The following is a 72,089-nucleotide window of genomic DNA, read 5'->3' as shown; positions in this document are numbered from 1 at the left end:
GCATCTCTTCAAGAGGTGGGCGATGATTTAGATGAGAAACATTTTGTGGAAATGAGAAAACATTTTCCAGAAAATGAATAATTTAAACTTATGAGACACAAAGGTGTTTTTCCATACAGTTTCATCGATTCTTTAGATAAATTGAATTATTCATCTATACCATCAAAGGTGAACTTTTTTGACAAACTGAATGAAAGACATATTTCTGATAATGATTATGATAGAGTGAAGCAGGTATGGAAAACATTCGATTGTCATGATTTGGGTGAATATTCTGATATTTACTTAAAATCAGATGTGCTATGTGTGATATTTTTTAAAATTTCAGAAACATGAGTTTGAGTACATATAAATTGGATCCTGCACATTATTTCACATCTCCAGGTCTTTCTTGGGACGCTATGTTAAAATATACAGGCATCCAGTTGGAATTATTACCTGATATAAACATGGTGCATTTTTTCAAAATGGTATTCGTAGCGGTGTTAGTCAATGTTCGGAGCACATTGCTGATAATCAATTCCTTCCAAATTATAATCCTAATGAAGCTTCATCATTTATCATGTATTTGGATGCAACAAATCTGTATGGTCATAGCATGTCTCAATCACTAGCTTTTGTAGGGTTCACATGGTTGACCCCGGATGAAATAAGTAAACTAGATATCGTTAATATTCCAGATGATAATTCTCAAGGATACATTCTTGAAGTTGATATTCATTACCCGTTAAATTGAACGATTTACATTCAGACTTACCATTTTTGGTTAAAAGTATCATACCGCCTGGGTCAAAGTCTAAAATAGCAAAACTTATTCCTAATTTGAATGATAAAAATGAATATATCGTTCATTATAGAAATTTGAAACAGGCGCTTCGTAATGGTTTAAAACTGATTAGAACCCATAGAGTTCTCAGATTCGATCAGTCACAATAGTTGAAAAAAATATATCGATTTAAATACTAAACTGGGAAATGAAGCCACCAATAAGTTTGTAAAGAATTACTTCAAATTAAATGTGAACTCTATTTCTGGAAAAACTTTGGAAAATGTTTACAAGAGGAGAGACATTCGAATTGTTACACATTGGGAATCTATACGGGGAGGAATGGGTGCCAACGCTTTGATAGCTCGCCCCAATTTCAAAACATTATCCATAATTGCAGAAGACTTTGTAGTCATTCATATGGATAAAGTTGAGGTTTGTTACAACAAACCATTGTATCTGGGGTTGAGTATATTGGATATGTTGAAAACTGTCATTTACGACTTTTTCTATGATGTTATTAAAAAAAAAATTCGGATCACGTTCTTCTCTTCTCTACACCGACACAGACTCTTTCATTTTGAAAATAATGACAGACAATTTTTATGAATTTATCATTGAGAATGTTGGTAAATTCGATACTTCCAACTACGCGTTGGATAATAAGTTCCATGTGCCAGTTAAGAAGTCGGTGATTGGAAATATGAAAGATGAACTTCCTAATGATCCTATAATCAGTTTTCATGGGACTGGATCAAAAGCATATCACATCCACAGTGTGTCAAATGAAATTGAAAGGGCTAAGGGTGTTAACAATCCTAATGTAATTGACGATTACATTAGGATTGTTGAAACAGGTGGAACAATATTGCGAAAGATAAATGTGTTCAGAAGTGATTTACATGATATTTATACTTTGATGTGTAATAAAGTCGCTCTGTCGCATAACGAAGATAAAAGATTCATAATTCCGAATATTACCAAAACATTACCTTGGGGTCATTCCGATATTGCATTTTATCAAACAAGCTCCCAACAGAATCTGAGAATTCTTTTGGAAGTAATGAACGATTCCAACAATACCGTCGATGAAAACCAAGATCTCCTCATTGCATTATTGGAAGAGCAATGGAGTAATTTCACAAATCTAATTTTTGCTTTTGACAATTTGGAAAATTCATACTTGACGAAAAGAATCGATCAAATCGTTTGTGGTGTCACTATAAATTAGAATTAAGATTTCATTTCCATAAGTGATTGAGTCACGATTAGTTTAGCGCGAGTATATGATTTACAAAAAAATTCAATGATTATAATTTATTCCAAAACTGACAATTGCGCGTATTCGGCATTTTTGGGAAAAAAGGATGTTTAGTATCTAAGTTTTGTAACTTTGTGGGTAGAAAATATCGATATTCAAACAAAAATTTATGATTATATGTCTCTGAAGTCTAGACAATTTCATTATTTTTATTGAAGGGAAGCGAGAAGATGTTTGGTTATTTGGAGAAAAAATATTTTATCATTATATGGTGCTGTAGTCTAGTCAATCTCATTATTTTATTGAAGGGATGCAAGAGGTTGTTTGGTTTATTTGAAGAAAAAATTCGGGAAGGAAACCCTGACCGTAAAATCCATTAGCACGTTCAGAAGTGCATTGGCATATTTGAGTTAGAAACCGTCGAAATGTCTATTAGGACATTCGGAAAGTTTTATAGGGTGATAAAGACGGAATTCTAACAATTTTGTGATTATATGACCCTGCACTCTGGACAAATGTAAAGTCTCAAATTAGTTTCTACCAACAATAAACTCTTACTAACCTTTTCTTCCATTTCCAATTTTGTATCGTTGGGACAAATCATAAGACTCGAGTTCAACCCCCCCACCAGAAAGGGCTGACCTTTCCAAACACCAGAACAGAATCAGAAACACATCATTCTGTTGTAGTATCTCTTACCCATCAAACTAACTTGCAGTGACACAGTCAAGTCAAGTGATATAGTTGACTCAAGCAACCCAATATTCATCAACGATTCTTAGCAGTTGAAGTTATCTCAATGTAAGTGTACTATATTATTCATTTCGAATTGAAAGGGTTATATTTTTAGGAGTGTTTAGTTTTTTGAATTTCTAATTTGTATTCAATTCAGTGTTCATATAAAATTATCTGTTCCGAAAGTTTTTTTTTTGTGTATATCAACTGATTTTCATGAAAGTAGATGTTTTCGAAAGAGTTTTTATTTATATGTGATATAACGTTGAATATTCTGAACAAAATTTGAATGTTTTTGAAAGGAAGTTGAGATGTGACGATGTTATATGAAATTATTTTTTGAAATTGATTCCTTCTTTTCAGTTTCTACAATTTTTTTGTATAATTCAGTGTTCATATAAAATTATCTGTTCAGTTTTTTTTTTCATGTAATTCATTGGAAAGATAAAAACTGTTTTTTGTTAGCTAATTGAATTAAATCATTTTATATTGTCTATTATTTTTTATGATTTCAGAACCATGTCTTTGTTGAAAGAAGCTTTATTAAAACCATCAAGCTCTGTGAACCGATCAGAAATGTGTGAAGTGGAGTGCAGGGATGTAATTGTCCACCAGGACGTGATCATTCAGGAAGGCGGGAAGATACCACAACCGGTGATGACTTCCATTCAGCAGATGCACAATGCTAAATCATTTTTAAATGGATTCAATCCAAACCATGTGGAGTTGAATGATAATCCCTCAAACTTTGATAATGTGATGGCGACTCACACCCAGAATCTTGATGAGTCACTTCCGAACTTATCACAAACTGTTGTGAGTAATATATTAGACATGGAGGAAACGTATTCGAAGAATATGGGATCTCCACATAGTTCAATCAATCAGAACAGTTCGGATGATGACCTTGAGAGACGTAAAAGAAAAAAAGGGAGAGTGAAGAAAAGATAATGAAGAAGGCGAAGAAGTCTGAAAAGTCTAGTTCGAAGTCGCCATCTAGAAGGAGGCACAAGATGAAACATGAAAAAAGGGATATCGACAAGTCGATAAAAGTGAGAGAGATGGAAGTCATAGCAGGACCTTCTACATCACTCCAACAGGTAATTATCATTACTCAAACGCGACAAGATGTTAGTTCATCATATCCTTTTATTCCACAGGTTCCTGAATACGAGGATGTTAGTCAGGGAAGCACACCGCCCCCAACGATTGACTTCGAGAAATCACACGATTGGTTTTCATTTATGAGATCCAGGAGAGACAAATTTTTAGAGATGTATCACGTTCACAATGGATTCGAAACGGAATATAGAGCGAAGAGGGAAAAACTTGTTGAATTGGAAGAGCAAGTTTCTCTCCTCAAAGTGGAATGTGAACAAATGAGAGCAGCTCAACGAGAGAGATCTGCTCACACGAAAAAACTTTCTCCTAAAATTCGGCAATTGGAAATCTTCAGCAAGGAGATACATGGAAATTCCATCTTACATCTCTTGTAAAATTTTGTATCTTTCCCTCCACATATGCATTCTATTATTCATATATCATAATATTTTCTATATTATTTTCATATCTGTATTATTTTATTCTTATTCAGATCAAATATGTAGGCTCTTAGTTTTATTCATTCTTCTTTCATTCTGAATAAAGATATTATTATTATTACATGAAAAAAATGCGTTTCAAGTTCGAAAAATCTCCTCCAATAAATCTTTTGTAAATATTTTTTTGTATGTTGCTAATAAAGTTATGTCTGAATGTCACTTTCTAGTCATATTTGAAAGTGTATAATTAATTATTAATATTCGAAAAAATGAATAATGAACATATCAATTAATCATTTATTTTCGAAAAAAAAACAAAATAAAGTTATGTAATGCATTTTCTATTTATATGTAAAAAAGTATATTTATATTTGAAAAATAAATAAGGAAAGTAACGATTAGTCATTTTTATTTCAAAAAACAAATAATATTCATGTATGTTACTTTCTAGTCATAACTAAAAGTGCAAATCTGATTATTTAAAAAAATAATGGAAGTAACAATTAGAAAGTTATTTTCAATCTCTGAAAAAAATAAAATGTTTGAAGCATTGATTATGAAAGGTCGTCAATGCCACAGTTCAAAAAATTCTACATCCTATATTGAGATGGATGACTCAGATGAAGTCAAATCAATGGATATTTTTCAGAAAAGAGAATGAGATTATCATTCATTACATTCAAAAGTTATCTGTCGAAGACAAAGTCAATCGTACGGCCAAAACTCCATGTCAGAGGGTATATGACATTTCATAACACAAGGTCGTATGAGATATAAATATCTCAGCGACTTGTGATGTCATTCAATGTTAAACTCGAATGATTGGGGGTTCAAAACTTCATGTCTGAGATTATATGACGTGATCATAGTACAAGGTCATGAGACACGCAAAGTTGTGTTCATATATCGAGGTCATGTGACACAAATATCCCAAGGATTTGTGATGTCATTCATTGTCAATGTCGAAAGATTGGAGGTTTTCAGCTTCACACTGCAAGTAACTGACTACTTGTTCCCTCATCATGAATCAAGTAAAACCAGGGCCAAAACTCCATGTCGGAGGGTATATGACATTTCATAACACAAGTTACGGGCCCTCGAAGTTACAAAATGAAAAATGTTTTTCTTTGATAACTTTTCAAGTGAATATTCAAAATCATCCAAATTTTGGACTATACAAATGAATTCCGTCGATGAGCTTTCATGCAGGAGTCAGTTGTTTTGCTACAAAGTCAGGAACGGACTACCCCCGATGGTCCACACCCCAAAACTTTGAAATGACAGATATTTTTCAATATTTTTCAACAAAATAAGGTTACTTGGACAATTTTATGAATAAAAGTACTCGTGTGGAAAGTCGATCGGAGCAACGAGTCTTGATAAAAATGTAGTTCTACTCGACGACATCAAACCCGCTCGTCCACCATTATTTGAAATGAATGATTATCAAAGCAGAAATAATAATGATAACGTTAATTCAACAACATTTATAACAGGAATAATACAAAGTATGCTAAAATGAAGTCGTAAACAAAAAGTACAGTACCTACATGGAAGTTTAAGTCACAATTGTGATAGCAGATATTTTTTCAAAAGAAATATCAAGTTCTGTAGATTCGTGGTGTTTTTAAACTAACAAGCTACTCTACTATGAAATATCGAATTCATTCCATATTTTGTATGTACATAATACGTGTGGAATAATCACGTTTCGTGTTGATCAGTTATCTGAATCTCATGAAACTCAACATTCGAATGTTTCAAATTCTTCTTCACAGCTAAACCGTTGAGGAGTTTCACTGATAATTATAATTTTATGGGAGAAATTCTTTAACACGAATCTAAATTTAGCTGAAAAAACGCACATCGGAAAAAATATTTACTATACTAATAAAAAGCAAACGAATGAACTACAAAAACGGCTGCACATGATCAGGTGAAAAATATCCAGGGAATAATTATGTTCCATTTCTTTCACAGATGTTGACAAAAAAACCTATTAGAAAGTTTTGATAAAAAATGAGAAACTGGAATGCGATTTTGTTTTGTTGAGTGGTGCGTTGTCATATGACTATCATTGTATTGTCAATATTCTGTAGGATATTTTGAATTTTTTTGATATGGCCGAACAGTTTACATTCAATGAATATGCAGATATGCATGTATTTTATGGACGAGCATTTTGTAATGCTGCAGAAGCTCGTCGTCTGTATTCCGAGCATTTTCCCAATCGAACGGTACCGTCAAGAGAAACATTCGAGCGTGTCGATCGCAGCTTGAGGGAGACAGGTATGTAAAAATTGATAATTAATTTGAGCACGTTGTTTTATTTCGATATTATTGTAGGTACAGTTTTGCCAAAACGAGGTGGTGAGGGCGCTCCTAGGACTGTACGTACCGTTGTATTGGAGGAAAATATTTTGGAAGCCGTCGCTGATGATCCTTCAATGAGCATCAGAAATCTATCAGAACAGTTCCATACATCCAAGTCCACTATTCATAGAATAATTAGGGAACAACTGCTCCACCCATTTCACATCCAGAAGGTACATGCCATGACACCTCAAGATTTTCCAGCACGACTGGAATATGCCAATTGGTTCATGGATAGGCAAAGAGAGGATATGACTTTTATTAATCGAGTTTTATTCACTATTGAAGCAGGTTTCAGTAGAGATGGAGTTATCAACTCTCATAATCTCCATATATGGGCCGAAGAAAATCCCCATGGATATTGCAAACCAAACACCAACGGAAATTCAACGTGAATGTTTGGGCTGGTATCATAGGAAACCATCTTATAGGACCATTCGTTCTACAGGACCGATTGAATGGAGAACGTTATTTGGAGTTCATTCAGAACGATTTGAATGGACTTTTGGAACATGTTCCATTGCAAACCCGAAGAGATATGTGGTTTATGCATGATGGCGCTCCTTCTCATTTCAGTTTGATTGTGCGTGACCATCTGAACCATATTTTCCACAATAGATGGATTGGTAGAGGTGGGCCATATTCATGGCCATCGCGGTTTCCGGATTTAAATCCATTGGATTTCTTTCTGTGGGGGCATCTAAAAAGCCTTGTTTACGCTACACCTATTCACACAAGAGATGCATTGTTGAATAGAATAACATTACATTGTGAAGCCATACGAAACGACTCTGGAATGCTATTTCAAGTACAGAGAGGGTGTCTTCGCAGACTAAGAAAATGTATAGAGAGAGAAGGTGGTCATATCGAGCAGTTTCTGTAGCGGATTTTTCATTTCTGTTTGCTAATTACCAAAATTTGGATGATTTTGAATATTCACTTGAAAAGTTATCAAAGAAAAACATTTTTCATTTTATAACTTCGAGGGCCCGTTACTTGTAACGAAGGATTTTAGGAAAAAAAGTTATATGAAGTACTGGTGATATTTTGACCCCATCTATACATTCCCGAGAGGAAAAGAGGAAGTCCAGGGACACCCTGTATAGAACCCAAATTCATTATAAATTCAAAAAAAAATTCAATTTCATTTATATATTTTTATTTTTCATCAAGAACAATAATACTGCAATTACATCAATGAACTTTCATCAATCCAAGAGTTATGATCTCCAGAAAATCCCAACCATTTCACAAATAGGCGACGTCCAAAACTCGTTCAACCAAATATGTATTGTGATCTTTCGCTTTATTCAACTCCATTTTATAAAAGCAATCTTTGATTGGATGTCCATTCACATCTTCTAGCTCATAAGTTATAGGCTCTGTACTATTAATTTTCACAACTTTGAAAAGTTCAGTGGTGAAGTTTGCAGTATAACCTTTGGCGAATACGTTTTTAAATTCACTAATTCGCACCATATCTCCAATTTTGAATTGACTCCTTTCACTTTTACCATATGGCTTCTCAGATTTTGTATAAACGAACAATTTTGTAGATGGTTTTACCTCTGCAGGCTTCATGCCAATGGTGCGATGAACTTTGTTGTTATATTGATTGGTAATTTTAGGAAGAACTTTCAACCACTTGTAACGACCTTGAAGTGAAAATTGTTTATAAAGCCAACTTTTCAAAGTTCTGATAACTCGTTTGGCAATTGAAGCTTTTTTTGTGCTGAATGTTGAGTAATGAATGATATGGTGTTTCCTCATTAACGATGAAAATTTTGAATTATAGAACTCACTACCGTGATCAGATTGTAAGTTTCTCGGCACATGCCGAGACTGCGTGTAATTGAATCAGCAGATTTATTTTTCAACGGTTTTGACCATACATATTTTGAATAACAATTGAAAACTATGAGTATGTATCTATTACCGTTATTTTCTTTAGCATATGATTGCATTTCCATCAAATCCATCTGCCACAAGTCCGAAAATCCCTTTATTATTGTCTTTCGACGGGAAAAATTTCGACGCGCCGGCTCTTGTATTTCTTTCACAATCTCCCATTTTGCATCACTCATATTACTCAAGATTATAATGTTGAGGATTCACTTCTCTACTGTTCAAGTGCGGGTTTAATGACTGACTGTTTCAAATTCATCAACTCGCTCAGTAAAAGTATCAATCAATTCAATTATAACGCTAATTCACATTTCCACATTCCTCAAATCAATTAGTGATGAGTCAGTTTCACAAAGTGATTCTGTGTTCATGACTTTGTGATCAATATACTAATCTTTCTTCACGCAATTCCTCAATTATGGCCAATATTTCATTATCGTGGCCGGTATGACCAGCCATTCGTGAACTCCAAAGTAATCGAAGGCGATCAATTAATTCTTCGAGTTTATTCCAATATACATAATTTACATGCTTATTTCTGATATATTTTTTTTGGTGGACAGTTTGATCATGCCAACACCTTCTCTACTAGAGTTTAGCAGAGGGTTTCCATTGGATAATAGTGGTAGAATTATTTCACGATTTGTCTTCCAATTATTTGATGGTTGACCCTGTTTTCTTTCATTATATTTATATGCCGCCTTTGTTAATTTGAGTATATCACCATAAGTGCTCATATCGGAAGAGGAAATATTTCTCGATGGTACTTTCATGAATATCAATTTATATAATTTTGGTGTGCCCTGATACGTGGCAATAGTTTTACCATTTTTCGAACATAATTTTCTCATCGATACATTCCACATCAGCTATACCCATTTGTAAATTTCCCGTATCAGTGTTCATGTGTACTCCAAAGACTGTATCGTATGAGGGATTTCCTGATAGTAACTTTTGTATATGCATTTGTACTTCAACACCATTATCAAGTGCATTTGATGATTCTAAATTTGAAGTTGACAATTGAGAGGATTGATAATCCTTCGAAAAAGCCCCTTCAAATTTTGGTTTCAATTCACTTTTAATCATAGTTTTAGCGGTGAATGGTATAACACTATTTGTTTTCTGTATAACTCCATTCATTTGAGATAATCCTCCAGTATTGGCAGATATTGCTTTCAATGGTGTTATTATTGGTTCGTAGATTCTCTCGAGTGTTGATTGATCACCTAGGCGACTATTCTTGATATAATTGAATTTCTTTCGAACGGCATCCGTTGCTTCAATTAATTTTCTTTTTAAACATATTTCGTCAACATTTTTTCCCTCCATATTGTTTTCACTATGAAAATGTGTACAATGAAGTGTTGTCTACACTATCTAGCACTCGAATAAATCAATTATTCCAAGAACGTCAAGGCTATATGAAAGCGTCAAATCCTTTTCGATAACTTCCATCTAGCACTTCTCGATCCTTATCAATTACTAAAAATCCATATTTATCTTCCCAACATCTCGCACACATATCTTGAAATTGCTTAAATGTCACATCTGGTGACACATGGTCGGAAAAAATATGATTGAGATTCATATCATTTTGTTTGAACAGCACAATAAAATTTGCAATTATCTCGAATCAATTGTTTTGGGACTCGTGAATATGTTTGGGCTAGATAGAAACAATCCACATTTTTATGACGACCCATACTGAAATATGATCGTATAACATCCTGTTTCTCACACATAACATCATCAAAAATGAATATCGAATCCGCTTTGGCATCTGACAGTTCTACTATTTCACCTGCGTTATTGGCGAAGGTGTAAAATCCCAATCCTTTAATTGGAGTTAGCACTTCACGTAAATACTCATATTAAGGTTCATAAAGATATTTTGAATACAGATAAACATTTGCAAATCGCAATCCTAGAGGATGAGTCAGCAGAGAAATCATAACATTTGTTTTGCCACAATTAGAAGGTCCAATAATTAGTCCGCGAATGGATAGTGGAAGTAAAGATCCAAGATGCTGTTTGACACCACTTCCCGATCCACAACCCACTTTTTCATCGAAATTATCGATGGGAAATTGTTGCTTTTACTGTAGTATGCGCATTGTATGACAGTTGGATACTATATAAGCAGGGTTCCATATCGATTTCTTTATTTAAATGAGGTTTATGAACCGATGCAGATTATTATTCACTCATTAATAATCTACCATTCGAATTACACTAACCTGGCCATCAGTATGCGGTCCTGGTAACAAATTGCAGAAAAGATTGGTGAGAGGTGATCCAGGTGTCAATCAAATGGATGTTGCATGCAAAAAACACGATATTGTATATTCACATAACCCCAACAATCTTGTAGCTAGATACATAGCGGATCAGGAACTTGCTGAAAGTTCTTTGAATCGATTCAAGGCAGAAGACGTTTCTATTGGAGAGAAAGGAGCCGCTTGGCTAATTACAGATATAATAAAGGGAAAACGCCAATTTGGTATTGCAACCCATACCATACCACCATCCAAGCCGTCGCGAATACAAAAAAAACGTCCTATCATGAAAAAAAAGCTACAAAAAAATTAAAAGATTCTAAGTTAATAGCTTTTGGATCTGGTATCGTTGAGAAACTGCGCGATGTTTTATACAAAGCGGGAGGAAGTGAATTTGTTGTCAAAAATTCTAAAAGAGCAACTGAAATTGCGCTAAAAGCTGCACGCAAATATACGCGAGATGCAGGTGGCAAAAAGAGAATTTGAACACCTCGAATCATACCAATTCCTAAAATTGGTGGAATACTACCACTCATTCCAATTTTTGCTGGTTTATCGGCGCTAGGTAGTTTAGCCGAAAATGAACAATTAATGAACATTCATTGTTCTTTGTCGAACATAACAGGGTGAAAACTTCAGCTCTCATAAGTGTCAACATTCTGATGACGAACGGGCATTAACCGGGACCTGGGTGATTGAGGAGATTGTAAAAGTCGTAGAGTTGGGATATTGTATTCTCGAAACCATGGAGATTTAGTCCTATGATACATTACAGTTTGGTGTAAAAATGATTTTTTGACCCCTAGTCATTATTATTTCAATATTATCCCGTTTGCAGATCATTATTAACTAAGTTGCGGTTGAGGTCGTAATTTTTGTTTCTGAAACCCCATGCTGGCGTCATTACCATCTTGTCCACACATGTCTTAAAATGTTTGAAATATGTTGTGCAAGCTAAGGATTAACGAGGACCTACCTTTTAACGTGTGATTTCTAACACGGGTTGGACGATAGCAAGTGAAAATCGAGTGTTCAGCTTGCGGCTTGAACCAACGACTCACACATCGGCCGATTGACTGAGTGAACAAAGCACCCACGTCGAACCACCCGGCTACCTACCGACATACTCCCAAGAATCATATATATGAAAATGAAGAATGACTTGTAAATTCAGTATTTTTTAAAAATGTTGTGGTGGGTACTCATATTTTTTCTCACCTCACTACTTGTAAAAATGTGACCAAAGAAGAAACAATGTAGTATATATTTCGATATGGCCACATCCATAACAATAATTCTCTCATAGATTTTGAATCGACTATGTATAGTTTTCAAAAGGAATATAATATTTCCGTGGATGGTACACTGAATTCAGATACTTTGAGTTTGATTCAAAGACAGAGATGTGTAATCGCTGAAAATACTTTCACGATTCGGGATAAATGGAACGAAAAATATATAAATGGTCTTTTCCGTAAGCATCTGCCAAAAGGTTACTTCATGCTGAAAAAGCCTTCAGTTCATATAATTTTTAAAAAAATACTCCTACTATAAATACAATGACTTAGTTCACTCGAAAAATAGTTGAAGCTGGACAATTCAATTGGAATTCAATTGGTGTTCCAGCCCTGCAAATGCTGTCGAAAGAATCGAGTCAATTCCAATGGTGGGGGTAGATCTCCAAATCTATCGAAATATGCAACTTCTTTCCCATATTTTTTATATGCCACCCAATGTGTTCCTGGTTCACTTATTCCATCTGAATTGACAATAGCTGTCTCATTTCATCTTGGACCTGACGAGGGTAGGAGATCAATCAGTTTTTTGTTTTGTTTGTGGGTTTGTACGGATGGAGTAGTAGAAAGCCAAAAACTTTCTTTCCCAAAAAGGTTTAAGGTATATTCCACTTCCGCGTTTGCCCAATGCTACAGCCTCCATGGTTTTATTCGGGCAACCGGCTTCCATTAAAGCCGCTCTGCTGCCTTTTGCTGAATTCACGGCCTTGGTAATACCAGCAGCGGCTTCCGCCAAACTCCCTAGTGCGGATAGTCCAGCAAAAATTGGTATCAATGGCAAAAGTCCACCGATCTTGGGAACAGGAATAATTCGTGGTGTACGGATTTTCTTCTTTCCGCCGGCAACTTTGAGGTATTTACGTGCCGCCTGCAATGCCACAGTGATAGCTTTATTGCTATTATTCGTCACAAATTGATCCCCGCCAGCTTTTTTCAATACATTTCGCACTTTATGGACTATCCCAGCACCAAATGCAACTTTTCTAATTTTATTTTCCTTCGTTTGTTTCCTCTTACCTTTTTTTTATTGGTGCTACAACTCATGCCCATATGTCTTTTTGCTTTCATAATGTTGGTGACAAGTTTTCACTTCTTCGATTGACGACTTGTTTATTTTGTGGAAATTCATGTTCACTGAGGATACACTACAAAAACACATTTTTGTCTATTTTCCACTATATTTCTATATTGTTGACCGGTTTCGGCTATTATACCATTTTCAAAACTAACTGATTACATTTAAATCCGAGTAATTTATACCTATATTATTCTAGCATAAATGATTTGATATACCTGATATATCTGATGTACCTGATATCCGGTACCTGCGTTTCATATACCTGTAAAATCCATGAACATAACAAAGCTTTCAATATAATGTAGGTTTTGGGATCTGGACTATAGGTTCAGGAGAGGACTATTGTTTAATTCAAGTTGTTCGTTGAGGACAATAGAATTGGGATCTTTCTTTGACCTGTTTATTTCCATAGATTCCAACAGATTCATCATTTTCCCTTTTTCGCATGTATGTAGGATCTTTAAATTATCTTTATCTATTTTATGTTTCGAATTTTGAAGATGTTCGTACATTAATGATTTTTTATCCGAAATGACATGTTCGTGGTACCTTGTATCATTAATGTACGAACATCTTCAAAATTCGAAACATAAAATAGATAAAGATAATTTAAAGATCCTACATACATGCGAAAAAGGGAAAATGATGAATCTGTTGGAATCTATGGAAATAAACAAGTCAAAGAAAGATCCCAATTCTATTGTCCTCAACGAACAACTTGAATTAAACAATAGTCCTCTCCTGAACCTATAGTCCAGATCCCAAAACCTACATTATATTGAAAGCTTTGTTATGTTCATGGATTTTACAGGTATATGAAACGCAGGTACCGGATATCAGGTACATCAGATATATCAGGTATATCAAATCATTTATGCTAGAATAATATAGGTATAAATTACTCGGATTTAAATGTAATCAGTTAGTTTCGAAAATGGTATAATAGCCGAAACCGGTCAACAATAAAGAAATATAGTGGAAAATAGACAAAAGTGTGTTTTTGTAGTGTATCCTTGGTGACAAGTAATGCAGCTGCTCTTTCCCCAATACTCGCGCCTTTCGATTTAACCCTATCCCAAGCGCTGTATTCAAGTTCATTGTCGGCTAAATGTCTTGTTGCAAGATCGGATAGATGCTTAAAATATTGAATATCGTGTTTTTTGCATTCAATATCTTATTTATTGATTCCAGGATCGTTGCGAGCTAAACGTTGTTTCAGTTTTGTACCGGTCCACAGTATTGAAAACCTCCGTGTATATGTAATTCGAAAGGAAGTTTGTTTATTAAATCATTAAAAAAATCACAATCTCTTTCAATTTTACGATCACTTCCAATACGTCCGTATCGTTTGATGGTACACATTGAAATGAATAAACTAATAACATTTATATAGTCTCCAACCACGGCACGACGCGCATTGTAAAACAGAAAGAAAAGTTTGCTGTAGGTAATCTAGATGAGAAATTTGGATGTGGATTGAATCTTTTGGTAGTGTATCATCTGTGAATAGTGACATGAGCACACTTCAAGATGATATGAGAACAACACTATTTGAAATACCATCATCGTCTCACATCGATTCCTCGGATTCTGACTCCTCACCTAATATGAATGGAAGTCGTGAAGATGTTTTGGCAGAACATTTGAATAAGGTAAAATCTAGAAATTCAGCATATGATGGAACATTTGCTGTACGTATGGATCCTATTACACAAAAGCTGAAAATGGGAAGTCTAGTGGTACATTTCAAAGATAAAAACATTTCTGGAAAAGAAAGTTTTTGGCTTTCTACTACTCCATCTGATACAAAAAAATGGATGAGAGAATCTTCCAAAGAAAGGAAGGAAGTAATCAGTTTGAAAATAAGTAACGCTATACATGGATGTGTAGATCATGCAAAGAAGTAACTTTCAGACACAAACTGAAAGAAAGTCCTCCTGAAACAGCTACTTTCATATAAACATTGATTTACACGAAAGAAAAAACTTCTTTCGAAACAAATACTTCTATATGAACACTGAATTATACAGAAGATACTTTTCTCTATTCAGTTTGTATATCAAACATTTGTTGAGGAATAAGAATCAGATATCATTCACATGAGTTCTACTTTGAATGAATGGTAATAAATTGTACTCACACGGAACACTGTCACCCTAACTGGTATACACCGGTGTTTCGCCTTAAGACACTTGCCCTAAGGCTCTTCAGTACCAAATTGGATAACATTTCAATTCAAATAAGATTCCTCATGGCTGGGATTAAATCAAATAGGTGAATGAATGTCATTACGATGTCATCGATGACATAAGCAGATCAAGCTTATTCCGTGACATTCAAAATCGTAATTCATGAATGAAGTGTATGTATTTTCTATAATGTTATTCAATTTGATACTGAAGAGCCTTAGGGCAAGTGTCTTGAGGCGAAACACCGGTGTATACCAGTTAGGGTGACAGTGTTCCATGTGAGTATAATTTATCACCATTCATTCAAAGTAGAACTCATGTGAATGATATCTGATTCTTATTCCTCAACAAATGTTTGATATACAAACTGAATAGAGAAAAGTATCTTCTGTATAATTCAGTGTTCATATAGAAGTATTCGTTTCGAAAGAATTTTTTTCTTTCATGTAATTCAATGTTCATATGAAAGTAGCTGTTTCAGGAGGACTTTCTTTCAGTTTGTGTCTGAAAGTTACTTCTTTGCATGATCTACACATCCATGTATAGCGTTACTTATTTTCAAATTGATTACTTCCTTCCTTTCTTTGGAAGATTCTCTCATCCATTTTTTTGTATCAGATGGAGTAGTAGAAAGCCAAAAAGTTTCTTTCCCAAAAATTAATCACTCCTAAAATATAACCCCTTTCAATTCAAATAAGATTCCTCATGGCTGGGATTAAATCAAATAGGTGAATGAATGTCATTACGATGTCATCGATGACATAAGCAGATCAAGCTTATTCCGTGACATTCAAAATCGTAATTCATGAATGAAGTGTGTGTATTTTCTATAATGTTATCCAATTTGGTACTGAAGAGCCTTAGGACAAGTGTCTTAAGGCGAAACACCGGTGTATACCAGTTAGGGTGATTGTGTTCCATGTGAGTACAATTTATTACCATTCATTCAAAGTAGAACTCATGTGAATGGTATCTGATTCTTATTCCTCAACAAATGTTTGATATACAAACTGAATAGAGAAAAGTATCTTCTGTATAATTCAGTGTTCATATATAAGTATTTGTTTCGAAAGAAGTTTTTTCTTTCGTGTGATTCAATGTTTATATGAAAGTAGCTGTTTCAGGAGGACTTTCTTTCAGTTTGTGTCTGAAAGTTACTTCTTTGCATGATCTATACATCCATGTATAGCGTTACTTATTTTCAAATTGATTACTTCCTTCCTTTCTTTGGAAGATTCTCTCACCCATTTTTTTGTATCAGATGGAGTAGTAGAAAGCCAAAAACTTTCTTTCCCAAAAATTAATCACTTCTAAAAGTATAACCCCTTTCAATTCAAAAACATTTCATTTTGGGATGCTAATAAAGTGAAAAAATATGAATGCGCAGGTAGTGCAGACTTGTATGACATGATCCGCAAGATCTTGATTATGAAGAAATTCGTCAAGTATATTCCAAAATATTGAAAATAAAGAATGCTCCATATAAACAATATCATCTGAAGAATGGTTTTAAAAAGACAAATTCTGAAAAATTTCGTGAAGTTATCAAACCTCTATTATACTCACTACAATATCCAATAAAAAGTAGAAGTAAAATTTGTGGAGCACTCAAACGAATGAAAATGGAGAAAACATATAATTCTAAACCTGTGAATTATGTGTACTGGAACTCACCGAAAGAGTTAGTTGCTCGCTTACGACTAATGGTAGATTCAGTCTGCTGGGCATACTGGACATGACAATGAAATAATTTCAATAATTGAAGAATTACGTGAAGAAGGTATAATATATTAATATATCCACAAGTAATGATCACTGTCACATCATCATTCAATGCAGTAACATTATCACCTTTTCTCTTTAATCATATTGAAATTGAATGACTAATGAAATAAGTGATATCAAACGACAAGTTTTTAATGAATTATATAGACCTGCAAGACGTAATTTTCGCAGAAGAATAACCACCATCGAAGGTTTTGTAGATTTATGGCAAATAGATCTAGCTGAACTACAATCTTATGCAAAAAGTAATAAAGGATACCGATATATACTTGTAGTGATTGATTGTTACTCAAAATATCTGTGGACTGTAGCAGTTAAAGATAAAACAGTTAGTACAATAACTAATGCAATGAAACATGTACTTAAGGAAGCCAAATTTTCCCCCAAACATATACAAAGCGATCAAGGGAAAGAATTTTTCAATAAAAGCTTCTCATCTCTCATGCGAGAATATAATATCAATCATTATTCAACATTCAGCACAAAGAAGGCAGCTATAGCAGAAAGAGTGATTCGTACAATAAAGGCATGGCTCTACAAGGGATTTTCGATGTGAGATCACCACAAATAGCTTGATTCAACTATAACTAGTAGATATAACAATAAAGTTCATCGTACAGTAGGTATGGCACCCATCAATGTTGATTCAACAACAAATTTGAAATTCAAAGGTATCAAAGGAATTGGAGGAAAACAAAGTAAACCCAAATTCCAATTGTATAATATTGTACGTATAAGCAAGTACAAAAATATTTTTGAAAAGTCCTACACTGCGAATTTCACCACGGAGCTCTTCAAATCAATAAAACCACCCTCACGACCTACGATCTTGAAGATATGAATGAACAACCTATTAGAGGATGTTTTTTCTACGAAGAAGAGTTATTACGAACCGAAAATCCTGACGTATATTTGATTGAGAAGGTGTTGAAGAGAAGAAAAAATAAAGTATATGTGAAGTGGTTAGGCCTTCCTAGCGAACAAAATTCTTGGATTGATGAATCAAATATGGTTTAAATCTATATACTAATGTATTAATGAATAAAGTAATGTTGAAATTCATTATTGTTTTCATTTGAATTATATGTATGTGAATTGAAAAATATTGCAGCTGTAAACGTTGTCCCAACCATTCGCAACGTTCTGTGTATACCAAACCAAATTAATTGTATACTACATTCCCGCTTATATCTTTTCAACTCACGATATTGAAAACACAATACCATTCCCAAAACTAATCGCTGTCACTTTGAAATGCACTCTCCAACTCTTTCTGCCAATTATCTCTCACTGATAATGCCGTCTCATAAAGTTGAGTCAACTCCTCAAGCTCTACCTGAGCTCGTGTTTGAGTGGTCATAATTGCGAAACGATTGGATTTTCAACAACAATTTGCTCATTTGGTTCCCGCACATCTGCAAAGTTAACGAAGTCGTTAATATCAAAATCATTTATCGACTCTTGACTCGATAAATGTAATACTGGAATATTCTCAAAATCAGTGTGATTGATATCAACAAGTGGTAAACCATCTTCAGCAATCAATAGCGACACAGAGCTCATGATAATGATTATTTAGGTCTGAGGAATGATATGTGATAGCAATCGAATGTGAATAGGAAAGGTGATGATGTTACTGATTCTTTACCTTTCATAGAAGAAAATAAACTAGCGCATGCGCTCTTTCAGTAACTGGCACATGCGCTCTTCCACTGAACTGTTCACGCATGTGACAATCTTTGTCATTTAAGAGGAACAATTTGTGTTGCATGCATTTTTAAAATGTGAGGAAATAATATAAATAAATTCAAAAAAATATATATTTATCAATAACAGAGGACAATAATGACAATAAAAATCAAAAGTGTTAATGTGTTTCTGTTGATGTGGAACGTTTTTTGATTCTCCTCCTCAATATTTGTTGTTCATGTATCAGACACCAACATTGAAAGAAATGAATTCTCCTATTGGGGTAGAGTTGACCAACCTTCTCACATAGATCCCAAGTACTTCTACATGTAGTGCATACATGATTCCAACAATTCATATAGTATGTATCACAACGCAAGCAATGTTGCAGTGGAGCTGGAACAGCAGCACAGGTACCACAAATATTTCTACAAATACACATATTATTGAATATTATAGGTTCGGAACACTTCAGGCATGTGACTGTTGTTGACGATATTCTGATTTTGTTCGCTTCGATGAATGAGATGGAGGCGATAGCTGAATCCGCGACACACAATCATTGCACATACCAGTGCATGGATTGATTGTTTCCTTAGGACTACTTATTTATTTGGCAAAAGTAGCACACAATAGCCCCGGCAATCATCATTGGGTAGACGCACACTTTTGTTTTTCATTCCACTCTTTTGGAAACGGCATTTTACTAATTCGATTAGAAATATTAGGAGATGACTTATAGAAATTATGACTGCTCTCTCTCTCTCCTATACCGACATTCTCTATTATTGCAAATTAACACCATGTGAAAGTATAGTGGGGAGAACTTCTCCTTCTCACAAGCATGACTTTATCATAACAACTTATGTTTTGAGATGCTATATCTTTCTATCCCACTCAAAACGAGTCAAGTGATAAGTGGGAATCGTACCACTACATAAGTCGACTTGGCGATCCTGAAGTTCATTCATTCACTCTGCAACTGTGAAAAAATATCAAGATGAATACTGAATACTGAAAAAATAGTTGCTGCATTAAATAGAATATCTGCTGTTGATGCAAATAATTGGATAGACGAGTCATATGATGAGGATGCCAACATTCCGCTAGAGGAAGTGATAGTTGAAGAATATGTTGGAGAATATGTTGTAGTCGATGAAGAGGAGATTGACCTTGGAGTCAACGAAGATAAAAACCAGGCTAACGAAAGCGACGAAAATGAAAACGAGGCTAATGAAAGCGACGAAGATGGTGACATGATGGAGCTTGAGAGGGTCGTGGATGGTGAAGGTGATGATGAAGGGGTTGTAGTAGCTGATTCATCTGAAGGTGATGGTGGTTTGAGAATCGGTCTCCGCTTGCTCAATATCACCGACACATTAGAAGATCCCATGGCTTTATATTGCGTGATGGACGGGCATGCGCGGATCAGAACAATTGATGACAACATCAAAAAGCTATGTTGGTGTTGTTTTCGTTTTTACTCCATCAGAAACAACAATGGAGGAAGGTATCATCATATCAACACACACAACACCGTTTCTATGATGGAAATGGGACAGAATTGGTGCGATGCTTGCGAGAGACCCCTAACAAACTTCACCCGAGTGTCGACATGTATAATATGCAACAATGTCAAACCTGTGACACAATAACCGTGGACCTACTGGTCAAAAAAAACAACAGTCCTTTTCAGGGCTACATTATTCATACAGTAGTAGTAGTAGTATTCACAGATTATGTGACAAATGACTATTTTGACTAAAAAAGTCGAAGTTGGAAATTTGTTAGTCATTGAATATCTTTGTATTATATGATAAATTACTGCTTTGACTGAAAAGTCGAAGTTGAGAATTCGCTAGTCATGGAATATCTGTGCATATGATGAGTACTACTTCAGCTGAAAGTTGGAGTTGGCAATTCGTCAATCATTGAATATATATGCATATAATGATGAGTACTACAGAGAGGGATGATGGTACTTTCACATACATTTTGTTTGAGACTATAATGTCAACCTAATGTTATCAATGGTATGAATCTGTTTCTGTTTGAAAGTATCATGATAGCTCTGAAAAGAGCTGTTTTTGTTTCAGTCTGCAATTGTAGCCCTGAAAAGGGCTATAATGTTTGAGACTATAATGTTAACAATGGTATGAACCTGTTTCTGTTTGAAAGTATAATGATAGCTCTGAAAAGAGCTGATTTTGTTTCAGTCTTCAATTGTAGCCCTGAAAAGGGCTGTTTTTTATTAATCCATGCAATGGTATGGATTAACGCTCCTCATCATCAGAAACAATGATGATGGTATCGTCATCTGAATCATCTGTATCTGATGATGTACTGATGATGTCGTCCTCATAATCATCAGAATCAGACGATATACTAATGACATCGTCCGCATAATCATCTAGCTTGTTATCCTCTAGATCGTCTAACTCGTCGACATCCACTTTCTCTTGCATACCTTCTTCTATACGTTCCGGAAAATCATCAGGAAGATCATAGATGCGTTGCAGAAATTGTGCGAAGGGTGTACTGAAATGATCGAACGATGAATCTATTTCATGTACCTGGATGGGTCCTGTACTCGACATATAATACTCTGGTACACTCATCGATTCGGTGGTGGAATCAGCACTCGACATTGTGGAAGAATGATGTAGAACTCAATTCAGTGGTTGAAATTCAAAAGCAACAAGAATGACGATCTTCATGAAACTCTGAGTGATTATTATGAGAAACTAATGAGGGAGAGGGAAGAAGACACTGCCACAATCTCGCAGTGCCCCGTGTACACCAACCAAAAAGTATTTACTCCGTGAAAGGAAAGGATTAAGGGTGGGGGAAACGATTACAAATCGTCATCAGAATTGAGGACCTCATCAAATGGGATAGGGGCTCGTGGAGGACTATCCTCGATGAGGATTGGGGATCTTGGAGGACTATCCTCGACTTTCTCGGACTCATCGTCATCGTCATCTTCTCCCCAGGGCAGTGGGTCATCGTCCAAATAATCAGGATCCCATCCGTCAGGATTCGGGTACTCCCCATCAGATAGGTCCGCTTCGTCGGAGCCGGTAACATGCAGCACCTGCACTCTATAATCACGAGTCATGTGTTCATACTCAGTCCAGTGAGGTGCTGTGGTGAGGTGAACAAAACCCTCTTGAATGGATATGTTGTCATCTATTTGAGGCTCCGGGAATCTGTATGGCTTGGTAGTTGAATCAGGTTCCATGTTGAAGGTAGGTGATCAACTGAATATTCCATCAGATAATTCTTACTTTTATACTTTTGAAAGGGAATGGGGAAGGAGTGGGGATGAAGTGGGAATAAATTGAAAAATGACATAAGCTTCATTCATTGAAAGAGATAATTGAATGGATAAAATACAATATGAATTATATGAAACTATACTTGTTGATTTCATTATGAAACATGTCTTTTTTAATTTTCTTCTCAAGAGATCATTTACGAGTGATTAGAGAACACAAAAATTGTTGTGAGATATTTGTCTAGAAGAGCTTGGAATTGAAATAAAAAAAATAATAATAAGACGAAGTGAAGAACAATGCTCCAACCATCGCATTGTTCAATGTGTACGGTAATGTAAAGAATCACAACGCAATAATCACAAATAATGGATGTTTCGGTTTGAAGGAAAAACCAATAACACTTCGAATGATACTTCAGTTATTCATCTCAACAGTCAACAAATTAATTAGTTGGTCTAAGGCGCTCTCTTGAGAAAAAGAATGAACGACTTCAGACACCCAACGAATGTTGTCATTAGGATCATTTCGATAAAACTCTACATCGCTATGACTCCATGGAAGAGTTCGAGTGATATTCGGAATGATGAATCTTTTGTCGTCGTGATATGATAATGCGACTTTATTTTTCAATTTATTCATGCAATACGCTTCTGAATGAGTTCATTTTCCTGAATATCATACTTCCCTCTTCGATAATTTTTCATAGTTTTCACATGTCAATTCATTCACTATAACAGATCGTTTGATGCCTTTGACCATCTTCAGTTCACTATTCACAGACATTACGTAATATGCTTTAGCACCTGTACCGTAAAAGCTGATTATTGGATCATTTGGAAATTCATCCTTGAAATTACCCAGAACTGACTTTGTCACTGGAATATTGAATTGGTTTCCTATGTTCCGTATCGTTCGAAGTTTGTAAATACTGGTACAAATTATATAGTTCGGCAACGGCGCATTTTTTTTTCGAAATAAGGAAAACGAACCATATTGGTAGGAAAAAGTAGTATGTTCTTTACGTTTATGAGAGACGGAACTTATGGTGTATTATTATTGGTTGATCAATCGGTTCGTGATACATTTTGAATTTAATTATTTGTTTGCTGGAGAACAATTATCGGAAGATCTTCCGATTAGAATTCATATTTCCTTCATTTTCCTACTTCACCTTCCTATTTTCCCTAATTGCCAACGTTTTGGGTGGAAGGAAGGAACCAGTGACAATTTTTGGGGTAAGTTGTGAATTTTTTAACCTAATGAGGTAATATTTGCAACATATTTTTGGTCCTTCGAGCCGGATAAGGAAATTATCGGAAATTCTAATCGATTCAATTGTTAATTCGGTTGAATAAATAATTGGCGGTGTTAAAATACCATTTTAGGGTATTAGCGGGCGACGCGCAAAAAGTTCGGATTTTTTGCTGGTCTCTTATCTCGGTTCCTTTTCAATTCGGGTTTGACTTGGAATATTTTTAAATAGCTTTTGGATAATTTATTGCTTTGTTTACTATCACGAACTAGAGTTTGAGCTGAAATTATTTGTTGAATTTGGCACGAGGTGCAGATTGATTTTGAGCTTTGCTTAACCATTTCGATTTCTTTAAATACTTTTTTGTCTGGGATTTACTAATTTGTTGTTATAAAAATGACAGGAGGTACGGTTGCGGAGCGGAAGGTCAAGGTTTTGACCGCAAAAAAGGAATCATTGTTTACCAATTTGCAGAGTTTATATGATTTGTCAAAAAAAGTGAATGATCCAGTAGTGAGGAAAAAATTTGAAATAATGGTGAGGTCGTTAGATTCAACGCGTAGTCAATTATTACAAACAGAAGATGAGGTTAATGAGAAAAGTTTAGAGGTTGATGAAGATTTTATTCCAAATTTTTCTGTTTATCATGTTATTGAGGAAATGTGTTGTAATATTAAAGAATGCGAAGAGAAAATTCGAAATGAAAATACAGCGGCTTCTACCAACACAAATAGCACGCACTCATCCCAAGGTTCACCACGATTACCTAAAATTTAATTGCCGGATTTTTCTGGAGACATTAGAGAATGGGAAACATTTTATTCCGTTTTCAAGAATTTAATACATGATAATTCGTCTTTAACAGATGTTGATAGAATGTATTATTTGGTAGGTCGCCTTAAGGGCTCGGCTTTGAGGGTGTGTTCGGGAATAGCACCCACCGGAAATAATTATCCAATTATTTGGCAATCTCTTATAAATAAATATCAGGATCAACGTGCTCTAGCGAATAGTTATTTAAATCAGATTATGGACTTCAAGCGATTGACAAGTGAATCGTCTAGCAATTTGAATTTATTTTTGGAAAAGGTAGATTCCGCAGTTAGAGCTTTGAAACAATTAGGATTATATGACTTGTCTGATTTCATGTTCGTTTATTTGTCTCTATCAAAACTCGATATGGAGACTAGTAAAGCTTTTGAAATGTTGAAAAGGGGATCTGGTATTCCAAAGTATGATGATCTCATTACATTTGTCAAAGAACAGTCAAAGATATTGGCAAACAGAAAACCGATAGAGAATACTACTCATACTAGACAGTGGGAAATAAAATCTAAACCGCCTAAATCATTTATGGCCAGGGACAATTCTTCAAAAATGTTTCGACCTAAAACTGAGTTTTGTCAATTTTGTCATACTAGAGGACATAACGTAGGTCGGTGTGACAAATTCAAACGATTAACTCCTGATAAGCGATATGAAACTGTGAAAAATAACAATTGGTGTTTCAACTGCTTTTCATCAAGTCATGGCGTTAGATTTTGTTCGATTGAACGGACTTGTGCGGAATGCGCGAAAAAACACCATATTTTATTACATTTGGGCAAACCCAATTCAATACCTATCGCGGGAACCTCCGACAGTACGGGTGAGTCAAGTAACATGGAAAGTAATTCCATTCATAATATTCCTGTAGAAAATGGCGGTTCGACTTTTGCGGCACGACAAATCGGATGTACAGTATTGTTACCCACGGTGGTAGTTAGGATAATAAATAGTCAAGTAGAAAATAATGTGGCAAGATTCATTTTAGATAGCGGTAGCCAGATTCATTTATTCACTCTGTAAAAGACTTGGAATAAATATAAAGAAATATTATTCTTCGATACAAGGCATCGGTAATAACTCACAACCAGTGAAAGGTACGGCTAATTTGATAATTTCTTCTCGGTATGATGTTGATAAAACTTATTCAATACGGACTTTGATAACAGAAAAAATTTCGGAGAAGTTACCTAGAGTTTTGGTGAATGAAAATGAGATTTGTGATAACTTGGGCGGTATTCAATTAGCTGATGAAAATTTTTATCAACCGGGAGAAATTGACGGAATTATAGGAGCTGAATTGTTTACAGAATTAATAAAGTCAGGACGTATTGTTGATTCAAATGGTTCTCCTATTGCGGTAGAAACTGTTTTTGGTTATGTAATAATGGGTAAAATACCAATGAAAAATCTGGTTTCGGAAGGTCAGACCTTTTTGGCATTAACGGATGAAATACCGGTTGAAAATTTAGTGAACAAATTTTGGGAAATAGAGCAAGTTCCAAAGTGTTCTCCGCCTGATCCAGACGAAGTAGAATGCGAAAAATTATATTTATCAGGTTATAGTAGAGATATTTCAGGACGATTTACTGTTGCCTTACCATTCAAGTACTCTCCAGCATGTTTAGGAGATTCAAGCAAGGCAGCTAGGTTACGGTTATTTTTTCTGGAAAGAAAATTTATGAAAATTCCTGACTTGAGGTCAACTTACAATGAAATTATGAAGGATTTTATTGATCAGGGACATATGCGTTTGGTCCTGAAGGATAGTTTCAATACGCCTAATTATTATATGCCACATCATTCAGTTTATAAACCAGAAAGTAGTAGTGCACCGGTTAGAGTAGTTTTGGATGCAAGTTTTCCTTCAGATTCGGATATATCTCTCAATGATTTGTTATACAGTGGTCCGAAGCTTCAAACAGATATCGTTACCCTATTGATCAATTTCAGATTATTCAAAATAGCTATAACAAGTGATTTGCGCCAAATGTATCGTCAAATAAATATTATAGAGAAGCACCGTAGATTTCAAAGACTATTTTGGCGATTTGATTTAGCGGATGAAATCCAAACTTATGAAATTTCTACAGTAGCTTTTGGAGTTAAATCCTCCCATTATTTAGCTTTGAAAACGGTTAGGAAACTCATAGAAGAGGAAGGTGAACAATTTCCTGTCACCTCCCAGATCATACTGAGGGACCTATATATTGATGACTTGGTCTCTAGCGTAAATACTGAAGTTGAGGCAGTCAGATTGTACGAGGAGTCGACCAAAATATTCGCGGCGGGTGGTTTCGATTTGACCAAATGGGCTACAAATTCGAATTCTTTGTCGAAAAAAATACCAACTGATAAACAATTGTTGAAGACGGTACTCTTCCAAACTGATACCAAAATTTTAGGTTTACAGTGGAATCCTCAATTGGATATGTTGAGTTTTCAATTAACAGTTCCAGATTCACAAGGTTCAAAGAGAAAAATATTGTCATCAATCGCTCGATGTTATGACCCAATTGGTTTGATTGGCCCCTTTTATATTTTATTCAAAACTGTTAGTTAAAGAATTGTGGAGGTTGAAACTAGGTTGAGATGACGAACCCCCAGATGAAATATCTAGGCGTTGGAATAGGGTCCGATCAGAATGGTCGGAGTTGCATAGTTTTCAGGTGCGTAGGAGTCTAGGAGCAGAGGCGGATGATCCAGTTATGATTTTAGCATTTGGAGATGCTAGCCAGGATGGTTATGGGGCACTGGTATATTTACGCACAATAACGTCCAATGGTAATGTCAACGTCAATTTGGTTTGTGTCAAGTCCAAAGTTTCACCTTTCAAGTTATTAACAATTCCTAGATTGGAATTATGTGCAGCGGTTCTTCTTTCCAATTTGGTGAAACATGTGATAGATACTTATACAAATCAAGTTTTCATTTCAAAGGTTTATGCATTTTCTGATTCCACTACTGTCATACAGTGGCTTCAATCAAACCACCTTAAAGAAATGTTTGTGGCCAATCGAGTACAACATATTCGAGAGCAATTACCAAAAACAATTTGGATTCACATTTCAGGAGATACCAATCCGGCGGATTGTCTTTCAAGGGACTTAACTCCTGTTCAGTTAATAAACCACACTTGTTGGTTAAGAGGACCGGATTGGATCAGTTTAACGGAAGAGAATTGGCCTGTATCGGATTTGAAAGTAGTGTGCGAACAAATACCGGAGAAAAAGGTTTTCCTTACTAAAGAAACCGTAGAAAATCATCCCTTATACGAGTTATTTCTTAGGTGTTCTTCTTGGTCACATATTTTGCGGACAACAGTATATGTATTGAGATTTTTGAAAATTCTTCCACGAAGTAGAACTATTTCGGCAACGGATCTTTGGAAAGCGGAATTGCGGTTGATTAAAATAGTCCAACATAAACATTTTCATCAGGATATTGAGCGTATATCAAAAAACATGAATTGCTCGACAAGGTTATGTAAATTAAAACCTTTTCTTCAAGGCGGTTTATTGCGGGTTGGCGGTCGATTATCCCAATCAGATTTGGCCTATAATCAACGACACCCTATAATTTTGCCTTCCAAGGATAAATTAATCGATAGGTTGATAGACGTTTATCACATAATTCACTTGCATACCGGTCCGCATTTATTGGAATCTCTTCTGAGACAGAAATATTGGATTCTAGCCGGTAGAAATACAATTAGAGCGCGGGTTCATGCATGTAACCGTTGTTTCAGGTTAAAACCTACCGCAATAAACCCACTCATGGCTGATTTACCTTTACAAAGAGTCAGGCAGGCGAAGCAGAATTCATAATTAAACTAAGAATTTTCCTATAAATGTATTCATATAATTTTTTTTTCCTCTCAATTTTGGCTGAAAACTTTAGTTTTTCAGGGCGGGCGGTATGTTCCGTATCGTTCGAAGTTTGTAAATACTGGTACAAATTATATAGTTTGGCAACGGCGCATTTTTTTTCGAAATAAGGAAAACGAACCATATTGGTAGGAGAAAGTAGTATGTTCTTTACGTTTATGAGAGACGGAACTTATGGTGTATTATTATTGGTTGATCAATCGGTTCGTGATACATTTTGAATTTAATTATTTGTTTGCTGGGGAACAATTATCGGAAGATCTTCCGATTAGAATTCATATTTCCTTCATTTTCCTATTTCACCTTCCTATTTTCCCTAATTGCCAACGTTTTGGGTGGAAGGAAGGAACCAGTGACAATTTATGGGGTAAGTTGTGAATTTTTTAACCTAATGAGGTAATATTTGCAACATCCTATTTTATAATTAGATGTATCGAACTTGTTTATATTATTTTTGATAAATTCATAGAAATTGTCTGTATTTACTTTGAGAATAAGGGAGTTGGTAGGGACGCATCTTCTCCAAATGTTGTTCGATACATCCATAGAAAAAATCGTACATGACTGTTTTGGATAATTCTAGAATGGAAAATCCCAAATACAGTGGGTTATCATAATGTACTTTTACTCTAGCGAATTGAATGGCAACAAAATTTTCTGTAAAAATGAATAATTTTTTAAAATTTGGTCGCGATATGAGACAACTAGCACCTATATTTTTCTTTATATTTTCCCAATTAACATCAATTCTATTGTCTACGTTTTCCATTGTTTTTCCATAGACTGCATTATTCATTAGTTTATAGAAATCTTTTTCAGATTTGTTATTAGACCGATTACGCATTTCAGTATTCAAATCTATATAGGGCTTCATCCAACGTGATTGCTTGAACCTCAATACTCTATGTGTGTTCATCACTATCAAACCATGATCGACAGTTTACTGTAAGTTTCTATAGTGAACAATATATTTTCTTCTGTCGTTTAAATTTGGAATTAATTTGAGAACTTTCGATTTTGCATATGGAGGTATCGAACGTTCAACTAAGAATGGAAAATCGGAATGTTTATCGTGAAGTTCTTGGGGATAATGTATATCCATTTCAATACATATCCATAAGGACTATCAACATCCACATTCATTATATCAAGATTGAGAATTTCATGAGGTGTTAACCATAAAAATTCACCTGTTGGTAATGGTCGTTACATGCTGTGACCACATAGATTTGTTGCATCCAAGTATGAAATAAATGAAGATGGTTTATTTGGATTATAATTTGGTGAAAATTTATTGTTTGCTTTATGTTTTCTTTCACTACATTGACTGATTCCACCACGAATACCTTTTTGGAAGAAGTGAACCATATCAATGTCAGTTAGTAATTCCAATTCAATATTCGTATATTTCAACATGGCATCCCACGATAATCCGGTGCGGTGAGGTATTGTGTCGGACCCAATTTATATTTATCAACAGATTTATTCCTAAAGATTTCAAGAATGTCACATAATAGTAACACATCTGATTGTAAATATAAATCAGAGTATTCACCCGAATTCTGACAATCGAACAAATTTCACACAATTTGGGCTCTCCCATAATCATTATCTGATATACAGGGTGTCCCTGGACTTCCTCTTTTCCTCTCGGGAATGTATAGATGGGGTCAAAATATCACCAGTACTTCATATACACTTACATGTGTACATAAGTGTTGCAGCGTCATCTAATCTCTCTCGTTTCACTGATGGACCTCCTTGGCAACTCTGGAGCTGATGACGACGAAGGTTATAATTACGAGTAAAAGATTAACCACAGTCACAAGAATACATTTCCTATGATATGTTCTCACTAACTCACTTGATGTAAACTGACATAACCAACACTCGTCCGCTTCTTAAATACCACAGTCCTTGCTGCCTGTGCATCACCATCGACGTCATAGAATCGCCCCATCGAGAGAGGTAAGGGCACATCGACGAATACGCATTACTCAACCACACGTCGTGGAGTGCACATCTCACTCTCCTACCGTTGAACGGTTGCTGCTGGGGAGCATAACTTGAAGGATCTTTGAAGTATGCAGACGTATGTTTGTACATAGACAAGCACATGATGAAACCCTGTACCGTGCATTCACACACACACACACACACCAACCAAATGTAAGTTGTTCGTACCTTACTATATGTTTTATTCAATTAGAAAGCTGTGCACGAAATGAGCTTCTGGTTATAACATTACAAATGATTATATAGAAAAGCTATGGCATTGTCAAAGACAAATAGATAAAATACGAGAAAAAGTCTCATTCAGTTTTGATAATTCTCGAGTAAAATTCATAATCATATTTCCCAGTTACGAGGTTGTCATCTAAGATACATCAAAACAATTTATACGATACAATTGTTCACTGTAAGAGAGTTAATATTCGAGAAAAAATTGATGCTGCAATTACCGGTTCTTATGTTTTATTCATTGTTGAAGATTGCGTTCGAAATAAAAGAAATATTAGCAATTGTCGGTTTTTATCTTCTGACGTATGCAGAATAAACAGAGTAGTCCAGGGATGGCTCGAGGAATACATACCTACCTCTAAACCGTTTCGTATTACAAATATAATGAAAAAAACAATAACCCTCAAAAAGTGTTCTTAAAAAACATTCAAGTAAATTATTCTGAAAAAAATTCAAATTGGAAATTCAATGACAATTCTCACCAACTTTGAATCAAATTACGGGTGAATAAATTCATCTGAGAAAAAGTCACACTCAAAACATATAAAAAATCTTGAAATGAAAACTCAAAACTTAGATATAAAATATATTCAAAAACATTTACTTTCGAATAAAATCGCTGCTCTTGTCACTGGTATCACTTTCAACGGATACAATTAACTCCTTCCGCCACGCAGGACGCATTTATAGTAAAATAGGTGATGATGACATATTTTAAAATGAAACAAAGAAAATAAAGGGTTTGTTTCGTCGTTTTGAGAACTGCGTATCTCTGGATGACAATTCAGCATTCACATTGATCCATGTAACCTTGGGTATGAATAAAAGAGGTCAATGAACAACATATAACATGAAATATAACTTTGGGATGTCAAAGTCTTTTTTAAAAATTAAATTATATTAACAAATAGATTGAAATTGGTGTTAACAGTTTGAGAGTAAAATTAAGACTGAATCATAAAAGTATTCTTTCCATGGAGATAAGATTTCTTGCACATCAGTTTCCCAGAATCGCGAGATTCTGCTTCAGCATGGTCAGTGGTTCACATGGGAACGGGCGATATAATTCCTTCCCCGAAGATTCCACGTAGGAGGGTCAGCGAGTAAGTTGAACCCTAGACATCTCCATGTCTTGATTTGGTTCGGATGATCCCTTAGTTTTGCACCCTCTGAAGTACTCTGTGCACTAGGTACAAACAAATTGAAACTAGGACCAGATAGATAAACATCTTCCAAAAACTTGGGATATGTGCTACGTCTTCGAAGGATATAATCGGTTCGTTTTCCATTATTGCTGTTTTTATTGAATGAAGTTCGTCCAAGCTCAGGTCATCAAGTTGGATCCCTATTGATTTGGGTGGCTTTGGCTACCCTTCGTCCAAGTCTGGTTCACTATTGGTAACTTAGTGATCGTTGGTTATGATTTGGTTGCCACAGGATAACTGGCATCCAATTGAAATATCAAAAAGATAACTTCCAGGTAGTAGGTTCTTGATTTCGTTCTGGTTCTGGCACTTGAGTTTGGTAGTTTGTTAAGGCGGTAGGAGGACAACCCCTTTGTTTGAGTTGTCTAGTTGTCTGATGGCTGGTCTCGATACATGTATGATTGTCTCCTTACAAGTGGAGGTGTTCTTGACATTGAGTAGCTGGATTTCGCATGCATTATCTTCTGCCAGCTCTCTGATGATAGTGGATGGGCAGATATAGGTTCGATGGGAGATCTCCAAACAAGGATCGCTCAAGAATGCATCCAATTTTTTGTTTTTTGAAAAATATTTGTTTTGAGGTACAACAGCCTTGAACTGACCCTTAGTTCAAATCGGAACAGAAAATAGTTGATAGTAGTCAAAATTTGAGGTTATTCTGAAGTTTGATATGTAGCTTTTAAGGCTTATATTTTTTTCATAAATTTATTTATTTCCATTGGTAGTTGTTCTTTCTCATCCAATTTTCAGTCTGCAAATTGTATTGAATTTTCAACATTTTGCAAAATGGAATTTATGATTTCAAATGTATTGATCATCTGATTCACGATGTCTTTGATGAACATAAAGTTTTCTTTATACGTTTGATTTTCAACAATTTTTGCTATTTGATTTATTTTTGATTCCAAAAGCCTTTCGTTATGTTTCACTTGCTGAACTATACTACTGAACTGATCCATTAATGAGATTGAGAGTGAGTTATGCTTCTTGATATTCGTTACTAGATTATTTTGGTTATCTTGTAATTCGTTGATCAGACGGTCATATTCTTCACCACCGCTGGAATCTAAATTTCCTGTGATTGACTTGAAAATGGATCCAACGCCATTTTTTAGACCCCGTTTTGTTCTGAGTGGATGTTGTAAAATATTTTCGAGTTTATCAGTTACCCCTTTTTCCGAAAATTGTAATATTTTTAAATAGTTAGATGTGTCCCATGAGTAGTCTTTGTGACCGCCTACAAGTCTCCTTACATTTTTTGAGTGGAATTTCAGTTTATTCACCTCCATGAATATTGGATTTGAATCATAATAATGAATAAGTGAATATGCGTGCGTTTTGATTTTGGCTGTTCCAAGTTTGAGAGGAATAAGTCCTGGATTGTTCTTTAGGTTTTGTTTAGATATATTTTTCTGGAGTCCGGGAGTTCCAGATAGTTGAAAAGTTAATCAATTTTTAATGGGAGATGGGTATTTTCAAAGGGGACATTTTAAATTGTCCATGTGAATTTTTTGTTGGTTTTTGAAATTTATTTGCATCCTTTGGTCTAATATGTTTTTTCACGTAAACTTTTTGTTTGGTTTTGAATACAATGGGATCATCGCGTTTTTTATATTCTCGTTCTACTATCTTTTCCTTTCGCTTTATAAGATCCGAGTTTATTCTGGAATAGAGGAGTTTTGATCGTTCCCTGTGATCATTGGTGTAATCATTTAGTAATTTTCGATCAATTTCAATATCGAAAGGATCATTGATTGAAATGTGACCACTTATGATGTCAATTGGCTTGAATTTTATGACCGTATATACAGGGTGTTCCTGGACTTCCTCTTTTCCTCTCGGGAATGTATAGATGGGGTCAAAATATCACCAGTACTTCATATGATTTTTTTTCCTAAAATCCTTCGTTACCAAGTAACGGGCCCTCGAAGTTACAAAATGAAAAATGTTTTTCTTTGATAACTTTTCAAGTGAATATTCAAAATCATCCAAATTTTGGTAATTGACTAAACAAATGAATTCCGTCGATGAGCTTTCATGCAGGAGTCAGTTGTTTTGCTACAAAGTCAGGAACGGACTACCCCCGATGGTCCACACCCCAAAACTTTGAAATGACAGATATTTTTCAATATTTTTCAACAAATTAAGGTTACTTGGACAATTTTATGAATAAAAGTACTCGTGTGGAAAGTCGATCGGAGCAACGAGTCTTGATGAAAATGTAGTTTCACTCGACGACATCAAACCCGCTCGTCCACCATTATTTGAAATGAATAATTATCAAAGCAAAAATAATAATGATAACGTTAATTCAACAACATTTATCCTGACATGTCTACCATTATTCGAAAATATTAGTTTTTAAGGAAAATGGAAATGATAGGTAAAATGTTCATAACGAATTTTTATAATGCAAACACGTTTAACTAACGAAACTCAAGAGCCTCAAGAGCAAACAGAAATGAAGAATCCGCTACAGAAACTGCTCGATATGACCACCTTCTCTCTCTATACATTTTCTTAGTCTGCGAAGACACCCTCACTGTACTTGAAATAGCATTCCAGGGTCGTTTCGTATGGCTTCACAATGTAATGTTATTCTATTCAACAATGCATCTCTTGTGTGAATAGGTGTAGCGTAAACAAGGCTTTTTAGATGCCCCCACAGAAAGAAATCCAATGGATTTAAATCCGGAGACCGCGATGGCCATGAATATGGCCCACCACTACCAATCCATCTATTGTGGAAAATATGGTTCAGATGGTCACGCACAATCAAACTAAAATGAGGAGGAGCGCCATCATGCATAAACCACATATCTCTTCGGGTTTGCAATGGAACATGTTCCAAAAGTCCATTCAAATCGTTCTGAATGCACTCCAAATAACGTTCTCCATTCAATCGGTCCTGTAGAACGAATGGTCCTATAAGATGGTTTCCTATGATACCAGCCCAAAGATTCACGTTGAATTTCCGTTGGTGTTTGGTTTGCAATATCCTATGGGGATTTTCTTCGGCCCATATATGGAGATAATGAGAGTTGATAACTCCATCTCTACTGAAACCTGCTTCATCAGTGAATAAAACTCGATCAATAAAAGTCATACCTTCTCTTTGCCTATCCATGAACCAATTGGCATATTCCAGTCGTGCTGGAAAATCTTGAGGTGTCATGGCATGTACCTTCTGGATGTGAAATGGGTGGAGCAGTTGTTCCCTAATTATTCTATGAATAGTGGATTTGGATGTATGGAACTGTTCTGATAGATTTCTGATGCTCATTGAAGGATCATCAGCGACGGCTTCCAAAATATTTTCCTCCAATACAACGGTACGTACAGTCCTAGGAGCGCCCTCACCATCTCGTTTTGGCAAAACTGTACCTGCAATAATATCGAAATAAAACAACGTGCTCTAATTAATTATCAATTACTACATACCTGTCTCCCTCGAGCTGCGATCGACACGCTCGAATGTTTCTCTTGACGGTACCGTTCGATTGGGAAAATGCTCGGAATACAGACGACGAGCTTCTGCAGCATTACAAAATGCTCGTCCATAAAATACATGCATATCTGCATATTCATTGAATGTAAACTGTTCGGCCATATCAAAAAAATTCAAAATATCCTATAGAATATTGACGATACAATGATAGTCATATGACAACGCACCACTCAACAAAACAAAATCGCATTCCAGTTTCTCATTTTTTATCAAAACTTTCTAAAAGGTTTTTTTGTCAACATCTGTGAAAGAAATGGAACAAATTATTCCCTGGATATTTTTCACCTGATCATGTGCAGCCGTTTTTGTAGTTCATTCGTTTGCTTTTTATTAGTATCGTAAATATTTTTTCCGATGTGCGTTTTTTCAGCTAAATTTAGATTCGTGTTGAAGAATTTCTCCCATAAAATTATAATTATCAGTGAAACTCCTCAACAGTTTAGCTGTGAAGAAGAATTTGAAACATTCGAATGTTGAGTTTCATGATGAGATTCAGATAACTGATCAACACGAAACGTGATTATTCCACACGTATTATGTACATACAAAATATGGAATGAAATTGGATATTTCATAGTAGAGTAGCTTGTTAGTTTAAAAACACCACGAATCTACAGAACTTGATATTTCTTTTGAAAAAATATCTGCTATCACAATTGTGACTTAAACTTCCATATAGGTACTGTACTTTTTGTTTACGACTTCATTTTAGCATACTTTGTATTATTCCTGTTATAAATGTTGTTGAATTAACGTTATCATTATTATTTCTGCTTTGATAATTATTCATTTCAAATAATGGTGGACGAGCGGGTTTGATGTCGTCGAGTAGAACTACATTTTTATCAAGACTCGTTGCTCCGATCGACTTTCCACACGAGTACTTTTATTCATAAAATTGTCCAAGTAACCTTAATTTGTTGAAAAATATTGAAAAATATCTGTCATTTCAAAGTTTTGGGGTGTGGACCATCGGGGGTAGTCCGTTCCTGACTTTGTAGCAAAACAACTGACTCCTGCATGAAAGCTCATCGACGGAATTCATTTGTTTAGTCAATTACCAAAATTTGGATGATTTTGAATATTCACTTGAAAAGTTATCGAAGAAAAACATTTTTCATTTTGTAACTTCGAGGGCCCGTAACTTGGTTACGAAGACTTTTAGGAAAAAAAGTTATATGAAGTACTGGTGATATTTTGACCCCATCTATACATTCCCGAGAGGAAAAGATGAAGTCCAGGGACACCCTGTATAGAATGGTTGTATGCCAGAATTGCATACATTTTCAGTTTTGGAGGGGTTTTCAAAAATCCTCTAGTGTTGAGTAGACGAATGTGTTCTAGAATCATAGAATAGAACCATTCTATCATTCCATTGGATTACGGATGGTGTGGTGATATGAAATGATTTTCGACTTTGTGTAAAGCCAAGAGTGTCGGAATGAGAAAGTTATTGAATTCAGTACCGTTATCACCGATAATTCGTTTGGGGATACCATGATGAGAAAAAAATTTAATGAAATTGTCGGCTATTTCCGTACCGGTCGAGGATTTGACTAGGTATTGTAGCATTCGGAGATGCTACTTTCTATTTTCCCTGTGTATATATAATTTCGAAGAAATCAGTTCGTGAGGATGCTTGTAGGTATCTTTAAATCAATTCAAAGTGCGACGAAAAGTTCAACTTCTGGCGAGTAGGTAGCGCTAATAAATATTTCGATAAATCGCCAGCTGAACTGAAGGATTAGTCAACTGATAACCATCATACGAGTAATGCTGGTTGCCTGGCTGAAAACTATTGTTATCAGGAATTTTCCTATAATTAATTATCATATATTTTTCTTTCATTCAGGAAAAGTACTGAAAAGTGATGATGATTAAAAATATATTTCACTCAATCGTGATCAAATAAATGTGAAATGATTGAATTGAATATATGAATAGATTAACGCAACCAGGTCAGCTGTGGTAGAATTCAAATCAAGTATTCAGCTACTGTTTCTTCATAATTGTTTCCTTAGGATATTTTGGATATTCACCTATTGTTATATATCTCATACAGTTTTCTTAGATTTATTCTGCATTGTGTCCCATCATTTAAGATTTTTTTAAATCCTGAAGGAGTACTCCTATCTATCAGAGATGGCACCATTGTACTCAGTCATGCTATCTGCGCAAGGCCAATCGTGCGAAAATGGCCGATGGTCAGAGTTGGAGGTGAATTCATGAAGCGAGTTCGTTTGCTGATAAAATTGCATATTTGCGAATATTGTAGGAAACTAAAAGTGCCTCTGACAAGGTGTCTAGTCACTTCCTTCAGTTTCGTGAAGAAGTATCATTTATGAAGATATAACAGCTTCTGATAGTTTTTTTGTTTACCACCGGCTCTCCAATTTTTTTATTATTTGAATGAAGTCGAATATCAAAATATTTTCACTTCATTTATTGGCGAATTCAAGGAATCATCAAGGAGTTTTTTTGATACTTCAACCCTCCATTAGTGGGGGTTGTAGGTGTGATTATCGAACCCTGTAATTACCGGTAAAGCTGGAAATGAAAATAAATCCCAATATTATTATTCCACCCCGGAGTAAACTGGTTAACTGGTTGGAACTATGAAATCTTCTATCTTCCGAAAATCCTAATAGATCGACCACTATACGGAAAGAAGGCGAACAACAGCCCGATCCTGATTCTCCTACCAGCACTATCCGGTCCAGAAATAACAGGCCAGATTTATTTTATAACCATTTTTTTATTACTTATTATATTCGGCAAGAAAATATTATCAAGTGTAAGCTAACACGCAGTACTGGGTGATTGCAAGAAATACTTATGCATTCAAATGTATACTTTTACATAAAAAGTAACACCTTATAATACAATAAAAACTGTTATGTATATTTCCCCAACAAGCGAAATTATAACTGCCTATTTGGTCAAGTTTCCTTTTGTTTTGCCCAGATTTATTTTCAGGATGCGCACATAATGCATTTATTTTGAATAACTTCATTATTCAGTTTTGTCGCCCTGGCTTGGTAAAACTAACGTTCTTATATAATGCATTTAGCCAGGTGGCGCCCTCAATAAGTTTATATAACGTTCTCTTTAAGAAATACACTCAAATTCCTACAACCCTTTGCTCACCAAGACGAACAGCTGCCGGAGCTGCACTTTTCCCTGCTGCTGATAGAAGGAAAATGTCACAGTATGCCTGCGCGTTCTTTGAAAAACTATCTATGATTGTTAGAAATTTTGTGCTTTCGATAGTGAATGTACGATTTCGAAAGGTTTAGTTGCTGTAGGGGTGATGTTGAGCTTCATTTTGATTGGGTTTCGCTCATATTTGCTTTGTTGGCAGTAAGGCATTGATTAATATATGTTTGAATGGGTTTTTTATGTTCAGCAAGTAATGTTTTTCCCTAATCCTCGCGAAAGTTTCGTCAACACCGCGGTGGTTGGACTTACCTTCATTGTAGTTTTGGATAATTTTTTGAACGTCTTCTTTTTTCGTAACGCCCAGAAGCTTTTTGGTACACCTTTTAAATTTTATAGAGGGTCACTTGAAATATTTTAGAATTGTTGTCGAAAATGGTTCTTTGATAAAATTCAAAATATCGTTTTCTGTATTATTTTGCGATATTTGCACATGAATTCTCATCTTTTTCTCGAATAGAATGGTAGTTTTGGGTTTGGGTTTGGCTCAATCAACTGATTGAACCCTAGGTTTACGGCACACTGCGCTACTGGAATTGTCACAATAGGGTTCTGTTCAGCATTCGAGTGAATAGTGTCATCTTCAAGATTTTTACGTTCTGTTAGGGGTTCATTTCCTGTACGTTCAGTATCAGGTTGAACTTGTGAAGAAAGATTGCCATATTATTTACATGTATTTCGTTAGGGGAAATCATGATAAGAGTATATTCAGTGTCCTGAGTGGGTTCTCCAATAAACAAAATATCGACAGAGGGTTGATAATCCGGGGTTCCAAGACAACGACTTACTGAGTTTTCTTGACCACTGAAAATGACACATTGATTTGTTAGGCGTTGTGATTCGTCTAGTATGTCATCCAATCCCTCCCAAAAGATTTTGGTGTCTTTAGTGTGGATTTCGAGATGGTATAAAGCATCGGCGTTGGTGTTCAACTTTCTTTTTTTGTAGATCATGGTATAATCGTATTCATCTAGTTTGATCTGCCACACCAGCGATTTTGAGTTGGGGTCCTTCAGAGAGAATAACCACTGAAAAAGTTTGTGGTCAGTGACGACATTGAACTTTCGTCCAAAGAGATATGGGCGGAAGAATTTGGTAGCCCATACGATCGCGAAAAGCTCTTTCTCAATGACTGAGTGATTTTGCTCAGAGTTCATTCAGGGTCCCAGATGCGTATGCAACTGGAGGATCTTGGCCTGTAAGGCCTTGAGAAAGGACAGCTCCTAGAGCGAATTTACTTGTATCCGTGGTGAGATTAAAAGGTTTGGAAAAGTCGGGGTATTGCAAAATCGGATCGTTGATTAACATGTTTTTGCAGGTATTGAAGCATTCCGATAATTCTGCATTATGTTCGATTTTTGTGCCTTTCTTCAGGCATATGGATAATGGTTTCGTTAGTCTAGCGAAATTATTAATAAAGCGTCGACAGTAACCTAACAGACCCAAGAATCTTTTGATCTGTTTGGTGGTTTTTGGGACGGGGAAATTATTGATGGCTATGATTTTGTCTGGATTTGGCTTGACGCCTTCGGGAGTCACAACATGTCCCAGGTAGGCTACTTCCTTTCATAGGAATTCTGACTTTTCTACCTGAATTTTGAAGTTTGAGCTTCTCAGCCTTTTGAAGACAGATTTAAGGCTCTCAAGGTGTTCTTGGAGAGAAGTCGAGAAGATAATAATATTGCCGAGGTATACCAAGCACTTTTTGTTCTGGATACCACGGAGGATATTATCCATTACGCGCTGACAGGTAGCTGGCGCGTTTTTCAGCCCAAATGGTATCATTGAATACTCATAATGGCCATATTCTGTATTGAAATCTGTTTTCTCAATATCGTCGTCTTCCATCTAAATTTTATGAAAGCCACTGGCCAAGTCGAGCGTTGTGAAATACTGGCATTTTCCCAGTTTCTCCAAAAGATCTGTGACGTTTAGGCTAAGGGTATTTGTCATCTATCGTTTTCTCATTGAGATTGCGATAGTCAATAACAACCCTTAATTTTTGCTTCCCAGAAGCATTACCTTTTTGGGTACCACCCAAATTGGCGATGACCAAGGAGAATTGCTTGACCTAATAATTTTTGATTGAGCATTTTTTGATCTGATTTTTGACTTCTTGCTTGTGGATAAATAGGTACCGGTATAATTTTTTATACACCGGTATTTCATCAAATGTTCTGATTTGGTGCTTTACACGACTCGTAAAAGTCAGCGGGATTTTTTCGTGATAAAATATGACAGAAAATTCTTCACACAGCGAAAGAATCTTAGTTCCTTCCTTGTCATTCAAATGGTAACATCGAATTTTTGAAAAATCTAAATTTTGCTTCGGAGAATCATCAAAATCATAAAAATCGATTTTTGAAATTTCGTTCTCATCAAATTTTTCAACAGCAATTGGTTCTGAAAAATTCATGGTTACTGGTTTGGTGGTCTTCAACATTTTAGTAAGAGTTCTACCTTTATTTGCATTAGTAAGGTACTGGCAATTCACGATTATGGAAACGTTGGTGAGGTATTATTATTTCACCATTCTGAATTGATGTTTCAACTATATCACTTGCTCAGATCTTAGAGCAATCGTGATTGAATTGAGATCGCTTTTTTTATTTGAAACTTCAGTTTTATTTTCGCATAAGGAGTGATAAGATAGCCGTGATCAGAATCTAGGTTAGCTTGTAAAAGTTTTAAATTGACAAGACCAATTGATCCTTTGAAAATGTCATCAAATTTGAAAAGGAAAAATTTTAAATGTTTTTGCTGTGACAAATAGATGCGCATAGATGCGCTATATTTATGAGCTGATTTTTGAAAAACTGTAGAAACAATAAATGGGTCGTATTTAATTAGATTTGGAAACAGTTTTTGAGTAATTTCTGGATCAATAAAAAATTTCGTGAAGCCTGAAACAATGAGAAATTTTGCGTCATTTTCCGGAAATGTTATATATGATAATTCGCTAGAACTAGAATTATTGAAAGAATGGATGCTAAAGGTACACGATGGATTGGGTTTCTTGAGGTTTTAAGAGCCATACTCCTTCACAAACACCTCCATAAGACAAAACAACAAGTTCGATACCGGATGAATCGTTGAAACGAAAAGTGCACGTTCAATTTCGAGTATCCTACCGACTGCGCCAAATATATGTCAAAGTCCTTTTTTAAAAATTGAATTCTGTTAACAAAAATGGGTGATAACAGTGTGGGAGCAAAATTAAGACTGAATTATAAAAGTATTCTTCCCATGAAGATAAGATTGCTTGCACATCAGTTTCCCAGAATCGCGAGATTCTGCTTTAGCATGGACAGCAGTTCACATAGGAACGAGCGATATAATTCATGTCTATGAGATAATCTACAGTATGCTGCCTAGCTTACCTCAAGTCAAAACCAAATTGTTCATTATATATTGAACTCCTACGTTTCTGGCTTTATCAATAGGTGATAGCGATAATTATGCATGTCTGTTTTATATATTCTTAAACGAAAAATTTGAAAATTCAACAATTTACTGTTTCAACCAAAATATTAATTTTTCAGCAAGTTTTATAATTATTGTACAATTCCAATCAAAATACATGCTCTAATCAAAATAAACGTAAATACTATGATGAGAATTCTATAAACATCAAATTTCATTTGTAACTCTTTTTCTCTAGCCTTGCTGCGTGTTCAGGAACAACTTCAACAGTTTTCCTATCTGATTGTCGAAGATCTTGAAATATCGACGTTAATTTATATTTGAATGGTGTATTCTTTGAAATTGCGCCTGCAAATACCGCAAAATGACCCTCACTAACTAATGTCAATCACATCGATTTCCATTGTGTTCTGTCACAGCCATAATCACAATCACTAGCCTTCACGCATATTGCTATAAATTTCACCCACATTTGGTACGTTCACATACGAAACATTATTTATTATTGCAGTCAGAAGTACAAAATTTGTTTTCAGCATTGGTGACGAATTATTTCACCCTCTGAGGCTGAATTCTTCGTAGCAGATATCTCATTTGAGATATCTGAGTTCATATGTTGACTGATTAAGTCTTGTGTACATGTCCTCCGTTTTAACTAATACCAAGTTTTCAACTGCTCACTTTGCCAAGTAACCTACAAATATCTTCTGTAAATACCATCAAATACCTTGGAATTATTATAGATACATATATCCGATGGGATCATCATGTGAATTTGGTCCTCAAAAAACGTCGATTTGTTCTTCATGAATTCCAGCAATTAAATGACATTCGTGATCTGAAACAGAAAAAAAATGTTACAGTTTAGTGGAAAGTCACCTGAGCTACTGTCTTCTAGGATGGGGAGGAATATCTGAAACTTACCTACGCCCACTCAGGGCTATTCAAAAGCGTTTCCTCAAACTGATGTTATCCAAAAGTTCAAGATTTCCAAGTGGACGTTTATGTGAAGAATCGGGAGTACTAGACGTCAGCTATATTTCAAAAAAAGCAATATCAGGCAATATAAAAATGAAAAAAATCTAGTCAAACTCTCCCATAATTATGAAACAAGGCATCACATTCAATTTAATTGTCCTCGGACACAAAGATCCATTGGACAACGAAGCTATTATTATTTGGGTACGAAATTGTATAATAGTCTACCTCTAGACATTCAGCCAAGTCGATCTATTTAATTATTTAATCATTCAAAAAGAAATTGGACACAATCAATACACATTTGAAGAATTAAAAATATATGTATGTGTGTATATGTATATATGTATATATATATATATATATATATATATATATATATATATATATATATATATATATATATATATATATATATATATATGTATAAATATATATAAAGGTTTTTACTAATAATACGACCTTTATAATTAATGTTTACTCATGTATGTTGTGCACAAGTGTGTATTTATCTGTGTATATAAACTCCTTTGTATGGATAAAACATTTTTACTATTATTTATATAAATTTATATCAGAATAATGTAATTACTTTGAATAAAACCAAGAGTTTTGACAAAAAAATAAAAATGTCACAATTAATAATACGAACAGTGTGAGATTCCATGTTTCAGTGTATACGTATATCTATGTTTGTGAACAAATGTGAGTGTGTTTGTATAGATAATACATTTTTCATTTGTGAAGTATATTATTAAATTTCAACAATGTGTATCTAGAATATTTATATTATAATGATAAAAACTATCTCTTAGAATTAAGCTATAACTGTACTCATTTAATTTCTTGATATACTATGTGAACCACTAACAAGTGTCAACTTCATATCAATATCATATCATATCATATATATATATATATATATATATATATATATATATATATATATATATATATATATATAAAGTATATTATATTATTAAATTTCAACAATGTGTATTTAGAATATTTATATTATAATGATAAAAACTATCTCTTGGAATTAAGCTATAACTGTATTCATTTAATTTCTTGATATACTATGTGAACCACTAACAAGTGTCAACTTCATATCAATATCATATCATATCATATCATATATATATATATATATATATATATATATATATATATATATTATATATATATATATACCGGGTGTCCCACATTTTATGTGACAGGCAATATCTGGTTTGTTGAAGGAGATACACAAAAATGTTTCATACAAAAGTTTTAGGAGTTCATGAGAGCTATATTTTGATATAATTTTTAAATATACAGGGTGTTTGGTGTAGGTGCTGTAGCACCTACACCAAAATTCCATTTTTTAAAATAGAAAGCCCTGTATATCATTACATATTCAGATGCTACGTTAAATTCTGATATCATTTCATGTTTGGTTTTTGAAATTCGGTTACGGCGTTGTTGAGTTATTGCACTTTTCCTTAAATATAAAGTTTCAAAAAAACTTATTTACTCGTACACGAATCCAGTCTATATCTTTTATTAAATTGAACTAGACTACTACTGAATACAAACCATTATTCTCACCTCTACGATACGATATCGATATCAGTTGAATATAATATTGAAATTCTTGAGAATGTGACTAACTTGAGGGTGAATTGCTTTATATTGCACAATTTCATCAAGTAGCTTATGCTTGTTGATGCCATAGTAACAAATGTTGTTGAATTGTATCTACTTGTCAGTTCGATTCAGTGATTCTTTGCAAAACAGTAACTGTGTTCTTTGTGCGAAAACTCCAGTATGCCTTTCGCGTTTAGTCCAAGTGATTGCATTGATATGTTATTAATTTTTGGGGAATGTCAGAAAAACTGCCGTCAAGCACAACGTCTATACCAAGAACGTTTTCCAGACATACCCATTCCGTCACGAATGACTTCTTCGAGAGTTGTAGAAAAATTGCAAACAGGGTCATTTCCTTCTACTATAAAGCATCGTCATCATACGAGATCTATTAGAACTGAAGATTTAGAGATCAATGTGTTGGCTTATATTATTATTCATCCACATGTTTCTATCGGTACTCTTGCAGAAGAAGTCGGTGTGAGTAAATCTAATATACAGAGAATTCTGAAAGAAAATAAATACCACCCATTCAAAATTCAGTTGGTACAAGGTTTGAAACCCACGGACTTTGAACGACGACTTGAATTCATTGCTTGTATTCAGGTAATATTACATGAAAGTCCTAACATATTCAGTCAAATTTTGTGGAGCGATGAATCGCGATTCCACAATAATGGAGTTGTGAATCGACATAACAGTCACTATTGGTCTCAAGAAAATCCCCACTGGGTCCGCGAAAGTAATTTTCAAACTACTTGGGGTATTAATGTATGGTGTGGATTGTTCAATGGCCGCATCATAAGACCTTACTTTTTCAATGAAAATATCAATGGATTGCGATATTTACATTTTCTAGAAAATGATTTGATCCAGTTGATGGAAGATATTCCCATAGCAGAACGACAAGGAATTTGGTGGCAACAAGATGGTACTCCTCCTCACAATTCACAGGTTGTTACTGAATATCTGGATAGAACGTTCCCAAATAGATGGATTGGTAATAAGGGTCCAATTCGGTGGCCGGCTCGTTCCCCAGATTTATCACCGCTTGATTTTTTCCTATGGGGTTATTTAAAAGATATTGTTTTCACTACTCCCCCTTTGAATATGGATGATCTGAAAATGAAAATTTGACTAGCGTGCAGTGATATTACGCCTGATATTATAAGAGTGACTTGTACGAGAGAAGTGATTCGACGTTTCGAAACCTGTATAATATCATCAAGTTATAGGTATTATTTACATTGTTATTAATTAAAGATTTGTTTTCGAATACACCTCTTTCAATTTCGCAATTGTTTCATATTCAAAAATGATTCCTGACTGAATTCCACAACTCAAAATTGAAACCATTACTTCGAACACCAAAATTTTGACTAATTTTCATGTGATCTGATGCAGAGAGAATAATTATATGAGATATTTCTAAAAATAATAGTCGTTCTCAAGACTTTACATTTTAGGCAATAACTTAACAACGCCGTAACCGAATTTCAAAAACCAAACATGAAATGATATCAGAATTTAACGTAGCATCTGAATATGTAATGATATACAGGGCGTTCTATTTCAAAAAATGGAATTTTGGTCTGTAGCACCTACACCAAACACCCTGTATATTTGAAAATTATATCAAAATGTAGCTCTCATGAACTCCTAAAACTTTTGTATGAAACATTTTTGTGTATCTCCTTCAACAAACCAGATATTGCCTGTCACATAAAATGTGGGACACCCGGTATATATATATATATATATATATATATATATATATATATATATATATATATATATATATATTGATTGATGCAACTAATTTTCCTTTATTTTGAGTATTTTAATATTAAATTCTACAAAAAGGATTTGAAGCTTGAGATACATTTGAGGAGTGCCAGATGATGACAGTACTACCAACTGTCGAAAGCGCTCGCAGATAATTAATAGAAGATATAAAGCTTCAAATCCTTTTTGTAGAATTCAATATTGAAATATATATATATATATATATATATATATATATATATATATATATATGATGTGTTGTTCTTCCGGGTGTTCATCCGTTGTGTACTATTCGATAGTCGACGTTTCGCCATCATCTCAGATGGCATTATCAAGACGAGTTACTGCTTCGCGAGGTGTAACTGATGTTAGGTTCTTCTTGTGGTGTTTTTATATGGTTTCGCTTGCGTTACACCTCTCGAAGCGAAGCAGTAACTCGTCTTGATAATGTCATCTGAGATGATGGCGAAACGTCGACTATCGAATAGTACACAACGGATGAAAACCCGGAAGAACAACACATCATATTCTACCATCCGTGAAAACCTACATTGTAATATATATATATATATATATATATATATATATATATATATATATATATATATATATATATATAATATATATATATATATATATATATATATATATATATATATATATATATATATATATATATATATATATAGGAATAACTTGTGTTATAAGAGTACACTTCCGTTCTGCTGTTCACCCAAAGAAATTCCCAAGTTTTGTTCTTAACTAGTCAGCAAAGACTGTCCTTCAACTATATATATATATATATATATATATATATATATATATATATATATATATATATATATATATATATATATATATATATATATATATAACCTTAGTTGGTTTCCATTGAAATTCAAATGTCACAATCCAGTATTGAAAGAAAAGATCAGTCACCAGATATATATTTTCCTGAAACACAAAAACAAATTAATAAAACCATTTAGATCAATATTAGGAAACAGAACAACATTACTATTTTTCAAATTATTCAAATCAATATTTTGAAAGAGTTTCAATTTGTGAAAGGAAAAACACTCAGTATATGGAAAAACCATGTAGCTAAAATATTGTCTAGCCCACTAGGTGAGAGAATTGGAGAGGAGCTCATGAATTTTGCCAAATGCAAATTTCAAAAATTAATTTTGTAAAATACAGAACATGTTATAAAACAACCAATATTGTAAATATTAGATATTAGAGTTTGTTTATGAGTACAAATGGTAAATAAACTAAGTGTAGTTTGAGCAAAGTGCCAAAATTTGCAAATCAGAAGGTTTTGACAGCATCTAGAATTTTCCAAAAATTGGTTGCCAAGGAGATGGGGAGTTTGTTGAAAGGGGAAGCCAAAGGAGTCGATGATCAACGCTGGAACGAGAAGCACGTACAATTTTTGAAAGTTTGAAAATTGAATTAAAATTGAGAATTGATAAATCAAACTTATTAAAATACATATAGATTCAATTATAAATAAAAATATAGTGGAAAGCAGACAATTGAACTTACCTATAGTATCAATTGGAAAAATTGGAGTAGAAAGAAGAAACGTTCACCGCACCAAAAAGGAAAAATTCAAGGTATTTAGAAATCATTTATAAAACTCAAACCGCCATCGCTGAACCTGTTTGCTGATAGAAGGAATCCAGGAGAGACATTTCAATTTCTCAATGTTTGAAAACTCAATGAACATTCATTCACCATTTTAAAACACATTGAGAATGATAACCATTTGTAGAATTGATATTAATGATTAATTTATAAACATTCACTGAGCAGCCATTTTAACAATCTGTCATAAGGCAGAGAATGTTGTAGCATTTTAATTTCAACAAGGTTATACCACAGAACAGCAATTATTATAGAGTGGTACTTTGTGGTGTAATTCTGTTCATGATTTAAAAATTGAGATGGTTTTCGCAGGTATAGGTAGGTTAAGGTTGATTGTATTAGTGCCATAATTTTGGAATTCAATATTATATTTATTATCCTTTTTGAAAATTCATTTGGCACAATATTTTTGAAAACAAACAAGACCTTTCCAAAAACTCTACCTGTAGAGAGAGAGGGCGCTGCATGCTTATATAAATCCGACTGAGCTAATCAAGGTAAGGAATATCTGTAAGATAAGGTATCTACCTGAAGTATATTTATCAAATTTGATTAAACAAACAATAAATATCAATACCAATAGGCTGAAACAGCTGTCTACCGGTGGCTCTTAAATTGAAATCAATGTGGGAATGATCAAAAAGTACTTATCTATTAATTTTTTGATTTTCATGGAATTATTTTCCAGCAGCTTGACTGCATTAACCTTTCTAGATTTCATATCATTTCTAGAAACATGTGGATTCGTTTTCCGATGGCATTTCAGGTTAGCTTCCCAAATTTCTGCTACCGCAGTTGTCGGTTGATTGGTCAAACCACCAACACTGACATAAAAACTTGGCAAGTTGACTTGGGTGTCACAACAATAGGTGGTTCCACTTATGTTTCGCTTGCGTTTACACAGGCAGCTATTTTTATCAAGTACTTTCTTGGTTTTTCTCATTTTGTCTCCAATCAATATATATATATATATATATATATATATATATATATATATATATATATATATATATATAAACGAAGTGAGTGACACTTCATTTAGTTTGAATTTGCCACGTAATAATTTTGATGTATAGTTTATCTGTGAACTCTTTGGAATCTATGGTTCTGTGGGTCACATGTCTCCATGTGATGAATATGTATGTTAGTTATGTAACAGTCCCTGATGGACTCTGTGTAATTGCGTGTATATATGCTAATTTCAGTGGATTACCTTGGCTGTTTTCAATAAGAGTGAAATATCTAATGGTAATTTCCTATGTAAATAGTGTTAATATACATTATTTTGATTCTGAGAGACTGTTCTTCAGATAAATTTTTGTCTAATTTAGGAGTATTAAATGAGGAGGTGTCCTTATGATTTCTAGTGATCAGCTGTTAAGGACTCACTTGCTAGATTTTGGGGAAATTGCTCATGTTGTCTATGTAACTTCAGTACCTATATAAATGTCATCAGTCCTTTAAATCATTGCCATTGTCTTCAATTAAGAGTAATCACTGCGTTTCTCTTCCTTCCAGCAATTATTTACATTTGGTTACAGTTGAATTGTGGTTATGATTTGACAGATGCCTGGGAGTCACTTCACTACGGTTGTGTCTACCAACGAGCGATACGGAACGAAGTTGCAGGACCATAGAGTAATTTATCTTCAGAATCGTCAGTCTGTACAGCGGGTAGCACTAACTGTCGGACACTAGGTTCGGTAAGGTTACGCTGGTCGTTCATGATGAATGAGAGGTAACGTGACATGTCTGATATCTACCTAGTTCATGGATGGATGAAGTGACACTTGACGAGGTGGATTTTTTTTTAAGGTCGTCACTTCCCTTTTTTTTTGTGTTGTTGTGTGGAAGTCGGCCTCCAGCCTGTTCATTGAATTTTTAATTCATCTTCGATTGGAAGGATTATAACGGTTCGAGCTCAAGGATATTTCCTTCTAGGAGAGTATTGGGAACCATTGGTGTTATTATTTTTGAGGGAATAATCCACATTTGTGGGATTTTGGGACTTCCACGGAACGTGCCACGCCACCCTTTTCTAAAGGCTCTAGGGCATCGTCTAGGCTTGTCGGCCGATTCAGCGGAAGAATTTCTCCTTTGAAATGGCCCTCTTAAAACGTTTTGCTGCTGTGACCGTAGAAAATGTATGTAGTTTGTTACCTAACATTCAAAAAAACGGATGAACATTGGTTGACATGTGTTTTATTTATTTCAGGGTGTTTCTGGTGGTGTAAAAGGATGTCTGAATTACCCCACTCACTGAGAATGATGTAATAATTAATTTATCTAAGAGGAGGTTGTGTCTCCCGATATTGGAGGTTGTCATTATTGCCTAATATGCAGATGTGTCTATCGATGTTAAACCTATCTTGGAAGTTATTGGATTACCCATATTCTCTGTCTCCTGGACTACGAAGTATCATGCCATTGCCTGCCAGACTCCTGTAGTTTTCCATTTGTGTGACTTCTGAAGCTACTGTTTGAATAACTGAAGTGGAGAGGTGAAATGTCATCTCGGGACTGCAGTTGGAGTGACACGAAAGTTTAACAACAGATTTCATTATTCTCTGGGTTTCCTCACTATGATAAGTTAAGAATTATATTTATATCCTTTTGTAACGTAATCGGCACAGTGTACACTTTGCGCCTTGCGGAATTTCCTAACTTACATGAGATTATTCTTGATAATTCGTAGTACTGAACAAGATTTGGGCATTTAATTGGCTGATATAATTGATGTTGGTAATAATTATATCACGTTAGAAGGGTTGGATATGGGTATTCGCAGCCTACACTGCATACAAGGTTTCGTAGGGTTTTCATAAAGGGTTTTATAGGATTGTATATAGGGGTTTTACTCTATAAAATTGTTTCATATAGAAATTACTGTTGGAAACCAGGAATTAGTTGGAACATGAGTATTTACCATGGATTTAGTCTGACCTTAAACTGAATTGAGTTTGATCTAAGTATCAGTTAGGATTGTGACTTAGAATATTTTTCATTTCTTAGAAATATTATGACTGGGGAATTTGTTATATCGTATGGTAGGGGGACACCTTTAGAATATTTTCCGTTACTTGAAATAGTATACAAGGGTAAATTTTGAGAAATAATAATCTGTAAACATCATATTTCTTTTAAAGGAAATACATTGGGTGACACAATTTCTAAGGAATAGTTGTCTTTTATTTCTGAATACTTCCTAGGTAGATGAGGTAGAGTATTAGTTTCTTGTGGGTATGCGGCAGTCACATTTACCTGGCGCCTGGCATTAAAAAATTACATAACGATTGAGTAAGAACCACTCCCTTCTCCACTGCAGCTTAGTTGCGAGCATACCCAATTGCCACTAACTTGGCAATTGTTTCTGTCACTTCCTTCTGGTAGGCAACTAGAACGGGGGTTGTGACAAAGAAGATATTGCAATTTAAACAATTAATAGGAACTGGTGAAGCAATAGCTTTAAATGTTGTTTCTCTTGTCAGGTTAGTTTGAGATTAATTAATGTTGAAGAATGTTTTGTTGAAAATGTAAAAACCTTAGATATTCTGTTCCACAGAATATCTAAGGATAATTATAAAACACATTATGAAACAACATTTCTTTAGCTGGTTTCCAAGAATAATGGAAAAGTTTAGATTCGAGTTCATTGTCAAAGCCAGTGAAGATGTGAAAAGAAATGTTATTTGTGTAACGACAATCACGTATTTGGATGGCCGAACCTTTGTGATCCGGATAAATTACAACCTGTGAGACTACATGATGCAATAGTACAGACCCAAGTCTTTCAGAAAGTGGAGGCTACATTACAAAGACGGTATGAGAAACGACAGGTGGGGATATCTGTAAACCCGGAGATGAAGGCAGTTTATTCTGATGAAGATGGAAATATACAATTCATGGGATACCTATTGGAGGAAAAAGCAAAACCATAAACTTCTACAACAGGATTTTCAGAAGAATCCCTGGCAAAAATCATGGAAAGCTGCAAGTAAATGAATAAAGATTCATCGAAACCTTTTAATATGAGGAAAATGGCAGAAAAAGTTGTTATATAAAAATTCAATAGCAAGATTACTAATGTGTCCCAGTGGACACATTGAAGCAGAATGTGCACGTATAGGAATAGAACATGATGTCAAAACAATTGAAATTTTTAGGTTATTTATAGAAGATTCTTGTTTTGACTGGTATAGTTCCATGCTTATAAAGCATACAATAAATTCAGAAGGGCAATGTGGAAAAAAAACTTTTGTGAAACATATGCCGATAAGGGTTGCAATGTTATTTAAATACAGACAGGGCTCGTTACTGGAATATGCATTAAGGAAAGAGAGACTATTATTAGAAATAAATAAGTCCATAGATAAACCCACTCTAATTGATCTGATTACCATCGGATTACCCAATTTCATTGCAGATAAGATTGATAGAAATGGTTTGAAAGAAACTGAAGACTTATCCAATAGTATAAGAAGTTTAGAGCATACGCTTAACAAAAAAACATTTGATAAAAAGGTTGGAGCTTTCGAAAGTAAAATTAAAGAGAAAAATGTGAAATCCTTGATTAGTCCCTGTAAAATTTGTGAAAAAGAGAATAAAGGTATACGCTATCACCCTGAATCCTAATGTTGGTTCAAAATTAAAAATAATGATATGTCAAAAAAAAGATCAAATAAGGAGTGTTAACAATTCTGAATTAGAGACAGAATTATATGAAATCGACCCAAAAAACTAATAGTGCCGCCATTAATAAAAATTAAATTACTAATAAATAATGCTTTAGAAATATCAGGAATCTATGATTCAGGATCTAATGTGTCCTTAATAAATTCAAGGTTATTATCTTTAAAAAACATACATACAAGTAAGAAAAATGCAGGTTCAAAAAACAATTAATGGCGTAAAAAAATCAATAGAAATGGTTTCTTTAAAATTAAAATTTTCGAAATTGAAAAACATGTTAATATTTTTGTTATAGATGAAGACAACTTCGACTATAATTTCCTAGTTGGGTTAGACTGTATACAAATATTTCATTTAACTCAAAATGAAAATTTAAATATTACTCAAAATTTCCTTAACAATAATAATAAAGACTACATAATAAATAAATAAAAGCAACCTATAAACACTAAAGAAATTCCTGGCAGTTCAGGTAGTGGCATAGGGAATAAACAGAATATGTATGATGAAAAAAAAATATGGATATCACAAACAAAAATAAAAGAGAAATTATCATTAATGAGTATAAAATAAACTATAATGAAAATATAATAGTTGATAATATTGATATTACAGTAAATAATTTATATCATCAAAAAAAAAGTGATATTGATCAGTTGATATGCAAATATAATTCAATTTTTGCTGAAGACAAATATGATATAGGTACTGTAAAAGGTTATGAAGCGCATATTGATTTGTTGATAGATGAATACTGTAGTAAGAGACCGTATAGGTGCTCTATTGAAGATATGAAAGAAATTGAATATCAAATTTCAAAATTACTAGAAAATAATTTAATCGAGGAGTCATATAGTCCTTTTGCTGCTCCAGTAACTCTAGCATTTAAAAAGAAGAAGGAAGGAGATCAAGACTTTGTATAGATTTTCGTGAATTAAATAAAATTGTAGTCCCCCAATCGCAATCTTTTCCTCTAATCGAAGATTTAATGGTTAAAACAAGGAAATGTAAATTTTTTTTAACATTCGATATAAACTCAGCGTTTTGGTCCATATCCCTTAAAATTGAAGATAGACAAAAAACTGTATTTGTTACTCAGGGGCACACTTTCAATGGACGTGTTTACCTTTTGGCTTAAAAACTTCGCCCGCTATTTTTCAGAGAATATTGAGTAGCATTATAAGGAAGCATAAACTGTCAGATTTTACTGTCAATTACATATATGATATTTTAGTATTTTCTGAAACGTTCGAAAAAACACATTGAGCACTTATCTTTATTATTGGAAGCAATTTCTGAAGAAGGTTTTAAATTAAAATTCACGAAATGTAACTTTGCACAGGACTCTGTAAAATATCTAGGGCACATAATAAAAAACAATAATGTCACTCCACTAAAAGATAATTTGATTGCCATAAAACAATTTCCAATTCCAAAAACACAAAAAAACATCCAACAATTGTTAGAAAAAACCAATTTCTATGGAAAATATGTGCCAAATATTTCAATTATACTAGATCCTTTACATAATTTATTGAGAAAAGGAGAAAAATTCGTTTGGTCCCATAAATGTCAAGAATCCTTTGATACTGTAAAAAAACTACTTTGATCAAAACCTATTCTAACCATCTTTGATCCTGACTTGCCAATACATATTTATACAGATGCTAGCATACAAGGTATAGGTGCGATTTTGAAACAAATTCAACCCAATGGGGATGAAAAGCCTTGCGCATATTTTTCCAAAAAATTAAGTGACTCTCAAAAAAAGGAAAAACCATATATCTTGAGTGTTCGGCAATAAAAGAGGCAGTAAAATACTGGCAACATTGGCTTATAGGAAAAACATTCAGGGTTTTTTCAGATCACCAACCTTTAGAAAAAATGAATATTGAGGCCAGAACAGACGATGAACTGGGAGAGTTAACGTATTGTTTGTCGCAGTTTGATTTTAAAATAATATATTCCCCGGGTAAATATAATACAGAGGCAGATACTTTAAGCAGAAACCCTGTGTTAGAATCGTATGAAAATGAAGATAGTAGTTCAAAAGTACTGAATTTTGTTAAATTAGAAGACATACGGAATTATCAAGATAAAAATAAAGATATAAAACAAAATAAAAATAAACTTATTTTCAAACATGATATATATTATAAAAAGATAGGAAAAAAGAAAAGATTGTTCTAACTGAAGAATTAGGTAAAAATATTATAAAACATGTACATCACTACTACTGTCATATAGGAAGAAAACAAATGGAAAACAAGATTAAACCCTTTTATAAAGCTAAGAATTTATTGGATAATATAAAAAAAAATGTGTGAAAACTGTGAGGTCTGTATAAAAAATAAATCTAGAGGAAAATACAAGTTCGGACTAATGTCTCACTTAGGTCCAGCTACCTATCCGTTCGAAATAGTGTCTATTGACACCATAGGAGGATTTGGAGGTGCTCGTTCATCCAAAACATATTTACATCTTCTAGTAGATCACTTCACTCGTTACGCCTATATTTTGACATCCAAAACCCAGAGTGCGAATGATTTTATAAAACTTGTTCAAGAAGTAACACAAGATTATAAAATAAACTTGATTCTATCAGACCAATATCCTGGCATAAATTCAAAGGATTTTAAAAAATTTTTAGAGAAAGAAGAAATACCTATAGTTTCCACTGCAGTAAATGCGCCATTTTCAAATGGATTGAATGAAAGATTAAACCAAACTTTGGTTAATAAATTTCGTTGTAAGATTAATGAAAGGAGGAATAAAATTGCTTGGACAACTATTGCTCATGAATGCACGGAAAAATATAATGAAACTGAACATAGTGTAACAGGGTTCTCCCAGAAATATTTATTGGAGGGAAAAATATTAACATTCTACCAGATGAACTGAAACAAAATATAACACAGAATCATCTATTACGAGACCGAAACACCGCCTCAGAAAATAGTATAAAATCACACAATTATAATAAACAAAGATTTGATAAAAATAGAAAACATTATGAACTAAAAGTCAGAGATTCTGTATATGTTGGAAAACGGAAATCGGTTAAACCGAAAAAAAAACTAGATGAATTGAAAATTGGACCTTATCAAATTGTAGACAAAATATCCAATTCAATTTACAAAGTAAACACAGGTCACAAAAAGTCAGAGTAGAATCTCTTCTATATTACAAAGCTTATTCCAGTACTAGAGTAAAACTGTATTTAAAGTGGGAGGGGAGATGTAAACGAAGTGAGTGACACTTCATTTAGTTTGAATTTGCCGCGTAATAACTTTGATGTATAGTTTATCTGTGAACTCTTTGGAATCTATGTCTCCATGTGATGAATATGTAGGTTAGTTATGTTAAAGAAGATATTGCAATTTGAACAATTAATAGGAACTGGTGAAGCAATAGCATTGAATGTTGTTTCTCTTTTCAGGTTAGTTTGAGATTAATTAATGTTGAAGAATGTTTTGTTGAAAATGTAAAAACTGGTTTATGTAATGAAATCCTCCTCTCTTTTCAGAGCAACTCAATTTTGGTTGTACTTTTACTGTTCCACAGAATATCTAAGGATAATTATAAAACACATTATATATATAAACTTAATACTAATATAATATTACTAACTAACTAACTAATCTAAATCTATTCTACAAAATCAATTTTATAAATTATATCCGTAATTGTTTGATATCGCTCTATCGAAGAGGTCGCCACTTTACGACTTTCCTCCAGAGATGCAATCTCCCGATCTACTTCGGCCAATTCTTTTAACAATTCACTTCGTCGGTTGACAAGTCTCGCCTCATTGCGAGAAATATCAACCAACGTGACCTCACCAGATCGAGAAGCATCTTCTGCTTTCTCGCAATTCCGGTTTCAAGCGTTAACCCACCCCTCCGATAGGCTCCGACACTGGCACTGGCACTGGTGGCGTTATCTCTCCGGCAGGTTCTGGCACTTGTGGCGCTGGTGTTAGCGCCAGTGGTGTCAATGGCGACACCGTCAATGGGGCGAACTGGGTGAGGATTTCACCGGAGATGGCGCCCTTGGTGTTTCCATTGCTGCCACTGATTCCATTGCTGGTGGTGCGGGCGGCGTGGGGGGTCGCAAGCTGTTGCGAGCAGTCGATCAACTACCCGCATAGAATTAGTTGCTCGTCGCACACCCCTCGAAGTTGCCGCCTTCTCCTGAACGGCTGCTTCAACCCTGCCTCCTTCCTCGAATAAGTCAGGGCTGACTGGTCGCACCACAGCACCCTGCTCCTGCATTATCGACGCCACAGCATCGGTCAATTCCTGAGTGTATCCTTCCATTCTGAAAATGATGAAAATAAAAAGTTAGTAGATATAAAAAATTAAAGTACATTGTTGACTTACTCAAACTTGGCTCCTTGACGTATAGTACACTGCTGCTGGTTGAGTATGGCTGGACTGCTCTGGATGACTGGAGTTGTCGTACTGAATGTTGAGAAGCGTGCTCCTTGGGGTATCAAAATCGTTGGGAGTGGAGGGAATGAGGTGGGGGCGTGCATGCGCAATGGTGGGAATGGGGTGGGGCGAGCAATGGTGGGAAGTGGGCGTCGCACCCCGGCGACGGTTGCGCTCCGCGCGGTCCCGGCGACGGTTGCGCTAAGCGCGGTCCCGCAGCCCTGATTCGCTACGCCACAATTCATCATGTAGATTCAATTAATACGTCATCTGTTGGTTTTGGGTCTAATACTCTAACATTTGGGTTTATGTCCATTCCTGGATACTAAAGTACTGGTCCACCTCTTGAATTACCATTATGTTTTTTCTCCAAAACTACAACTCTCTGCTCCAAAGCGTCATCTTTTTCCACTGTTGATGCTGTTACATCGAAAATTTTCATTTCTACATCGCTTTTGAGACTATCATATTTACGTGCAAGAGTTATCGGAGCCTCTGCAATTTTATCATCGAATGCTTGACGTGCATCGCGAGCAACATTCCTATTGTGGATTGTATTGCAGCTTGTAGGGCTAGAAGTATGACCTCCTTTGCTCCAATAATTTCCCCCTCAAGATATGATACAGTTACTCAATCACTCTTGTCAATTGGTTCGCTAGTATTTTTTAATATTTTTCTTTGCATGTCACAATGACCATTTTTCGTTAATTTAAATCCATTCCCGGGAAGACTTCGAATGACATTAGCACCCCACTTTTTTATATTCATCAAAGTAATATATATACATACACAATACATATACATACACAATACATTAATATCACATTGCAGTTTTATTTATGAATACCAACAAGAATATCCATATTGGATTTTCCTGAATTGAATAGAATTTCAATTATTGATCTCGGCAGACAATAAATTGATTAGTTGATCCAGTGGACTCTCCTGAGTTTGTGATTCTTGAATAATATTAGTTATCCACTGAATGTTCGGATCGTTTTGATAAAATTCAATTTCATTATGACCCCAAGGAAGAGTGTGGGTAGTATTCGGAATGATATCGTTTATCGTCGTGATATGATAATGCAATTTTATTCTTCAATTCAGTATACATATCATGCAACACGCTTCTAAATGAATTCATCTTTCTGAATATCATACCACCATGTTCCACGATTTTTTGGTAATCTTCGCATGTCAATTCATTCTTTATAACCGATCGTTTCACCCCTTCAGCTTTCTTGAATTCACCATCAACAGATTTCACATAATACGCTTTTGCACCTGTACCATGAAAGCTCATGATTGGATCATTCGGAAATTCGTCTTTGAAGTTACCCAAGATTGAAATTATTACTGGAATATTGAATTGGTTAACTATACTGTAATTGGATGTATCAAACCTACTTATGTTAGTTTTCATGAATTCATAAAAATTTTCTGTATTTACTTTCAAAATGAGTGAGTCGGTATCTATGTACAGTAAAGAGACATTTTCACCAAAGTGTTGTTTGATGCATCCATAGAAAGAGTCGTACATGACTGTTTTTGATAATTTTAATATAGAAAATCCCAAATATAATGGTTTATCATAATGGACTTTAACTTTACCCAATTGAATGGCAACGAAACTTTCTGTGAAAATTGAACAATTTTTAAAATTTCATCTGGATATGAAAGTGCTGGCACCTATATTTTCCTTTATATTTTCCCAATGTGTAACGAGTCTAACATCAATTCTGTTATCTATATTCTCCATTGTCTTTCCATATACCGCATTATTCATTAGTTTTTAGAAATCTTTCAGATTTGTTGTTAGACCTATTACGCATTTCAGTATTAAGATCTATATAGGGTTTCATCCAACGTGATTGTTTGAATTTCAATACTCTATGTGTATTCATTACAATCAAACCATTTTTGATGGCTTGCTGTAGATTTCTAAAATGAACAATATATTTTCTTTTATCATTCAAATTTGAAATTAATTTCAAACACATACCCATACAGACTATCAGAACTCACATTCATCACATCAAGGTTAAGAATTTCATTAGGTGTCAACCATGTAAATTCACTTGTTGGTAGAGGTTGTGACATGCTATGACCGTATAGATTCGTTGCATCTAAATATGTAATGAATGTGGAAGGTTCATTGGGATTATAGTTTGGTGAAAATTTATTATTTGCTATATGTTTCCTCTCACTACACTAACTAATTCCACCTCGTATACCTTTTTGAAAAAAGTGAATCATATCAATGTCAGTTAGTAATTCCAATTCAATATTCGTATACTTCAACATAGCATCCCAAGATAATCCAGGTGCAGTGTGCTGGATCTTAGTTATAAATCTCCAAACTTGTGGTGCGAAAGTTTTCAAAAATATCACATTAGCAATACATCCGACTTCAAATACAAATCAGAGTATTCACCCAAATTCTGACACTCGAATAAATTCCACAGATTTCTAGCCCTATCATAATCATTTTCTGATATACAGGGTGTCCCTGGACTTCCTCTTTTCCTCGGGAATGTATAGATGGAGTCAAAATATCACCAGTACTTCATATAACTTTTTTTCCTAAAAGTCTTCGTAACCAAGTTACGGGCCCTCGAAGTTACAAAATGAAAAATGTTTTTCTTTGATAACTTTTCAAGTGAATATTCAAAATCATCCAAATTTTGGTAATTGACTAAACAAATGAATTCCGTCGATGAGCTTTCATGCAGGAGTCAGTTGTTTTGCTACAAAGTCAGGAACGGACTACCCCCGATGGTCCACACCCCAAAACTTTGAAATGACAGATATTTTTCAATATTTTTCAACAAAATAAGGTTACTTGGACAATTTTATGAATAAAAGTACTCGTGTGGAAAGTCGATCGGAGCAACGAGTCTTGATAAAAATGTAGTTCTACTCGACGACATCAAACCCGCTCGTCCATCATTATTTGAAATGAATAATTATCAAAGCAGAAATAATAATGATAACGTTAATTCAACAACATTTATAACAGGAATAATACAAAGTATGCTAAAATGAAGTCGTAAACAAAAAGTACAGTACCTATATGGAAGTTTAAGTCACAATTGTGATAGCAGATATTTTTTCAAAAGAAATATCAAGTTCTGTAGATTCGTGGTGTTTTTAAACTAACAAGCTACACTACTATGAAATATCGAATTCATTCCATATTTTGTATGTACATAATACGTGTGGAATAATCACGTTTCGTGTTGATCAGTTATCTGAATCTCATGAAACTCAACATTCGAATGTTTCAAATTCTTCTTCACAGCCTCAACTGTTGAGGAGTTTCACTGATAATTATAATTTTATGGGAGAAATTCTTTAACACGAATCTAAATTTAGCTGAAAAAACGCACATCGGAAATAATATTTACTATACTAATAAAAAGCAAACGAATGAACTACAAAAACGGCTGCACATGATCAGGTGAAAAATATCCAGGGGATAATTATGTTCCATTTCTTTCACAGATGTTGACAAAAAAACCTTTTAGAAAGTTTTGATAAAAAATGAGAAACTGGAATGCGATTTTGTTTTGTTGAGTGGTGCGTTGTCATATGACTATCATTGTATTGTCAATATTCTATAGGATATTTTGAATTTTTTTGATATGGCCAAACAGTTTACATTCAATGAATATGCAGATATGCATGTATTTTATGGACGAGCATTTTGTAATGCTGCAGAAGCTCGTCGTCTGTATTCCGAGCATTTTTACAATCGAACGGTACCGTCAAGAGAAACATTCGAGCGTGTCGATCGCAGCTTGAGGGAGACAGGTATGTAATGATTGATAATCAATTTGAGCACGTTATTTTATTTCGATATTATTGTAGGTACAGTTTTTCCAAAACGAGGTGGTGAGGGCGCTCCTAGGACTGTACGTACCGTTGTATTGGAGGAAAATATTTTGGAAGCCGTCGCTGATGATCCTTCAATGAGCATCAGAAATCTATCAGAACAGTTCCATACATCCAAGTCCACTATTCATAGAATAATTAGGGAACAACTGCTCCACCCATTTCACATCCAGAAGGTACATGCCACGACACCTCAAGATTTTCCAGCACGACTGGAATATGCCAATTGGTTCACGGATAGGCAAAGAGAGGATATGACTTTTATTAATCGAGTTTTATTCACTGATGAAGCAGGTTTCAGTAGAGATGGAGTTATCAACTCTCATAATCTCCATATATGGGCCGAAGAAAATCCCCATGGGATATTGCAAACCAAACACCAACGGAAATTCAACGTGAATGTTTGGGCTGGTATCATAGGAAACCATCTTATAGGACCATTCGTTCTACAGGACCGATTGAATGGAGAACGTTATTTGGAGTTCATTCAGAACGATTTGAATGGAATTTCGGAACATGTTCCATTGCAAACCCGAAGAGATATGTGGTTTATGCATGATGGCGCTCCTCCTCATTTTAGTTTGATTGTGCGTGACCATCTGAACCATATTTTCCACAATAGATGGATTGGTAGAGGTGGGCCATATTCATGGCCATCGCGGTCTCCGGATTTAAATCCATTGGATTTCTTTCTGTGGGGGCATCCAAAAAGCCTTGTTTACGCTACACCTATTCACACAAGAGATGCATTGTTGAATAGAATAACATTACATTGTGAAGCCATACGAAACGACCCTGGAATGCTATTTCAAGTACAGAGAGGGTGTCTTCGCAGACTAAGAAAATGTATAGAGAGAGAAGGTGGTCATATCGAGCAGTTTCTGTAGTGGATTTTTCATTTCTGTTTGCTCTTGAGGCTCTTGAGTTTCGTTAGTTAAACGTGTTTGCATCATAAAAATTCGTTATGAACATTTTACCTATCATTTCCATTTTCCTTAAAAACTAATATTTTCGAATAATGGTAGACATGTCAGGATAAATGTTGTTGAATTAACGTTATCATTATTATTTCTGCTTTGATAATTATTCATTTCAAATAATGGTGGACGAGCGGGTTTGATGTCGTCGAGTGAAACTAAATTTTTATCCACACGAGTACTTTCATTCATAAAATTGTCCAAGTAACCTCAATTTGTTGAAAAATATTGAAAAATATCTGTTATTTCAAAGTTTTGGGGTGTGGACCATCGGGGGTAGTCCGTTCCTGACTTTGTAGCAAAACAACTGACTCCTGCATGAAAGCTCATCGACGGAATTCATTTGTTTAGTCAATTACCAAAATTTGGATGATTTTGAATATTCACTTGAAAAGTTATCAAAGAAAAACATTTTTCATTTTGTAACTTCGAGGGCCCGTTACTTGGTAACGAAGGATTTTAGGAAAAAAAGTTATATGAAGTACTGGTGATATTTTGACCCCATCTATACATTCCCGAGAGGAAAAGAGGAAGTCCAGGGATACCCTGTATATTCACGAATGAGTTTGTCATAAAACTGATTTTTTTTGGAAGTGATGGATAATTCAATTTGTCAATGTCATTAACGAAGCTATATGGAAATACACCTTTCTGCCTCATCAAATTGAATTTCTTAATTTGTGGGAAATGTTTATGCATCTCCAAACATTGTTCAGAGGTCAAGTTAGCACCCAACTTCTCCAACGATTCAGTCATAAATTTATAATTATCGATAGATCTCATTTTGAGATATTTCCTCTTAACCTCACCATCTTTATCGATATATGTGTGTGTAAAGAGATGCTTGGTGAAATATATGTATTTCTCTTCTGTTTGTGGGATGACATCAACTTTCTCTTTCTTCTATGAATAAATGGCAATCATAGCCGCATAAATTATGGAAAATAATAGGTACAAAGTTAGGGATTTTGAAATTTAAATTACATTTGGAATGAGCGGCATGCGATCTTTTCTTTCCTGTAACATGACAATGATCTCTAACTTTGACTTCACCATCAATAAATGATTTATTACATATACCACAAGTTCCGGCTGCAGCAAATTGTTCCTCTTCTTCGAGGGTTTGTGCATCCATTGGTATAGGGTATCTGAGATGATTTCCATATATCTTTTTCAAATCATCTTCAATGCTACTCACAAATTTCTGAGCTGCATCTACACCCCTATATGTATCAAATTTTGACAAATCATCATTATATGAACGTTTTATCAGATAAACAAATAAATATGGAGCATGTTTGAATGTTTTAATCGTGTATGAACTTTCTGGATTTGGCTCATTCACGTGAATCGGTTCAAGTACTGATTCAAAATTAGCATATACTACAAATGGTACCCTCATTTGTCTCCCAAAATTTTGAAACAATAATTTATTTTCCGTAATCATCCGACCATATTTATTGATCTTGAAATTGGTGCTTGGTGTTGTTGTACTAACGAGATTACAATCATTCATCCTATGACGTAAAAGCAATCTCTCGCTGGAAAAATATATCGAACATCCATCACAAAAATATTTTTTGTGATCATAAGCTGATAGTTGACTAGAATCTAATCTTGAAAGATCTTTGATCTAACAGTGGCTATTACCGGAGTCATCAGTTATAAGTAACAAATTGACATGTCTCCGGAGTCTTCTCTGTGAGTATCGCAATGGACCAATCACATCATACTTCACTTTACCCTAATCAAATTAATTCTCAAAACCGTAAACATTAATAGAAATATCATTCCTATCTTCAAATCTTCCAATACTCTTATTATTAACTTTAACCGGAAAATCCATACCTGTGACATCTAAAACATTGGAAAAATGTGGATATGACGTAACTTCGGACACTCTACCACTTGCAGGATATAATGCTGATGTTATAGCCCAAGCAAAACAGTGTTGATCTTCGTTACGAACATTCACGACAGCTTTTCTCCATTCAATGCATTCAGGCAGCTTCACATATGAACGTCCCCCCAGTGGACTGTATTTATTATTATTGACTTCGAGAAATAGTATTTTTTCACAAGTCCAACCTGAATTTAAAAGAATATTACTACTCAATCTCGTTGGAATTTACAAAAAAATTAATACCCGAGTCACGTTCCTGGAATTCAGTCGTTTGAGTCACAATTACATCACGGAATCCATCAAAAACAGCATTCAAATCTGAAGATTCCAAATTCACCTTGATGCTTTTATGGATCCTGATGGCCGATTCCAGTAATTCAATGACCTTCTGCCTAATCTCAATGAAAAATGACATGTAGTCACTGGATACAATCGAACTCTCAACCCTGTACGTAGCAATGCGGCAATTGAATGCATTCGTTATAATTTGAACACCTTCAGACAATTGAACACATGCATTATTTTTATGACTCATGATTCTTCGGTGAGAGTTCACTTGCGTCATAGGAATTATCACATTACAGCAATTGCAAGTATACATTGGTGTTGCATTGTCCACTCTCATTCGTTTCACTGAAGGCCCTCCTTGGCAAATCTGGAGCTGATGCCGACGAAGATTATCACTACGAGTGGAAGATTTACCACAGTCACAGGAATACATTTTATATAATAGTTCTCACTAACTCACTTGATGTAAACTGACATAACCAACACTCGTCCGCTTCTTAAATACAGTCTGATCGGGCCCGTCAAGACGTCATAGCCTACTCCACCTCTCAACTACATGCGCCAAGCCCAACTCCCAACTGGATGCGATAACAAATGTCGATACGAACAGGCAGTGGTCGTTGCGCTCTCGTAGAGAGTAGACGTTAGGCAGACAGTCCTCGGCTGCCTGCGTGTCACCATCGATAGCGAGGCTAGAGTGATGCGTTACGTCACAGCCTTCACTGTATCGAGAGAGGTGAGGAAACACCGATGAATACCATTACTCAGCCACACGTCGTGAAGTGAACATTTTGCCCTCTCACCGTTGAACGGTTGTTGCTGTGACGTCACACCACTACTAACTTGGTGGGCTCACACCGATGGAACATTCATTACGTGAAGGATCTTCGAAGTATGCAGACGTATGTTTATTCATAGACAAGCACATGATGAAACCCTGTACCGTGCATTCTCACACACACAAACACCAATCAAATGTAATTACGTCACTATGTCACACACACACCCAAAAATCTCATATGAAAAAAAAAATTCTGAACGATCCCTGCACCAGACCCTTGAAGGTCACATCGCCTTGATGTTACTGAACAACAACAAAAAAAAAACAATTATTACGTCATAGTGGTGGGGGGAGGCCCAGAACCGGCTGTAATCTGCTACTTATGCCCTTGAGAGTATTGCTGAAATGAATGGACACACCATACTGAGACTTCTCCCCTATTTATGTGTTTTCAATTCCCATCGAGTTGATCATCAGGCGTAAAAATAATTTTCTGAAATTTGATAAGAAGGTAATAGAGCTAGTTGAAGGAGAAGTATCTAGTATTACCGATATATATATATATATATATATATATATATATATATATATATATATATATATATATATATATATATATATATATATATATATATATATATAGATAGATAAATATGTTATTGTGTGTGTATGATATAAATTAAAAAGGGAAACATTTGTGGACAGAATATTCAAAAAATGGAGGCAAACTGCGGACACGTGTTTCTGGCTATTAGCCTCATCAGCGCGGTGCAGCCAATTGCAAGGATGGACAACAACTGGTTACCAAAAATGAAAAACTTCACATATGCACGGTGTCACCAACAGGAGCTAACCGCACATTTGTGGTTTCAATTAGAAGACCTAGCATTCCCAGGCATCATCTAACAATAGCCAGAAACACGTGCCCGCGGTTTTCCTCCATTTTTTGAGTGTTCTGTCCACAAATTTTCCCCTTTTTGATTTATATCATACACACTCAATAACATATTTATCTCTGTATTTATGTCCTGGGCCCGGAAGTCACGCAGGTTGCTATGGCTGCCTACGTAATGATGTTAGATGATGCCTGGGAATGCTAGGTCTTTTAATTGAAACCACAAATGTGCCGTTAGTTCCTGTTGGTGACACCATATATATATATATATATATATATATATATATATATATATATATATATATATATATATACATATATATATATATATATATATATATATATATATATATATATATATATATATATATATATATATACATCTACTTCCTACTCCCAGAGTAGGAAGTGAGCCACTTTCGATGGTTCAACTAGACAAATATCTCATTACTTGAAATTCCTCAATAGTCTACACGATAAGATCAAATTCACCGTAGAGATAAAAGAGAACAATGAGATAAATTTTTTAGATCTGACAATATCCAAAAACAATGATAAACTCGACTTTAACATTTTCCGAAAAAACACATTCACAGATTGCACAATACCTTTTGACTCTTTTAACCCGATTTCACAGAAATTGTCTGCATTCAGGTCAATGATACATAGGGCTTTCACAATACCCCTTTCTGATCAAAACCTCCGAAGTGAAATTGCAATCATTAAACAAATAGCAGTTAATAACAAAATACCTACCACTCTAGTTAACAACATAATAATGAAATATCAACAAAAATCAATAATGAAAGAACTATACTCAATTTCCACAAGACCAGAACACAAATATGTTAGTATCAATTATGCTGGTAGAATCTCCGAGAATATTAAAAATTATCTCTCAAAATTCAATTTACAAACATCCTACACATCCAACGGAAATTTAGGAAACATATTATTTAATGCCAAACCTAAATTAGAGAAAGGAAAGAGATCTGGTATATATCGAATAGAATGTGGTGAATGCCCTGCCATATATACAGTCCAAACTGGGAGAAATTTTGATACAAGGTACCACGAACATGTCATTTCGGATAAAAAATCATTAATGTACGAACATCTTCAAAATTCGAAACATAAAATAGATAAAGATAATTTAAAGATCCTACATACATGCGAAAAAGGGAAAATGATGAATCTGTTGGAATCTATGGAAATAAACAGGTCAAAGAAAGATCCCAATTCTATTGTCCTCAACGAACAACTTGAATTAAACAATAGTCCTCTCCTGAACCTATAGTCCAGATTCCAAAACCTACATTATATTGAAAGCTTTGTTATGTTCATGGATTTTACAGGTATATGAAACGCAGGTACCGGATATCAGGTATATCAGATATATCAGGTATATCAAATCATTTATGCTAGAATAATATAGGTATAAATTACTCGGATTTAAATGTAATCAGTTAGTTTTGAAAATGGTATAATAGCCGAAACCGGTCAACAATAAAGAAATATAGTGGAAAATAGACAAAAGTGTGTTTTTGTAGTGTATCCTCAGTGAACATGAATTTCCACAAAATAAACAAGTCGTCAATCGAAGAAATGATCTAAACACCTCAGAGTACTGATTCCCGTTGGAATTTTTCATCAAAGTTAATTTTTCAATAATCTAGACAATTGTTAATTAACAGAATACTTCGTTTATAATAACTTTTTAAAGTAAACAATAAAAGAAAAAACACAATAATGTTGTAGAAAAAATGTATCTTTATTCATCACTATTTTATCGTTTTTATGTCAATAAAAGATATTTATAAACTGAAACAAATAATTTCTATCTCCATTTGTTTATAATTTTAACTGTCAATTATGATTGAAAAAAATTCTTAATAATAATATTTTTTTGTTTATAATAGTTTTTTATATATCTACTAATTAAATTATTAGTTAAGACATTTTTTTCTTTTCTGTTTAAAAAAAAATCTGTTTTTCCGGTAACCAGCTGTCGCACCCCTATGAACGACAACCCTCAAAAGTCGAAACTTGTGCGAGCTAAGGATTAACGAGGTCTTACTTTTTCATGTGTGATTCCTAACACAGGAACCTAAATTCATAATTGACAGTACTCTACAAAATAACGGAATAAAATTCATTAACAATTCCATTGTTTATTGACTTAACAATTAGTACTTCTTAGCTCAATTTTTTCAAAAGTTATACAAATTACAAAAACAACTACGAGCATAAAAATGCCGAAAACAATTTTTTTCCATTTTTTATTCAATTTTGAAAATACACTTGCTGCAAAAGTTGCAGCAGCTGATTTGTTGACTTTAATACTCGTATAACTTTTAAAGTATTAGAGATACGACAGTAAACATTCAGATCATTTTTGTAGATAATTGAATCATCTTTCAAATGTTTCCTTGCATATATTTTTTAGTTATTGTTTATTTGTTGTTTTAGGCATTTGTTTATAAAAATTAACGATTTCCTCGAGTTTTTTCAACTTTTCAGGCTTACAGCTCAGTAAATAATGCAAATTCGGATATTGAACTCTGGAGCAATTTTGTTGAACTATAAATTATCTTACAGTTGCAGTTGATTATCTGTTCATTTGTTCATTTTTTCATAAGCTATTGATGAATTTCGCTAAATTTTGGGAGTAAATATGATATTTATATAACTGAAAGCAGTTTATTCCTTTCAAATACAGAATTTCAATCGTAATATCACAATTAGCGTCGAAAATATTCGTTATTATCATATCAAGAATAATAAAGCGGTCAATTTGTTTTATTAATTTCGTCTTTTCCTCTGTTTTTTTGGGGGGAAGTTTTTGAAGTATGTACTTGCAATATCTAGGTTTGGAAGTGAACGTGATATTCTTTTTCATTCGTTACTCGGGAGGTTTTCGATTTTTTGCTCTTCTTTCTCTTCTATTCACTTTAAGTACCTCAAAAAAATTATTTTCAAATTACGTACTCGCTTAGAGGCCGTGCGCGCAACCTAAAAAACGGCGGGCGGACGGCTATTTTCAGCGTTAAATTAAAATTATAGATATTGGAGATATCGTTTCGGAAGTCGGAACTTTTTTTCAGTAAATTTCCTCCTCTTCAAGGATCTTTTTTTCTAAATTCAAAAATATTAATAGTATACGAACTATAAACAACAAAACCGAACACTGCTTTGTAGGGTCTTCATTTGTTTATAACTTTTAGAATTTGTATGAACAATTTTTTTTTTCACGATGATCTAGACAATATTCCGGATCGAATGAGCCTAACCACTTAATTTTACTAAAAGTATGTCCATTCAATACGAATCTAAACTTAAAGCCCAGACTAAATGATTGATTACAGTTGATACCAATGGTTGTGAAATTAAAGAGACTTGTTGTCTCTAATGGTCCTGTATTCGAATGTGAAATTACTGATTCAACTCATTCTATTCCATTTGTTGTTTTTGTTTTGGCATCAGCGACGTTCGAGAAAAATATGTAGTCATAGGCAGATTCGAATTCAAGATCTGCTGGCACACTATTGCTGTGCCGTTTCACCACTTGTATTAGCTGTAATTTTTGATAATTACATCAGTTGAGTATGTTGAATTTTCCACTTCAAAGAATGGTTGAGTTTTGAATAAGTGATCGAATATATTTTTACTGGTTTTATCGCTCTTGATGAAGAGCTAAATGAAAAATTCAGCTCAATTAAAATCTCCTTCGACTCTTACATTAATTTTTGAAAATGTTCAATTTCATCCACAAAACTGTTTCTCACACACAGAAATATTGTCAAACTCGATGTAGGATGCTAACGTCGAAGCACGGAAGCGCAGAAGGGCCACATATTTTTATTATTTGTTTCTTGGAAATTACGACTACAATCTCGAAATTCCGACTTTAATTTCAAAATTTCAACTCTATCTCTCTCTCTTTTTCTCTAGAAATTTCGAGAAATCTTGTAATTTCGAAATTACGACTTCAAACACGAAATTTCGACTTTCGAGATTCAAAGTCGTAATTTCCAAGAAATACGCTTCCGTATCGAAGTTTGCTTGGTTTTTGAATAAAAGTTTAAAAATTTAAGTTTTTAACTCACACACGTATTTTTCATCAATTTTTTTCAAACGCCATTGTTAACATCATTCATCTCGAAAATCTGAATAGAAATTAGTAGTTTTTGAACTTCGACTTCGAAATAACTCTCTTATACTACAAAAACGTGTCGCAGATAGTAATCTGTTTATTTTTCTCTGCCAGTGAAAAAGTGAAAGTGTTAAAGCTCTCATTCATAAAAATGACACTTTTCACCGGTACAGATAAATGGACAGTATAGTATCATTTTTTATATAGTAAAAAAGGTACACTTCGATGTCGAAATCTAGAAAATACCACTTCTTATTTAGATTTTTGATATCAATGAAGTGAAAATTGGCATATAATAAAAGTCACTAAAGAGTTCGTTGATAAGTGAAAAATTTCAATTATTGACTTTTATTTAAAAACTGATAAAATTTCGTCATTACTTTCTCTTTATATAGAGTTGTTTGACGTCATAGTACCACCATATTCAAATAAAAATGGCCTTATGTGCTATATCGTTGAAAAGAAAATTTTATTTCTGATCAAATGGTTGAAAAAAATATACAGTCCTATTGGAAATTCTTGACTTGTGAAGATTTTCACGAGGTTTATTATATAAAATATCAGCTTCGAAGAACTCCGAATTTCAAATTTCTCACTACATAAACAATTGAATGGCGCCGTGTTTAATGATTTCGTTGTCACCTGGTATACCATCTTCACAAGGGAAATCGACACGCACACTTTCTATTCATAGTCTAGTTCACATGTACCATTTTTTTTGAAAATAGAAAAATTAAAGTTGTGCATTGAAAAGAAAAGGATTTTTTTTTCTACAATGAAAATAAATAATAGAGTTAGAACTCAAATGAAAAGGTGAAATTGTTAATGAATAAATAATAAATAGAAAAGACTTGAAGCATTATTGTCATATCTGTAATACTTCAGAAAGTTATTATGATTTTATATACAAAAAAGCGAATGAAAAAGACAAATTCCAAGGAAAATTATATTAAAAGCAATATAAGAAATAGAAAAAAAAAATTAAAAATAAAACATATATGACTACTATCCTCTATGCACAATCAATTTGCACCTCTCCCAACATTAAATACAATTAAATTTTTTCTTTTTTTTTTGTTTTCCTTGTACAGAGATATGCACTACAAGCATTTATGCTTAGGTAACCTCTGTACAGGATTATATTATATTATCTGTAACAATCTGTAAAAAATGACAATTATGGAATGGATGAATAAAGTTTGATTTGATTTGATTTGACTTCTATTGAGCAATTGAGTATCAAAAAAAATAAATGGAAAAGGGTTTTAGTTAGTTATTTAACAGTTATTTATTAACTAACAAATGCATAATTAATGAAAAAATTGGGATGCAATTTTTTTTATCGAGAATTATTGTTCATTAATGTATTCCAAAACTACATGAATTTTTTCAGATTGACGCCCCGAGCGCGAAAGCCAGGCTACCCGTTTTTTGCTCTAGTTTCAGGGCTCTGTAAAAATGACAACTAGTAGAGGTACTGCTCCGGGAGTCAAAACAATTTGTTTTTGAAATTCGAAAATTTTGAGTGCTGTTCGAGATATTCAGAAAAAACCAATCCTCAATTTTTTTAACTAATTTGTTTATGACTTTCGTAATTTATTTCAGTGCCTTTTCGAACTTATCTTCAAACTTTCTGCGTGACAATGTGAATCGAATGACACCTTGATCGTAATTTTCGGAGACTATATAAAAATTTTAGGAGAAAATGGTACATGTAAACTAAACTATTGATCTCAATCCTGCCAAGTCTCTTGGTACTTTCATATTTTGGAATCCACAACCGGTCTAAAACCTCGTTATTATTTTTCACCATATTCAAAATTTATGTTTTTCTGTCCACCATGAAAATTGTATTTGCGAAACTGAAATACTCAAAACATGAACAACATGTATATTTTAGTTTATTTTGATCAATACTAACTTGAATTTCCACGACGCACCAATCAAACTTTCATGAATCTTCGCTAATATATATATCTCTTATCCACCTTGCATCCATCTGTTTCACATGTGAAAAACTCGGCAACGTTTAATGGACCCCACTCTGCCTTTATGATGAATTGATACGTGTATATATGTCCTCACATTGTTAGGATCTTTGAAAAATATATACGGACCTCACTTCACTAGGAGAATACTACAGTCCTCACTCTGTAGATGTATATTGAAGAAAAAAAAAACTTTTTTCTATTCAGATTTTTATATATATATATATATATATATATATTTCTATGGTGTGGGCGTGACAGAGATATGAATATGAAATTAGAGTAGTTTTTTTATCATCAAATGGCCCATGCCTA

At 34.3% G+C, this 72,089-nt stretch overlaps 1 protein-coding gene and 1 long non-coding RNA gene across 2 annotated transcripts; one reads left to right on the top strand and one right to left on the bottom strand.

Annotated features, from left to right (window-relative positions):
- Nucleotides 1–3,282: 3,282 nt before the first annotated feature.
- Nucleotides 3,283–4,480, top strand: LOC141484362 (uncharacterized). Its single transcript, XM_074179411.1, has 2 exons — nucleotides 3,283–3,862; nucleotides 3,923–4,480. Exons 1-2 carry the CDS (start codon nucleotides 3,713–3,715, stop codon nucleotides 4,256–4,258), a joined length of 486 nt encoding a protein of 161 aa, XP_074035512.1. The 5' UTR covers nucleotides 3,283–3,712; the 3' UTR covers nucleotides 4,259–4,480.
- A 37,321-nt stretch (nucleotides 4,481–41,801) lies between these two features.
- Nucleotides 41,802–43,008, bottom strand: LOC111516807 (uncharacterized). The gene is made up of 3 exons (XR_002723736.2): nucleotides 42,656–43,008; nucleotides 42,479–42,569; nucleotides 41,802–42,425 (listed from the first exon to the last, which is right to left on the bottom strand). It is a non-coding gene; the product is annotated as an uncharacterized lncRNA (long non-coding RNA).
- Between the last annotated feature and the right edge of the window lie 29,081 nt (nucleotides 43,009–72,089).

Source organism: Leptinotarsa decemlineata, unplaced genomic scaffold, assembly GCF_025532065.1.
Source record: "Leptinotarsa decemlineata unplaced genomic scaffold, Ldec_3_MD MMD2_tig00005521_RagTag_RagTag, whole genome shotgun sequence".
NCBI lineage: Eukaryota > Metazoa > Arthropoda > Insecta > Coleoptera > Chrysomelidae > Leptinotarsa > Leptinotarsa decemlineata.
This window is presented reverse-complemented; position numbering and strand designations above follow the sequence as displayed.

Excerpts from the sequence above, each read along its gene's own strand:
- LOC141484362 (XM_074179411.1), top strand. The coding sequence starts at position 3,713 with ATGAAGAAGGCGAAGAAGTCTGAAAAGTCTAGTTCGAAGTCGCCATCT. Across the intron at positions 3,863-3,922 it reads CTTCTACATCACTCCAACAG|GTTCCTGAATACGAGGATGT; the intron begins GTAATTATCATT and ends TTTATTCCACAG.